The sequence below is a fragment of the Pleurodeles waltl genome, chromosome 5 (genome assembly GCF_031143425.1).
Source record: "Pleurodeles waltl isolate 20211129_DDA chromosome 5, aPleWal1.hap1.20221129, whole genome shotgun sequence".
Lineage (NCBI taxonomy): Eukaryota > Metazoa > Chordata > Amphibia > Caudata > Salamandridae > Pleurodeles > Pleurodeles waltl.
Genome location: NC_090444.1, coordinates 349286407 through 349358495, shown reverse-complemented (window position 1 = coordinate 349358495; position 72089 = coordinate 349286407). Strand labels below are relative to the sequence as shown.

The 72089-nt window shown below is 46.2% G+C and overlaps 1 protein-coding gene across 1 annotated transcript; it reads left to right on the top strand.

The window, feature by feature from the left end:
- The first annotated feature begins 12706 nt into the window (after nt 1-12706).
- OTOR (otoraplin) lies at nt 12707-67196 on the top strand. The gene is made up of 4 exons (XM_069234089.1): nt 12707-12923; nt 13451-13590; nt 21294-21404; nt 66715-67196. The coding sequence occupies exons 1-4, from the start codon at nt 12800-12802 to the stop codon at nt 66736-66738; spliced, it is 399 nt and encodes a 132-aa protein (XP_069090190.1). The 5' UTR covers nt 12707-12799; the 3' UTR covers nt 66739-67196.
- The last annotated feature ends 4893 nt before the right edge of the window (nt 67197-72089 follow it).

Below are 72089 nucleotides of genomic sequence, written 5' to 3'. Positions count from 1 at the left end.
TTGCGGCCATAGTGACGTTAATTTTCTATGATGTACTCGCAGATATGCCATGAATTTGTGAAATTCTTTGCCTGAAAATTGGGGTCCATTGTCTGTCTTTAGTGTCAGAGGAGCGCCCCAAGCTGCAAAAATGTCTACAGTTGGTAAGGTGGTAGTGGCTGATGTTGATGACACCTGGTGCACTATGGGGAAGCTAAAGTATTCGTCAATGAGGACTAGCAGGTTGTTGCCAGTGTCCAAAGGTCCATAGAAGTTTGCAGCAAGCGTAGTTCATATGGCCTCAGGTAGATATGACATGCATAGTTGTTCTGGCTTGGGTGGTCTTCCTGTTGCCTGAAAGAGATGGCAGTTCATAATCATGTCCTCTACCAGACGGTCAAGACCTGGGAACCATATCTTCTCTCTCAGCTTTTGTTTTGTTGCCACCACGCCTCAGTGAGTCTCATGTGGAAGGCTGACTGTGTGCTGTCGAACTGTTGTCAATATTATTATTATGGTGCCTTGGACCTGTATCCCTTACTTTGTTCCTGACAGCTCCTCCTGCACTTGTTTAAATGCTAGTATTTTCTCTTTCCTGACGCCTTTGCCTACTTGACTGTTGTTGGTCACATGTTTCCACCTCTGTTGGTGCATCAGTGTTTGTCTCCTGTGCCAGTTCTTCCATCTTGATTGGGGTAGGTGTAGCCTGTCTCAACATGAAATTGAGGTAGGACTCAGCAATGGATAATGTCTCAGTTGCTCCGGGGAGGGTATTTTGTGACATGTAGTCAACCTTGTTGTGTTCTTTCCCTGGTCTGTGCACTATTTTGAAGTTGTTGTCCATCAGGTGTATTCTCCACCTTTCTATGCACGGTGGAATTTTTTATATTTGGATTGCCCTATATTGTGACCAGTGCTTGGTGGTCTGTCACGATGGTGAACAGTTTCCCGTAAATGAACATGTGGTAATGCTTACATGCCCATGCCACTTCTAGCTTCTTTCCCTGGCGGAGAGTATGTTTTTCTACATCCGACAAACTCCTGCTTGCATAATCGACAATGTGTCTTGGTGAGTCTCTTCCGGGTTTCTGTTGGGCCAGAATGGCTCCCAGCCCTACCGGGCTGGCGTCAACAGTAAGCTCCATGCACACCGATGCATCAAAGTAGGTGAAGTGATCTATGTTGTGACGGCGTGTCTGATGTTCTCAAATGCTTTGTCGCATTCGATGGTCCAGAGGAATGGCTGTCCTTGTCTGATCAGTTCACAAAGTGGAGTGCTCACAGTAGCAAAATCTTTAATGTATCAAGCACAGTAACTTGCCAGGCCTCGAAACAACCTCACTTCTGCTATGTCCACTGGAGGTCTTGTTTTGCAGAGCGTTCCTACCTTGCTGGGGTCCGGCTGCATACCTTTCAGGGAGAAGATGTGTCCAAAGAAAACAAGTTCCCTTTTTTCCAGCTTGCATTTGTCCTCATTCAGTGTCAGGCCAGCCATTTATAACTGCTTGCATACCTCCTCAGTGCCGAGTCATAATCTTCATTTGTGTGACCAAACACATGGATGCCATTGCGGTAGTTTAGACAGTTTTTACAGGCCTGATCACTTGTATCACCATCTCCTGAAATATTTTTCCTACTAAGGGCCCCCTGTATCTTAATCACTTGTATCGAAATAGCCCTAGGTGGGTGGAGAATGTGGTGATGTAGCAGGACTGTGGGTCTAGCTCCTGTTGATGGTAGCCTCTGAATGGCTTACTTGGAGAATACACAGGCCCCAGTGAGGCAGTCTATCATGTCATTCAAATGAGGGCCTGGGTGCCGTTCTCTTTTGATGGCTGTGTTTGGTAAGCGCATGTCAACACAGCTTTGTATTTTCTGCGTGTTCTTCGGCACAACGATGATGGGGGGGCACCCATGGAGTTGACCCGTCTGCTGGTTCGATGATGTCCTGTGCCAGCAAGTTCTTCAATTTTTCTTCTACCTGCGGTTGGAGGTGTACTGGAACTCTGCGTGATTTTGAGCCACCAGTTTGACTTCTTTGTTAATGTGCAGGATAACTTGCATGTCTTTCTACTTTCCAAGCCCTTTGAAGAGCTTGGAGTATTCTCTCAAGATGTTGTGACGTTCAGCTTTATAGTATGTCATGGCCAAGAGGCCCATCACTTGCGCTGTGATGCTGCTGAGCAAACATGGGGATGGAAAGTCTTCTTGTAAGATGTGCATTTCTTCTTGCACAGACCTGTCATTGTAAGTTAGTGTCTACACAAATTTCCCCATGTTTATTACAGGTTGTTTTGCACCTCAACTAAACACATCAACAGTTAAGTGCGACACTAGTGGCTTGCACTTCATTTTCTCATACTATGACACTCACATGATGTTGCATGTGGCCCGCTGTTGAATGCCAATCGAGTTGTGTGGTTTACAACTTGAAGTTCCACCATCGCTGTCTTGTTTATATGTCGTTTGTCAACTAGTTGGATGTGTTTGGGCATGCGTTCTTGTGCTGGGATGTCGGACATGAGGTAGGGACATTTGTTGACTTCATGTGCACTAGCGGCGTCTGAGTCAGTGGAAGAGCTGCGATTGCATGCTTCCACCTGTCATGCGTGGTGACTCGAGGTTACTTGTGGTTGGGCAGGTCGTCCCCTCTCTGCCTTGATGTGTCCGCCCATGCAAACACTTGCAAAGTGATTGTCACAGTGCATTTCCAACATTTGTGTCCCATGGTTGGACAGGCACTGACGTGTGGGCACTCCAGGCCATAGCGATAGCATGTACTGCTTCAGGCCATTCGATGAGCCTGTTCCTTCATCCACAGTCTCCCGGTTTCCATTTGGATGGCTTGCGATCTGGCCCTGGCTTCTGTCCATGCTATGGTCAGTATTTTGACTAGGGGGTACGTTTCCTTCAATATTTTTGTACGGATCCCAGTTGAGTGACATCCTTCAATGATGTGCAGCCTTATTGCTGCATCATTGTCAAATTTGTTGAATTTGCAGAAGGTGACTAGTTTTCGTAGCTGGGTTGCAACGTCGTCAAGGGATTCATCTGCTCATTGGTATGCCATTGTGAACATGTAGTGTTCAAAGTCAACGTTCCGTTGGGGGTTGAAACTGTCTGTGAGACACTTTATTAGGCCTTTGTATCTGGTAATTGACTCAAGCGAGAAGGTTACGAGCAGGTCCCCACATCATCCCCAACTAGGTTTAGGAATAGGCCGCTTGCCTGTTCACCTGTGGTATTTTTGTGAGTAGCATGCAATTAACATTCAAAACGCCTGATCCACTTTTCCCAGCATGCACATTTCATCTGGGGGTCAGAGAGGTTAAATGACAGGGGGTGCCTGAAGATCACGGTTGGGATTGCGCCCTCGTTACTCTCCTCCGTCTTGGTTGTAGCAGCTGGTCGCATGTACGGTGTATGGCGTTGCCATTGTAACTGTAGTTATGGAAATGTCAAATTACTGTCACAGTTGTGTATGAATTCTGGCCTTAACACAAGCAGATTGCCTTTTTGTTTTTATCTATTATTATCTATATATATATATATATATATATATATTTATATGTATATATAATGTATTTTTTTCCTTCTCTTTGTTAAAACCCCACAGTTAGCAGCAGTTGTGTTTATTAGGAGTCCCTGACCTCAAAATGGCTGCTAGGGCTTTCTTGCAGCCCATTGGCTTCCAGCACTTGACTTCAAAATGGCTGCCGATGATTTCACTCTTTTGAGATCTTGCGTGAGCTGGAGAGCAGTGCGGGAAGTTTTATTTGCACTGGAGTAATCGGCGCTGCAGGGTTTGGCAGTGCTTACTGCTTGCTCGTACTTCTCTTTAGTGGGGAGACGCCAATCAGGGGTGCCGGAGTGGCAGATCGGTGTAGGTGCCGAGTCAGATGTGGCAACACATCGCAGTGGGGCAGGGTGCGTCTCAGTCTAAATTCCCAACCTTCGTCGTCAGTTGTCGTGTCTCAGCCCCAAAGCAAGATGCAGAGAGATTGGTAAGGTGGTTAGGGACTTACTTTATTTTTTTTTTGCGGCACCCATTCAGTCAGGGACATCCTTCGGTTCCTTGTGCCCCGAAGTAGTGTGTGTGCATCCCCCCTGCTGACCGGAAGCGGTCTCTGATCCCCTTCTCCCCAGTTGGTGGGCAGAGTGTGTGGTCCTAGTGCCTACTCCTACTTTTCCGACACCTTGCCGCATGCTGCAAGGGTGCCTGTGTTACAGACAAAATTGTTTTCTGCAAGATATTACACAATACTGCACAAAAACAGGAAGGCATTTTCTGCTTTTTAATTGTGATACAAACTGCATCTCGCATAGAGAAAGGAAATACCTGGTAGGTGTAGCAGTCACGCAATTACACACCTTAGTAAATCTGGAATAGCGTGAAATTCATGGGTGAATGCAAAGGAGCACCCATATCCCACCCATGGAATACCTACCACGAAGCAATGTGACTCAACGCAGTTCAAGCTGCTATGTTGTGTTACATTTCGTTACAAAGCCACACATGGTCATGCAAATCAGATCTTGAGTGGCTTTGTGAATCCCAAATAAGTATCTCTGCCGCTAAGTATGATTTGTAAAGTCTGCGCTCTCAATGATTCTTAATGTAACAAGTTCATTAGCTTTAACATAGTGAATAAATGTTAGTATTGCACCTTGGTGATAAGCGATCACTTACCCACCACTGTCAATACCTTTATATCAGACTTGAGCAAAAAGAACATTTGGTACAAGTCTGTATAAGTTGAAGATTTTTCTTGTTCCTGCCACAATTTAGCTACATTTCCTAAGAAAACCTATATGTATTTGGCATTGCCAGACTCTAGACATTCTTGAACAACATTTCCTTTGTTAGCATTCCAGGATTTATGTTTATCCATTTAAGAAATACAACAAAATCTTGAGCAAATATTTTGATAAAATGAAAATATCTCCATATTTTTCAATATACCTTCTGGCTGCAGTCATTGGGTTGGCACCAATGTATAGCCCGAATTTTCTAATTAAAAATTAACATTAGCGAAGCCAATAGATTTCATCTATGCAAATATATTGGCTTTGTCAATGTTTTTTACAGTTTTTTTCACATGTTGCACAGCAGCACACTTTTTTATTTTACTTAAAGCATGTTGCACAGCAGCCTGTGCTGCTGTGCAACATGTAAAAAAACGGCATGTGCAAAGAGGTGTGAGGAGCAGGGGGCAGAGGGATGATGAGCAGGAGGCAGAGGGGCAAGAGACAAGGGCTAGGGTAAGTAACGAAGAGAGAGGGTGTGGAGAAGGGACAGAAGGGTAGGGGGGAGCAATATACAAGGGAAAGGGAAATAAAGGGTGGTGGAAGAGACAGAAGGATAGAACGCAGAAGAGAGGGGGTTTAAGGCAGGAGGTGGTGGGACAAAAAGCAGAGGAGTAGAGGGGCAGAGGATAAGAGGCAGAAGGGTAGATAGCATGACAGAGAGAGACAGAGAGCAAAAGGTAGAGGAGCGGGGAGCTAGGGAACAGAAAATAAATATGCAAGGGCACAGAGGGAGAGCCAAAGTGCTAAGAGACAGATGGGTGGACAGTAAGAGACAGAGGGCAGGGGCAAGACACAAAGGAGGTCAGGAAAGAAAAAAGCATGGGAGCAAGAGGCAGAGGTTTTTTGGGATCAGGGAATGGGGGCAAGGGAATAGGAAGCAAATGGTAAGAGACAGAGGGGTAGAGTAGGGAGCGAGAGACAGGGGTAGCAAGCAAGAGACAGATGTAGGGAGTGTAGAAAAGTACCCTCTTTTTGGCATGGTTATCCCCACTTTTTATCTGCTTTCAGTGTGTTTTTTAACTGTGTTCACTGGGATCCTGCTAACCAGGTCTGTGCTCTCTCCTTCTAAATTTGGTTACTTAGGACTTAGCACACCCCAGAATTGGCATACTGGTGCCCCCATATAAGTCCCTGGTATATGGTACTTAGGTACCCAGGGCTTTGGGACACCAGGGGATCCCCATGGGCTGCAGCATGTATTATGCCACCCATGGGAGCCCATGCAAAATGTTTCTGCAGGCTTGCCTTTGTAGGATGCATAAAAGGTGCATGCATCACTACAGGTCACTGCACCAGGTCACTGTGAGTCACACTTATGGTAGGACCTCCTAGCCCAGAAGGAAGGGTGCAGGTACCTGTGTGTGTGAGGGCACCCCTGCATGAGCAGAGGTGCCCCTACGAACTTCAGCTCCATTGCACTGGACTTCGTAAGTGCAGGGAAGCCAACTTACCCGTGTACTGGATGCAGCTCACTACCTGTATCCAGCCACATAATTGTAACTCTGAACCCAGGCATGTTTGGTATCAGTACTGCTTGTATGATTCCATGCACTCTGGGGGCTCCTTAGAGGACCCCCAGCATAGCTCCTACCAGCTTGCTGGGGTTTTCCGGGCATCCCGAGCTGCTGCCACCCCTCAGACAGGTTTCTGCCCTCCTGCTGCTTGACCAGCTCAGGCAGAGAAAGGCAGAACGAAGGATTTCTTGCGGGTGAGGAAGATAACACCTTCTCCCTTGAAAATGGGTTTTACATGGGTTAGGAGGGGTAGCCTCCCCAAGCCACCGGTATGCTTTGAAGGGCACATTTGGTGCCCTCCTTGCATAAACCAGATTGCACCAGTCCAGGGACCCCCAGTCCCTGCTCTGGTACAAAACTGGACAATGGAAAGAGTGGTGGCCACTTCCCTGTCCATCAACACTCCAGGGGTGGTGCACAGAGCACCTCCAGGTGGCTACTTGATTCTGCCATCTTGAATCCAAGGTGGGCAGAGGCCCTTAGGAGTATCTGAGTGGCCAGGTAAGGTAGGTGACATCACAGCCCCCTCCTGATAGGTGGTCACACTGCTAGGTGACCAATCCCTCTTCCTGGGCTATTTAGGGTCTCCCTCTGGGGTGGGTCCTCAGATTTGACATGCAAGATTCCAGCAGGACTTCTCTGCATCGTTTACTCCATCTTCTGGCCACTGGGACTGCAACTGGACCCTTCAGGAACTGACAATCTGCAACTTCAGTGACAACTCTGCTCTGCAACATTGTTTCTCTGGCCCCTTCCAGCAACTGCAACATTTCCCTAGCTGTGCATCCTCTAAGGGTGATGCGTCTTCAGCCTGCACAAGACGTAAGAAGGAATCTCTCTTGGAGAGAAGGAGTCACTCCCCTGCATCCACAGGCACCAACTGCAACGATGACCAGCTCTGTGGATCTCTTCTCCTCCAGAGCTGTGTGCATCCTGTTTCACAAGTAGTAGTCTGCAGTGTTCCCCTTGGTCCTCTCTACCAGATTTCCAACTTAGGAGATGGTAAGCCCTTGCCTGTCCTTGCAGGACAGTACCCCAGTGCACCGTGCCTCTTGCAGCTACCAAGGCTTGTTTGTTCCTCCTCCAAGGGATATTCAGGCTTCTTGTAGCCCCATGCACTCCTTCCTGCAAAGCACAGACTCCTGCCTGATGCTCCAGTGACGTGGGACTCCTTTTTCAGTGTGCCGAGTGGGCCTCACCGCTACTCCTGTGCCTACTCCCCGTGGGTCGCATGCGGGGGCTGCATCCTCTTCTTGTGACTCTCCCAGCTGCTGAGGGTCACCCCAGACTCCACTTCTTGAATCGAGTCCCCTAGACCTTGCTGGTCCTCTTCAGCCTTGGAAAATCTTCTTCTCCAACTCTTGCATTTGCCAAGGCTTTTTGGTGGTAATCCAGCTCCACCGACTGACTGCATCATGACTGCCGACATGGGGCATCACTTGCATTACTCCTAGAACTCCTCTTCTGCCACTGTGCTGCACTGCTGACCTTCTTCATCCACGGTCATCCTGGTCCTGCATCCACAGAAGGGAGGGTAGTGGCTCCTGCCACAACCGGACACTCCAACTTGAACTGGACTTGGTCTACTTCCTTTGCAAGTCCTCTTCTGTAAGGATCCACCTCTGGGTTCTTCCAGTCTTGTCTTAGTATTGCACATCCTTTCCCAAAGTCCTCCTTTTGGGGAAAACCAGCTACTTACCTCTGTTCTCCTGGTTGCTGGATGTCACTCTTGTACTCACCTCTTGGGGTTCCTAGTTCCTCCAGCTCCCTTCTACTGATTCCACTTCCTTGGGTGGGGACATCCTTTCACATTCCACTTTTTTAGGATATGATTTGGCCCTCCCCTAGGGCCTTCACTGTATGCTATTGCTGTTATCAGGGCCTATTGCTTTCTGTGATATTTTCTGATTGCTAATGTGTATATAATAGTGTGTTTACTTACCTCCAGTTGGGATATTGCAAGAGACAGAGGAAGAAGCATAAACAACAAAAGGATAGTGTAAGGAAATGCCTTCTTGGCATGGTTACCCCCTGACTTTTTGCCTTTGCTGATGCTAAGTTATGATTTGAAAGTGTGCTGGGACCCTGCTAACCAGGCCCCAGCACCAGTGTTCTTTCCCTAAACTGTACCTTTGTCTCCACAATTGGCACAACCCTGGCACTCAGGTAAGTCCCTTGTAACTGGTACCCCTGGTACCAAGGGCCCTCATGCCAGGGAAGGTCTCTAATGGCTGCAGCATGTCTTATGCCACCCTGGGGACCCCTCACTCAGCACATGCACACAGCTTCACAGCTTGTGTGTGCTGGTGGGGAGAAAATGACTAAGTCGACATGGCACTCCCCTGAGAGTGCCATGCCAACCTCACACTGCCTGTGGCATAGGTAAGTCACCCCTATAGCAGGACTTACATCCCTAAGGCAGGGTGCACTATACCACAGGTTAGGGCATAGGTGCATGAGCACTATGCCCCTACAGTGTCTAAGCAAAACCTTAGACATTGTAAGTGCAGGGTAGCCATAAGAGTATATGGTCTGGGAGTTTGTCAAACACGAACTCCACAGCACCATAATGGCTACACTGGAAACTGGGAAGTTTGGTATCAAACTTCTCAGCACAATAAATGCACACTGATGCCAGTGTGCAATTTATTGTAAAATACACCCAGAGGGCATCTTAGAGATGTCCCCTGAAAACATACCCGACTTCCAGTGTAGGCTGACTAGTTTTTGCCAGCCTACCACACACCAGACATGTTGCTGGCCACATGGGGAGAGTGCCTTTGTCACTCTGTGGCCAGGAACAAAGCCTGTACTGGGTGGAGGAGCTTCTCACCTCCCCCTGCAGGAACTGTAACACCTGGCGGTGAGCCTCAAAGGCTCACCCCCTTTGTTACAGCGCCACAGGGCATCCCAACTAGTGGAGATGCCCGCCCCTCTGGCCACTGCCCCCACTTTTGGTGGCAAGGCTGGAGGAGATAATGAGAAAAATAAGGAGGAGTCACCCACCAGTCAGGACAGCCCCTAAGGTGTCCTGAGCTGAGCTGACCCTTACTTTTAGAAATCCTCCATCTTGTAGAAGGATGATTCCCCAAATAGGATTAGGGATGTGCCCCCCTCCCCACAGGGAGGAGGCACAAAGAGGGTGTAGCCACCCTCAAGGGCAGTAGCTATTGGCTACTGCCCTCCCAGACCTAAACACACCCCTAAATTCAGTAATTAGGGGCCGCCAGAACCTAGGAAACAAGATTCCTGCAACCTTAACAAGAAGAAGGACTGCTGACCTGAAGCCCTGCAGTGAAGACGGAGACGACAACTGCTTTGGCCCCAGCCCTACTGGCCTGTCTCCCAACTTCGAAGAAAACTGCAACAGCGACGCATCAAACAGGGACCAGCGGCCTCTGAAGCCTCAGAGGACTGCCCTGCAACCAAGGACCAAGAAACTCCTGTGAACAACGGCCCTGTTCAACAATCTGCAACTTTCTTGCAACAAAGAAACAACTTTAAAGACTTCACGTTTCCCGCCGGAAGCGTGAGACTTTCCACTCTGCACCCGAAGCCCCCGGCTCGACCTGTGGAAAACCAACACTACAGGGAGGACTCCCCGGCGACTGCGAGCCCATGAGTAGCCAGAAACGACCCCCCTGAGCCCCCACAGCGTCGCCTGCCTAGGAAATCCAGAGGCTTCCCCTGACTGCGACTTCCTGTAACAAGGGACCTGACGCCTGGAACCAACACTGCACCCGCAGCCCCCAGGACCTGAAGGAACCGAACTCCAGTGCAGGGGCGACCCCCAGGCGACCCTCTGCCTAGCCCAGGTGGTGGCTACCCCGAGGAGCCCCCCCCTGTACCTGCCTGCATCGTTGAAGAGACCCCCGGGTCTCCCCATTGCTTTCAATACAAAACCCGACGCCTGTTTGCACTCTGCACCCGGCCGGCCCTGTGCCGCTGAGGGTGTACTTTCTGTGCCTGCTTGTGTCCCCCCCGGTGCCCTACAAAACCCCCTGGGTCTGCCCCCTGAGGACGCGGGTACTTACCTGCTGGCAGACTGGAACCGGGGCACCCCTGTTTCAATTGAAGCCTATGTGTTTTGGGCACCTCTTTGACCTCTGCATCTGACCGGCCCTGAGCTGCTGGTGTGGTAACTTTGGGGTTGCCTTGAACCCCCAACGGTGGGCTACCTTGGACCCAACTTTGAACCCTGTAAGTGTTTTACTTACCGGTGAACTTAACATTTACTTACCTCCCCCAGGAACTGTTGATTTTTGCAGTGTCCACTTTTAAAATAGCTTATTGCCATTTTTGCCAAAACTGTACATGCTATTGTGATTATTCAAAGTTCCTAGAATACCTGAGTGAAATACCTTTCATTTGAAGTATTACTTGTAAATCTTGAACCTGTGGTTCTTAAAATAAACTAAGAAAATATATTTTTCTATATAAAAACCTATTGGCCTGGAGTAAGTCTTTGAGTGTGTGTTCCTCATTTATTGCCTGTGTGTGTACAACAAATGCTTAACACTACCCTCTGATAAGCCTACTGCTCGACCACACTACCACAAAATAGAGCATTAGAATTATGTCTTTTTGCCACTATCTTACCTCTAAGGGGAACCCTTGGACTCTGTGCACACTATTTCTTACTTTGAAATAGTATATACAGAGCCACCTTCCTACATATAGATAGCAAGAGACAGAAGGGTTAGGATGGATAGACTGAGGGTTATTGAGCAAGAGATAGTGTGGTAGGGAACCAGAGAGAGACTATGAGGCAAGGACTAATGTCTGGAGTACAAGTTGGAGGCCTAGAGTAGTAAGGAGGAAGAGAAGGACAGGTAGCAAGAGACAGGTATTTCTTTCAAGCAAGAACTGTCAGCTACGGAACATTAGATATATATGGGAAAAAAGAGCTTGAGGGTGTGGATCAAGAGACAGGTATGTGGAGCTCAATAAAGGGAAGAAGATGCAGAGCATTAGAGAATTATTGTGGTTTAAGAGACACACATAGACTGCAATAAATGCCCGAGACACACTTACTGAGGGTTCTTCACCCAACCCAGCTGGTGTTTCAGGTGGGGAGGGTCAGGAGAGGGATGGTTTGCTCGTATGTAGCCTTAAAACAAAAATGCATCTATATCCCCATTGCCAGAAATGGAGCACTTACACAAACGCTTAATATTGCCTGGGTATGTTATTTTTTTCAAGTACAAGCAGCAATTGGAGGAACTAGTGGGGAGATGGGTTTAAGCAGCAAGGTTGGGGGGGACAGGCAATCAATGAAGAGGGAGGGAGGAAGCAATAATGAGGATGCAATAACAAGTGGGAGAGGCTGCTAGGAACTGTGTTGAAAGAGCACCTGGGAGGAGAGAAGACGGCCTGCAGATGCACTCATATGGAGTTCTAGATAGCAAATAGAATTAAAAATACCTTCCGAAGCACGTAGCCAGTGGAAGGATACTGGGCACTAACCACTGGCCAATGACCAGAAGCTGTCCTTGTGCTACACTCCAGGACATGGACAAGCAAAACAGCAAGATGTGCTAAGTGAAAGTGAATTATGTGCTCACCAATCACAAGCATGGAAATGAAAGTGAAGTTGATTCCAATGAATGGTAACTAAAGGTAAGTAATGGCCTTGTTCTAAGCCAATTTTAAGATTTTTTTTCAATCCAGATATTCTGCAAGCACAACACAGCACAAGCGCTGTGGAAGAAAAAACTAAAATAAATGATTGCATATGCTCACCTTGAGGCCAAAGAGGTACATGTGCTTAAACTACCTAACATCAATTTTATGAAGAAAGTTCTGACACAGCGGTGTGCAAGCACTCTGGCAGCGATGAGGTCTAGGGCTGTGGGGCACCATTCTTCTTTGTGATTATGCATATGGTGAGTCAGTTGTGAGACTGGTAAGGTGGAATTTAAAGTGGTACAATGTAAGGGGGCTGGATGACACAGGAGACGTGTTAATTCTACTTTCACTTTTTTCGGAATGCTGTGTGTATTCCTGCACACCGCTGAACATCACTTTGCACTTAAGTGCACTATGGCTTCTCGCAGTTCAGAGGCTCGGGTATGTGGGACTTGTTGAACGCAAATCTTTTCGATTTCTACAGTTAAAAAAACATGGAGCTCGTCGCCCCTACCATTAAAAGACAGATTTTAAAAAGTGCTAGAGTTGTGTTTTCATAATGCTGTTGTTGAAGGATAAAAATACACGAGGTGAGGTGCCATGCGTGTATTTTTGCTTGTGCTTTTCTCCTTGTGCAGGGCAGTGATTGACTTACGTGCCGGATACAGTAAAGCCCCAGAGGCCCCCGGTGCCCCACAGCTCACAAGATGGCCCCTCTGGAATGCGCCTGAGTCTCTCCTCATTGGTCCAGGAAATGTGTCCAGATGTGCAGGCTCTCCATAAAAGAAAGCGGTTACTGGAGCTGCTGGGGATTTGGTAGGGAAGCTCTTTCAGAAGAGAGTAAAATACTAAATATTTTAAATCAAAAAATGTCACGCGTTATTTGCTCTCTGGCGATCTTTGTGTGCCTGGGAGTTGTGTACCATGCCGCGGCTGGAATCGTGATGCCTAAACTGGCGCAAAGGAAACTGTGTGCTGACGAGGAGTGTGTTTGTAAGTATTTCTCATGGCAACACTCGGTCAAAAGAAACTTTGTGCGGCAAAGGAATGTGTTTGCTTGCTTAGCTTCAATTTATGTACATAAATTTAGGTGATATAAGCTACAGGAAGCAGGGGATCTGGTTTTAGGATGCTTATGACCGAATTCATTAAATTTACATATTATTAAATGTTAATGGTCCCAACACTGTTCAATTTTACATTAAATGCTTGTTTAATTTCACATTAAAAATAGATTATAACATTAATGATAAATGTTGTGCTTTTTATAGTTGTTTTTATATATTTTGGTTTCATGATGAATATTTTTAGAACCATTCCAGTTATGTTGTTGTTTTCTTAAAATGTAACTTGCTCAGCACATCATGTGTGGATACAGCGAGTTGAAATCTGGCGCGACGAGCTCTGCTGGTCCTGAGCGGCAGAAGCTCTCTGCAGGTTCTCTCGGTGGCCCACTCTGCACGGACTCATCTGGGGTATTTCAAGAAATCCCCTCTAAGGGCGCCCCTTTGTGTTTTCAGACTCCATTTCTCTTGCCACCGCTGAAGACGATTACAACGCCCCAGACTGCAGATTCATCAACATCAAGCGAGGAGACCTGATTTACGTTTATTCCAAGCTGGTGAAAGAAGAAGAAGCGGGGGAGTTCTGGGCTGGAAGTGTAAGTGTATTGCCCTTTCTAGCAGTTTTAAAACCAATGCACAGTGTACGAAAATAGTTGTAAATGTAAATGATGACGTAGTGTCGGTATGCCTATACCTGCTGATAGTTATTAGTTATACGTTAGGCCATTTTGGGTGTAGGCGTTTAATAAGTAACACACACAGACGTAATGGGTGAGCCCCAATAGATTAAGTTGTGGTAGTTGTAAATTGTTGCCCTGTTTAGTGACTCGGGCCCGAGCCCCAAATTTACTAAGGGAGTCACAACGTACGATATTGTACGGTACTGTTAGATCTGGCTGCCTTAGGGTGGTCATCCCCCAACGTTTTGCTTGCCTCCCTTCACTCTTCTGACACTGTTTTTGCTGCTTTTAGGACTACGCACTTTACCACTGATAACCAGTGCTAAAGTGCATATTCTCTCTCCCTAAAACACGCTAAGATTGGTTCATACCCAATTGGCATATTTGATCTACTGTCAAGTCCCTAGTAAAGTGCATTACATGTGCCCAGGGCCTGTTGAATGGATGCTACTAGTGGGCCTGCAGCACTGGTTGTGCTACCCACATAATCAGCCCCTTAACAATGTCTCAGGCCTGCCATTGCAAGGCCTATGTGTGCAGTTTCACTGCCACTTCGACTTGGCACTTAAAAGTACTTGCCAAGCCTTAAACTCCCCTTTCTCTACATATAAGTCACCCCTAAGGTAGGCCTTAGATAACCCATAGGGCAGGGTGATATGTAGGTAAAAGGCAGGACATGTACATGTATGTTTTATATGCCCCGGTAGTGGAAAACTCCTACATTCGTTTTCCACTACTGTGAGGCCTGCTCCTTTCATAGTATAGCATTAAGGCTACCCTCACATACTGTTTGAGTGGTAGATTCTGTTCAGAAAGGGGTAACCAGGTCATATGCAGTATGGCTAGAATGGTAATAGAAAATCCTGCTTATTGGTGAGGTTGGATCACATATTACTATATTAGAAATGCCACTTTCAGAAAGTGAGCATTTCTCTGCACTTAAAATCCATCTGTGGCTTACAGCCTGTCTCCAATCAACGTCTGGGCTGGGCTGGTTGACAGCTTCCTTGTGCATTTCACCCAGACAACCACAAACACAGGATACTCAGTCGCACCTGCACTCATCTGCATACTGAATGGGTTTTCCTGGGCTGGAAGGATGGAGGGCCTGACATTTACATTTCAAAGCCAAATCACCTACGGGGACCCTGGCACTTCAAAACCACTCTTTGAAGTCTCCCCACTTCAAAGGCATTTTTGAGTATATAAAATGGGTCTCTGACCCCACCAAATCAGACCCTTCTGGACCTAAACCTGCAACCCGCCAACAGGAACTGCCTGGCAGCCCAAAGGACTCATCTGGACTGCTTTGCTGAGAAGGACTGCTGCCCTGCTGTTGCTCTGGTGCCTTGCTGCCTTCTGACTTTGCTGAGAAGTGCTCTCCAAGAGCTTGAATTGAGTTTGCCTCCTGTTTTCTGAAGTCTCAGGGCCAAAAAGACTTCATCTCTTCAGGAAACTCCTTGTGCACCGAAAATCGATGCACAGCCTGCTGGATACGACGCACAGCCGTTTTGCGACTGAGAAATCGCCACACAGCCGAGCCCGAATGACGTAGCCCGACTTCCTGAGTGAAGAATCAACGTAGCACCTGCCTTGTGGTCGGAAATTCGACTCACAGCCTACCGGATGTAAGCACAGCCAAGCCGGAATGACACAGCCTGACTTCCAGAGTGAAGGATCGACACAGCGCTTGCTGTGCGACAGAATATGCGACGCATCACTTACCAGCTCGAAGAAATGCCTGTGACTTCTTCCTGCACGCCCAGGATTTCCCTGCATTGTCCCTGGGCATCAATAAGATCCCTGCATCACCGTGAGGAACCAAGACTGCGTGCCGGAAACTGACTCAAAACCCTTTGCAGAGTGAAAAGAAACAATGCATCGTCTGTGCCGTGTCGGAAAATCCGATACACACCCTATTTTTCCACACATCTCCCCTCTCTTTCTCCCCATCCCATCATATTGCCCCCAGCTTCTCTTAATTTGATAAGATCTCTCACCTACATTATCTCCCTCTGCCCCACCTCCCTCATCCTGCATCTTCTTTCTGATTCTACTCATATCTCCTCCCTCTACATACCCTCAGTCTGTGGCCCTTCCTTCTTATTATTTTCCTACAGTTGGCTTGTACCTAGTCTTTGCTCTTCCCCTGATTTCTTAAAGTGCACTGATTCTGGCTGTACCCTTCAGTCTTTCCAGCTTCTTACATTGTTCCTACCCTTCCTTTGTCTCTCCCTACCTACTCACACTGACCCTACCACTTGCCCTCTCAATATCCTGGAACCCTATAGACTCTGTACCCTCTCATTATACCCCAACCATCTCACCCTGTCACTATAACCTTCAGCATGTTTCCACTTTATTGTTTTTATTCATTTTTGTCATTTTACATGCTCGTTGTCTATGCATTGCTACAGTAACAGTATATGCAGGAAGCTGGCTCTGTATATACTATATAAAAATGAGGTATAGTGTGCAGAGAGTCCAAGTGTTCCCCAGAAGCTTAATAGAGGCTAAGGTAGATAATACTAATGCTCTCTTTTGTGGTAGTGTGGTCGAGCAGTTAGGCTTATCAGAGGGTAGTGCAAAGCATCTGTTGTACACACACAGACATAGAAGAAGCACACACTCAATGACAACTCCAGACCAATGTTTTTTATATAGCATAAATATATTTTCATAATTTATTTCTAGGACCACAGGATTCAAGTTGCAGGTAAGTACATTAATAAATACTTATCTCATATATGAATCGATATGACTTTGTTTGGAATCAGTAAGTTGTACAGTTTAAGAATAAATGGAAATAATCTGTTTTAAAAGTTGACAGTTCAATTTTCAGAAACAGTTCCTATGGGGAAGAAAAGTTAGTACAATTTACAGGTAAGTACTTGACTTACAGTTTCAGTCTCCCGGGGTCAGGAAGTCCACAGGTTGGGGTTCACGTTAACCCCAAACACCCACCACCAGCAACACGGGGCTGGCCTGGTACAGGGGTCAAAGTTGAGGCAAATTTAAAATCGGCTCCTATGGAGGCTGGGGGCACTCGGTTTAAGATCTGCTGGCAATTAAGAACCCATGTCTTTGGAGGACAGACATGGAGGGTTTAGAGGAGCACTGGAGGTGCCACAAGTAGACACCAAACACACATCCTCAGAGGCACAGGGGCGGCCGGGTGCAGGGTGCAAACACAGCGTCAGGCTCCCAATGCTTTCCAGTGAGGGGACCCTGGGGTCACTTAGATTCTTCATGCTGGGTCCAGGGGGGGGTCGGTTCGGGAAAACCACAGGCTGGACACCTGCTGAACATTGCTGCACTGGTGATTGAGTGCTCCAAAGCCTGGGGGCTGCGGATTCAGTGTACCTTTAGGCATCGGATAACTTAGTCCGGACCTATCGCAGTCAGGGGGCAGGCGTCACTGCACATGTTGTCGAGGGGGGCAGGAGAGGTCAACCCAGGGTGTGCACTTGCTCGGAATTGCCTGGTGTTTCTCTCTAGCTGGTTGGGCCACCTGGACACGGGCTGTGGGCGTCGGGTGCAGAGTGGTCAGGACCCACAGATCAGGGGAGACTCAGCAGTCCTTAGATGGAGTTTCTTTCTGGACAGGGTCGCTTGTCCACAGGAGTTCTTGGTCGTCTGTGATGCAGGGCAGCCATCTGGAGCTTGGCAGAGGTTGCTGGTCCTGCTGGATGCGTTGCTGTCTTGTTGCAGGTTCTTTGAAGCAGGAGACTGGACGGTAGGGCTGGGGTCAAGTCAGTTTTCGTCTTCCTTTTTCTCTGCTAGGGTTTCAGCTTAGCAGTCCTTCTTCTTTCTTCTTGTGAGGTCACCAGGAGTCTGACGATATGGGTTCAGGGGGGCTCTTAAATCCTGGATTTAGGGGTGATACAGGGGTCAGAGGTCAGTAGCCAATGGCTTCTGTCCCTGAGGGTTGCTACACAGTCTTGTGTCCACTCCATTTTGGGAAGGGGACATAAACTTAACCCTATTGGTCCCTGCCTTCCAAACCAAGATGGAGGATTCTGCAGGGAGGGGAGTCACCTCAGCTCTGGACACCTTATTGGTATTACTAGCTGGGGTGGTCGCTCCTTCCTGCTTTCCCTACTTTTCCCCCCGGACTTGCTGCCAAAAGTGGGGCTTTGTCTGGGGGTGGGCAACTCTACTAGCTGGAGTGACCTGGGGCACTGTAAAAAGAGGCTTTAGCCTTTGAGGCTTACCGCCAGGTGTTACAGTTCCTGCAGGGGCGAGGTGTGAAGCACCCCACCCAGGACAGGCTTTGTTTCTGGCCCCAGAGAGCACAAAAGCTCTCACCCTGTGTGGTCAGAAAGTTGTCTGAAGTGGCAGGCTGGCACAGACTGGTCTGTCCTGGACTAGCAGTTTGGTTAAAATACAGGAGGTATCTCTAAGATACCCTCTGGGTGCATTTTTCAATAAATCCCACACTGGCATCAGTGTGGGTTTATTGTGCTGAGAAGTTCAATGCCAAACTCCCCAGTATTCAGTGAAGTCATTATGGAGCTGTGGAGTTGATAATGACAAGCTCCCAGACCATATACTCAGTATCGCTACACTGCACTTACAATGTCTAAGAATGAACTTAGACACTAGAGGGGCATATTGCTCATGCAACTATGCCCTCACCTGAGGTATAGTGCACCCTGCCTTAGGGCTGTAAGGCCTGCTAGAGGGGTGACTTTCCTATGGCACAGGCAGTGGTTTGTGGGCATGGCACCTTGAGAGGGGTGCTTTGTTGACTTTGCTTTTTCCACCCCACCAGTACACACAAGGTGCAAAGGCAGTGTGCATGTGTTTGGTGAGGGGTCACCCAGGGTGGCATAATACATGCTGCAGCCTTTGGGGACCTTCCCTGTCCACAGGGTCCTTGGTAGCATGGGTACCTCTTACAAGGGACCTAACTGTGTGCCATGTGTGTGTCAATTGGGGAACCAAAGGTACTGATTTAGGGAAAGAACACTGGTGCTGGGGCATGGTTAGCAGGATTCCAGCACACACTCAATCAAAGTTGGCATCAATATCAAGCAAAAGGTGGGGGGTGACCATGCCAACAAGGGCACTTTCCTACAGTATAACTGTATATTTAACAAACCCATTGTGCAGGGGTATCTTAAGGATTGTGGGGTCCCGGGCCGAATGTATTTTGGTGGTCTCTGTTGGGAACAGCTTTGAATATTATGATACAGTTTCATCTCATTCAAGCCCTCTTTCGCCAGGTCACTGGCAGTGCACAGCCACACTCTTCCAAATTCTAAATTTGTTACATCTCATGTTCAAAGATAGTGACTTGTGTTTTCAATATTGTAACACAGCAGCAGCTGAATAATGTTACTGCAAATAATCACTGTGACACCCTCCCATTCCTCATATGTGATTTCATGTTTTCATCTAAAAGAAACTTTTAATAGATGTTGCATGAAAGATAAACACAACATTTCTCTGCAAAATATCTGTAATAGACTTTCACACATCTCTCACATTAAAAATAAATTAAAGAGAAACAATATTTAAAACTATCTGTTTAAGAATTATTCAAGGTCCCCAGGGCGAGACACTGCAGAACAGAGCTGGCTATATGGGCCCCCCCGAAAGGCTGGAACCATGGGTCAGAACCCACTTAGCCCGTACCTTAAAACATCTCTGAAATTGTGTCGTATTTAAACTTGAGGCAATAAAGACAAAAAAAAACGTAAACAAGGGAAAATAGATAAATAGTAGGGGACATTGAAAAAAATCAAGGCATGTTCTTGTTTACTTATACATATTGCACTGATGGGAGAAAGGGAAAGGTAACAGTTTAGCAAGAGGAACCTTCACTCTGCCCCCTGCCTGTCACCATGCCCTAATTCTCCTCACATCTTCACTTTGCTGCTTCCCTTACTGTCCCATCACTCCGCCGCTACCCCGTTAAAGTGTCTCTAACCTATCACTGCCTCTACCGTCACCCTCCATCCTCATACCTTGACTGTGCTGTCCGATAAGACAGGGTGGTCGGCAGAGCAGTGCCTGGTGAGGCAACAAAGAGCGCCTCTGCCTGAGCTTACAACTGGTGTGACAGTGACTCTCAAGATATGCCACTTGTCTCCCCTCGGCTGGCAGAGCACAAACAGCAGAGTGGCAGGGGAGGCAGGATAGGCAGGGGAGGCAGGGGCTGGGCCGCGTCTCAGTATCATCTTAAGATTTGTGGGGCCCGAGCAAGACATATTTTGTGGTATCTGTATGGAACAAATTTTGAATTTTACTACCCATTTCCAGCTAACTCAAGATCGCATGGTGCCAAACATTTCTAAATTATATGTTAAACTTTGACAGGGACACACAAAAAAACATTGAAATATGTCACACACGGGAACCCAAAAATTCTTAAGATGACACAGGGTAGAAAGACAGAGTCGTAACTAGAGAAAGAGAGGTTTAGATAGAGAAATAGAATTGACACAGATCATATAGAGAGAAAAGTTTACTTTCCCAGGGTCCCCCTTGGAAGGTGGAGGCCCTGGTAATTTCACATTTTGTCCATGCCTTAAAACATCCCTCTAGTGTCCCACGGTGTCATGGACTGGTAATTCCCAGCTGGCAGTCAGGAGAGGGTAATAGGAGCACAGACTAGGTTTGTATGCAAATGCATCTTAGTGGATGAGCCCGCTCTGAGCGAGCCCTACAATCACAGGTGCTTACTCAGCAATGAGTCCGGGGCCACTCTGAGATCTATCAAACACGCCCTCATCAGAAGCCTGTGAGACAATGGGGCTCACTGATCTCTACAGCTGGACCCCAAAGCCCTCACCCTACCCATGTCCTTCTTAGAGACAGGCCTGGACACAACTGCTGCTGTCCATGGGCGCTGCACCAGAGTGTATAAAAGTAAGATGATTACTGGTCACACAAGACCATATTATTTTACACTGTTTGGTGTGGCAGCGTTTACAGAGGATGCTGTGGTGAGGGGGAGGTGAATTAGTTCTATGATTTTCGCAGCTTAGTCTAACACTTGGAGTCAGAAGTGCTTCTCATTCTAGTGAGTTCCATTGTCTGGTGCACTGATGGTGGAGGCGGTGATGGGAAATTCTGCTTCTGTGTGAATACACCTTGTGTGGTACCGAGGGGTTAAAGAAGAGGATCTGATAGGACCAGCCCTAGTGAGCAGCGCGTTACCAGCTCCAGATGATTGTTTACAGCCTGGTTTAGGAGACATCATATGTGTCACTGTATGGAGTCTGAGTCAGTCCATCAGTGCAGCAATGCTCTCAGAGGATTATAATTAGCTGATTGCGTGTGAATGTAATGGTTTTGTAGGGATGTGTAGTAGGCAACCAAGTAACGTTAATTTAACCCGAGGTGCGTGGCACTAGGCATGGCTAAGGAGAATCAGACTGGGATGTATTGTTTATCTGTTGGAATTTAGGGCCCGATGTACGAAAGGATTTTACCCATTATGTGTCTATGGGAAAAAGCTTTCGTACATCTGGCCCCTAGACCACCGTTTTCTGTGCCTATACAAAAAAAGTGTGCACATTTGTCAGGCCTCTGTAAAGCATTGAGTATGTGCTCACTTGAAGCAGACCATTTCTAGTTTTTTTGTGGATAATTGTGATGTTCCCCAACAGGTTTACAGCGACCAGTACAAGGACCAGATGGGCGTGATTGGCTACTTCCCCAGCACAGTAGTCAAGGAGGGCCATGTCTACCAAGAAGCAAAGAAAGAACTTCCAACAACAGTAAGCAACTTAAAAGCAGGACAGTGTGTGGCTGGCTGCATGCAGATATGGCACCTGCCTTTCATTTGTGATAGTGACCTTTGACATCGTCTCACTAATATGCCCATGTTATCCAGGACAATACTAGGACAATTCCCTAGAATATAAATTAGTGCAATGAACCCCACTATGTAATGCATGCCTCCAAACTATATGTGAGGTGTGGAAAAAATCCACAACAATTAACTTCTGAAATCAAAAAGTTAAAAAAAGCATACCTAATCAGTTATAGACTGCCCTGGCCATCAAGGGTTACTAAACGTGACATTTGAAAATTAGATGTGATATTTTGCTATTTCATACTTTTGGAGGCACATAGAAGCAGATGGGCGTTCATCAAAAGTGCCTTGCATGCTTTTACTACACTCCCTTGAGGAATGTTTTACTTTACCGAGAAGAGAAGGCAGACTAGAGAGTCCCCTCGGAATTACAGTGCTGTGCACCACAAAGTAGTTTTATTATAAAAATATAGTACTTTCTCTGTCTCTAAGCAGGTCAATCAAATAAAATATTCTTGAGCAATTTAGCACAAGATCCGTATATTCAAATCTTCACACTTGTTTGAAGAGGCACGTTGGAACATAAGAGTTCCTGAAAATTAATTCATGTTTTTTAGGCTTTAGCCTGTACATGTTCACCTGGAATGAAGAGAAGCAGCGTCATGGCATATTCTAAAATACATTATATTTCCCTTCATTTCTGAAGGGAAATTTGAAGCTATAACTAGTCTTGCACAGAAACAAAATGCGTCCACTATAAACTTTCAGGGACATTTTTATATTTTGCACAATAGGATCCACAACAGATGATTTCACCTCATTTGAAAACGCTGCAGTTAATTCAGAAATTGCAGGAGGTTGTGCTCCGAAAGGCCCCCAAAGTTCCCGAATTTCAGGAACATTTTCAGATTTTTAGAAATATTTCAGAAGCGATCTCGGAGTTTGACACTTCACAGTGTATAAATCTGTAGCTTGAATGAGCTTAATGTGCTTAATGTGGTTTTAGTGGAGTTCTATATCTTCTAGATATTGCATGGCCAGGTTACTAAGGGGACGTTTGTCAAGTTGAGAGAACAGAAAATAGATGGGGGTCCGGTTGAACACTGTGGCCCTCATTCTGACCCTGGCGGTCTTTGACCGCCAGGGCGGAGGACCGCGGGAGCACCGCCGACAAGCCGGCGGTGCTTCAATGGGGATTCCGACCGCGGCGGTAAAGCCGCGGTCGGACCGGCACCACTGGCGGGGTCCCGCCAGTGTACCGCGGCCCCATTGAATCCTCCGCGGCGGCGCAGCTTGCTGCACCGCCGCGGGGATTCTGACCCCCCCTACCGCCATCCAGATCCCGGCGGTCGGACCGCCGAGATCCGGATGGCGGTAGGGGGGGTCGCGGGGCCCCTGGGGGCCCCTGCAGTGCCCATGCCACTGGCATGGGCATTGCAGGGGCCCCCGTAAGAGGGCCCCTAAATGTATTTCACTGTCTGCTGCGCAGACAGTGAAATACGCGACGGGTGCAACTGCACCCGTCGCACAGCTTCCACTCCGCCGGCTCGATTCCGAGCCGGCTTCATCGTGGAAGCCTCTTTCCCGCTGGGCTGGCTGGCGGTCTGAAGGAGACCGCCCGCCAGCCCAGCGGGAAAGTCAGAATTACCGCCGCGGTCTTTCGACCGCGGAACGGTAACCTGACGGCGGGACTTTGGCGGGCGGCCTCCGCCGCCCGCCAAGGTCAGAATGAGGGCCTGTGTGTTATTGTGGGAAAAAGTGAAGCATGCGCTTTAGCAAAAATCTGATAAATACCTCAGTACTTTAATAGAAATTAGGTTCAATCAAATAAAGAAGATAAAAACATCTGAGCTGGGAAGTACCAGTGATCAGGACACATAGACGCAACCCCCACAGACACCTTAATGAACTCCTCATACCCCCAGGTTACAAAGCGCAATCCAGCAGGCTCAGCCCTCTCAAGAACAACTGAGGTTCGGGGGTGTGGTGTCCTGGTCAGAGCAACCACAATCGTTTCAAACTATTGCCAAACCTTGGTGGGCATGGCCGGGTTGGGCGACCCTATTCCCCCTGGGTTACCCACCACTGTAGTGGCCAGTTATGGCACCCTGACAGTCCCAAGTGGGGGAGGGGCTGGTGCAGAAGAGGCCCAGGGGATACCCAAGCAGACAGGGCCTGACCCCGGGTCAGCAGCAGCAACCGGTAGCAAGGCACAGTCAGTGGAATGCAACCAAGCAAAGGCAAAAGAGGGTGTAGGGAGACAAGTCAGACACCAGCTGATCCCACCAGAGCTTGGAATTGTGGGGCAGTACAAAGGGGTGAGGGGATCAGGAAAATCAGTGAGAAGTATATCAGACCATCCCCTGCTGATCCCCCCATAATGGCAAATGAAACAGGACTAGCCAGCCTTATTCCACTGGCAGTTAAAGATAGGATTTGGAGGAGAGAATGTATTGATATATTTTGCTACTTGAGGTACTCCAAGCATGGTTGGACTTAACGACACACAATAAGAAAGAGGAAGACAGGAGGGACAAGTGCAGACCAAGGGTAGAGAGGTCTATAGAGAACTGGTTAAGGGCATTCCAGACCTTGACCTGCATGTTTGTAGAAAAGTTTCAGGAAAGCACAGCTGCACTCTTCCTCAATGACCAGATGTCTTCACCAATCATATGGTGGCCTCCAGGGAGGGCGTTAGTGACTGAGACCATAGCTTTCATGCACTGGGCATAGAGGGAACTCGGAGAGATTTGCACAGGCCAACAGGGCAAAGGCACATGTGGGAAGGCAGCATAGCAAGTCCCAAAGGACAGCTTGCTTGAAGTATGACAAAGATGAGTGCAAATAGAGAGAAGCTTGCAAGAACCACCATAACCGCAGCAGCTTTGGGGGGCACACCGAGCAATAGTTTAAGAAAATTAAAGGGGCAGCAGAAGGAAAGGACACAAGCAGCAGAAAATAGCATAGACCCAGAGCAATCCTAGGTGTGAGGGACCAGCACGCTGCTCCCAACCCCCCATACACATAGGGGCACTATTGCGACTACTCAGTGGCTATTCCAAACAGAAAGAAAAGCAAATATTGGCAGAAGGATTTCTTCATGGTTTCATCATCCCATTTAAAGACTCTTGGGAATGCTGCTTTTGAAAGAATCTAAGATCAGTGAGGGATAACCAAACAGTAGCTAAACATAAGGTGGCAAAGGAGCTAGCACTAGGACCAAGTTTCAGTTAAAGAAACCGTTAATGAAGTTTGAATGCCCCTGGTGTCATGAGCAGCCCCTCTTTCCCCTTTCATCCCGTTGGACTCCATGATTAGCATCCCACCTCGGTGCGGTGGCCAGTCCTTTCACAGAACCTCCAATGGACAATTTCATAGTACCCCCTTGGAAGTAGTCTCAAAATAAGAAGAGGGAAAGTTTAGACTAAGTCACCGCCTGTCATATCCACCAGGGAAGTCAGCTGACGATGGTGCATGACAACTACAGTGTATCCTATCAGACTGAGGATGATGCAATGGACCGCATCAAGGCAGCAGGGAAGGGAGTGCTGCTAGCAACGACAGACATAGAGGCCCGCTCCGCTTCCTCCCAGTACACCCGGACAGTTACCACTTACTTGGGTTTCTCCTAGAAGGAGCCTTCTATTATGATAAATCTCTAGCGATGGGTTGCGCCATTTCTTGCAAGTACTTGGAAACCTTCGGTTCATTTCTGGAGTGGGCGCTACACCAATGAGAAATTGGCTGCTGGTCCACACACTATTTGGATGACTTCCTGTTCATCGGTGGGGGGAAGCCATGGGTGCCTGCAGAACAACTCAAGCTATTCACTGATGCCACGGGGGGAGTTTAGTGGGAGGGTGGGGGGCGTCGGTGGATTCAGAGCAATAATGGGTTCTTTCTAGGCAGGGGCAAGATGGCCGACGCCTGGCACAGGAATGAGACAACCAAGAATATAACTCCCTATAGATTTTTCCCATCATGGTGGCATTTACTATATAGGGCAGTAAGCTGGCGAACAGGCAAATTACACTATGGTCAGACAACCATGCAACGGTGCAAGCGCTCAACCTAGGGACAACACAATGTCTGTCAGTGATACGTCTATTACGCCATTTGGTGGGATGTCAGCTTAAGGATGGGAAACATCCTTTATGCCGAATTTTTTATAACGAAGTCCTGGTTAACGAAAGCGGAACAACGCTTTCTTTAACCACGACTTCGTTATTTTGTGCCTTAACGACGCATGTCCTGAACAACGAACATGCATGGTTAAGGTACAAACAAGGGAGTCGGCTGAGGAGGACGACGCAGATGACAAGGTGACGACTCAGGTAAGTGGGGGGTTTTAGGTTTTGGGGAGGGGGTGGGGGGTCAGGGGGTTTTATGTTTTGGGGTGGGGTTGGGGGGTGGGGCGTTTTTGGTTTTGGGGAGGGGGTGGGGGGTTGGGGGTTTTAGGTTTTGGTGTGGGGTTGGGGGGCTGGGGCGTTTTTGGTTTTGGGGAGGGGGTGGGGGGTTTTAGGTTTTAGGGTGGGGTTGGGGGGGTGGGGCGTTTTTGGTTTTGGGGAGTGAGTGTGGGGGTCAGGGGGTTTTAGGTTTTGGGGTGGGGTTGGGGGGGTGGGGCGTTTTTGGTTTTGGGGAGTGGGTGGGGGGTCAGGGGGTTTTAGGTTTTAGGGTGGGGTTGGGGGGGTGGGGCGTTTTTGGTTTTGGGGAGTGGGTGGGGGTCAGGGGGTTTTAGGTTTTGGGGTGGGGTTGGGGGGGTGGGGTGAGGGATGTAGGGTGAATGGTGCCTATTGCTAATGATTTTATCAGGAATGCCTTTACAACGAAATATCGTTGTAAAGGCATTCGTGGTAAAATCATTAGTAGTAAAGACGAGGTCGGTGTTCCGACCTCGTTGTTAAGGTTAGTAGTAGTTTAAAATTCAGTGTTCCGTCATATAACCCTGAAGGATAATATTGTGGTCAGGGCTAGGCACATTCCAGGTTGCAGAACTCAGTTGCTGACGGGTTACCTCGTTTTCAGGGGCAGTGATTCAAGGAGTTGGTGCAGAATGTGGACCTCATCATGACCCACATGCCCGAGATGCTATGGGGAATGATCGACCCAATCTGACGATGGTGGTTGAAAATGAATTGGCCAGCAAATCTGCAGCATGTCATTGTAAGTGCTGGAAAGTCTTTCAAGAGGTCACCAGGACATGGGGGTGGGCTACAGTTTCTGAGGTTCAGAGATTTATGCACTGGGCATCCAAGGCAGGCACCGCACTTCTCTATTATGAGAGTTGGTGGCGGGGCCGGACGCAACAAAATCATTTCACTGCAGGGCAGCCATGAAGGGGTGGGCCATGTTCCAACCCAGGCTCCAAAACAAACTTTGGCCGTTGGACTTGACAAACTTGTAAAGTTGTTAGCAGTGCTGTGAATCAGCCCACGAACACATCATGTTTAAAGCGACCATTACACTGGCGTTTTTTGGCACCTACCAGGTGAGCAAGATAGTTTGCCCCCTCCAAAACAGATCTCAGCTCTGCCTGCCTATGGAGGAAGACTTGCACATGGGTAGCAACTTCATGTCACTCCTGCTAAGGGGGTCATAGAACGACCAGGTGTGAAGGGGAAAATATTCTTCGGAGACTGCACTGAGGATGTCACACTCTGTATAGTATGTAGCATGAGAGGCTACTTGTCTAGGAACATAGGGCTCTGCAAATCTGGCTCCTAAAAGCAGTACATTCAGCCAACCGGTTCCAAAGTCATATAATTTCTTCTCACAGCAGGCAGCTCTAGTGGCGGGCGCTGAGTATGGATGGTAGGCCACCTGTACATCTTGATAGTGCAGGGGTGGGAAACTGCGCAGGACTACTAAGTGCTATGGCTCTGGAACATGCAGTGACTTTGTTGGGCAGGCCAGGCATGAGGTGCACCCATCTACTGCAGGCCATAGAAGCCGCCTTACTACAGGAAGGAAAACCAGATGCTGTGGTAATACATATAGGGGGTAATGACTTAGCCTGCCTAGGGAGGAAGGACTACCAGCAGCCCTGGTATCAGGGCTCACTGGTACAGCAAGGCTTTTGAGCCCCGTAGATATAGTATGGTCAAAGATTATAGCACAGCCGAATTTGAGGGGGGCCATGGATCATGGAGCAATATAGACATCAAGGAGGAAACTCAACATAACCATGGAAGAGATATGCAAGGCGAATACCTGGGTATCATGAGGCAGAAGATGTACATTTGTCTGGCCTGGGTATGAACATGTTTCTATTGAATATAGTGGGTGCTCTAGAGCAGCTAGGTTTTTCTTAGGTCACAGAGGTGGAGCTGCATGAGGTCAGGCAACCACATGACAGCGTGGCGGAGACAGACACTGATAGTCAGAAGCAGGTAGCATAAAAAGGATGCCTGCTCCCAACGTGTCCTTGGGATGCCTCATGGCAGGGACATGGGAGGAAGCAGGCAATGGGTCACAAAGGGACAGCAGCAGGGGGACACGGCCTTGCGCCCCGGGCGTGGCCTTGGTGCCACCCGAAGGTCTGGTTAGCAAGGGGAAGGTGCCTAGTACCTGCCATATGCTGGTACCTGATGTATTGGCCATTGTAGAGGAGACTGTGCATGACCACTGGCAATAGCAGGTTTAAAAACCATTCAGATGAGCGGCACAGGACTTAGAGGCATACCGCAGGCATGAAACATATTTATGACCACTTGATGCAGTGCTAATGTACCATGCAATGCGTAATCTAATGTGATGTGACAAAACTGCGGCCATCTATACTCCAAAAAAGTCTCAAATTGTGTTATCTGGAGAGAGGGAAGGATGAAGATATGGTCATGGCTGAGCTGGGAGTTGCTCGCATATATGGAAGGGGTTTTGTTTTAGCCAGAGCTATTAGTATTAAAGTATGGAAACACAAGGCATGGTTGCTCTTTGCTTCCATATCCTGCTTGTGGCCAAAGATGTGGTTGGCCCAATGGTCCTACTTTTATTTCAGTCCTCTTCCTTTATTTATATGTTGTTTTTCTTTCTAGGCATAGCAATATTCTAATTTCCAGCCTTTATTCACCTAAGCAATATTATGAACAGTCTTGTTGCTCCTTAATCCTTCCAATTCCTGTCCCAAATGTGCCTTTTAGTCTTGTTCCTGGCTTGTTCCTACAAAACATACGAATGACAGGTTGTGTAAAATTGTAACTTCTACAGTTTATCAACAAACGGTCATGGAAAAGTAGTCTTCTAAATAAACATAATATATAGCTGCATATAATTGCACTTTGCAAAATAACAACACTGTAACTATCAGACCGCCAAATCAACAACCAGGTTGGGATAACCCTTTCCTTGCTATCCTCATTGGAATGAAAATTCTTTGTCAGATCAGTAAGAATGTTTTTGATTCTACATCAGGATCAGAGGATAAGATTATGCTTGTTCATTGCTGTCTAACCAGCACTAAAGTGACATCTATAATTGGTTTGCAGTAAAATGTGTTAAAGGTAAAATCAGAAGATCAGTCTGCAGACTTCAAGATGTCCCCCCACCTGGTATCCAGCACAAAAGATTTGTAAGCCATTGTTTCCCTTGTCAAATGCATAATAAACATTCTCAGATCTATGCATGCTTCGCCCATAATCCATTTTACCCACCTGGAAGGCATAGCAGAATAAACTAGTTTAAATCTCTTCTGAATAGCAATGAACGGTTAACCTCTTGTATTAATTCTGAACTCTTTAGCAGAATCCTCACACAATCTTATGCAACACACTCCACACTCTTTTGGATTATTGGGAAATCTAATATATTTAATACATTTAGAACTACCTTTAGTTCTCCTAGAAATATCAAAAATTCAATCAGTAGTACCAGAGATATGCAGTTTCAAATTTTAAGGCAAGTATAGCACCTAAAAGTGCAAAGTGCCCCTCACGCTCATCTGGTTGTGCTACACCGGGGCAAAGTCACAAGTACAGACCAGCTGCGATGGAGTGTAGACCATATTATTCCAGCTGAAAATGTTACCTTCACAAAGCTCGAAGAGTTCTGCTTGTGCTGAAAGAGGCAGCAAGGAGCAAAGAGGACTGCTCAGATAGTTGTCGCTCTAGCGCAAAGAGTAAGCCGGGCATTGTGAACTGTCGTTGCTGAAGCTTCACATTGACAGTCACCATGGGCTGTTGCTATTGTAGCGCGAAGTGCTGATCCCGTGTTGCTGGTCGTCACTGGCGGTCGCTGTAGCATGAACATTCACATTCACTGGAGCTTTGTGCTGGTGGTCAGTGCAGGCAACAGAGTTTTGGCATGCACAGGCCTGTTCATGGTCTCAAAGAGCCCAAACCTTCAGCATTTCACCTTATGCTAGCCAAGGGTCCAAGGCCTAGGGAAACACCTTTTGAGGATTGGGAACTTGCACCAGGAGAGGCCCGTCGGGCCAGCAGGACAGTCCTCAAGCAGCAGGGCAGCCAACTGGGGGTCAAGGCAGTCATCAAGCAGTAGGTCAGTCCTGTGGTAGCATCAGAGTAGTCCTCTGCAGAGCAAAACAGGTCTCAAGCAACAAGGCAATCCTCTGGGGAACAAGGCAGTCCTTCTTCAGTACACTTCCAAAAGTGTCCCGAAGAGTGGCTCTAGAGGTACAATAGTTATACATGGTGCGAGCCTTTTAAGTATATTACCTCCACATCTGGTTCTGAAACGTTCTTCCCATCCCCTGTCAAGGCTCCAAGAAGTGTGGGAAGACAAAAAAATTGTGTCAGCTTCCTTTTCGTGTGGAGAAGACAAAGCCCTTTAAAATGTAAGTGGGACTGGGAACAGCTCCAACCCCAGCCATCCTGCAGGATGGCATTTCTTTTCCACACCTAATGCCCCTTTGTGTCATTGTCTGGAGAGAATACAAAGACTCCAACAACAGAGTAATTCACAGTCATGTGACCCAGGATACTCGCATAAGGCACAATGGTAAGGACAAGAAAATGCCAACTTTCTAAAAGTGGCACTTTCTGAATTATGACATAAATCTAACTCTACCATTAAAGTTATTTTTAAATTACAATTCATTTGAGTCTAAACAGCATACCTCTAGGTTTTCCCAATCAAATGTTAGCACTTAATAAATGCAATAAGTTAACCTATTTTTTGTCAACTGGTGAGATAGGACTTGCTACAGGGAAAAATTACGTTAAGAGTTTTTTTACTGCTAGGACATGTAAAACTTAAATCCACATGTCCTACTTTTTAAATGGAAGGCACACTGCCCTATGTGCCTTTAGGGCCCATCCTACTGGTGGCATGCATGTAATAAAATGGAAGGTGTAGGCCTGAGAAATGGTTTATTTCACCTTGTTGAAAAGGCAGTTTAAAACTGCACTACAGGCTGTAGTGGCTGGCCTGAAACATGTTTTAATAGGCTACTTAAGTGTGGGACCTAATGAGTGCTGCAGGCCCACTAGTAGCTTTTAATTTACTGGCTCTGGGCACATGTAGCACCATTTACTAGGGACTTACAAGTAAATTGCTTGTACCAATCAGGTATTTATCATTTGTACCATGTTTTAGGGAGAGAGCACAAGCACTTTACCACTGGTTAGCAGGGAGAAGATGCACAGAGTCCTAATGCCAACACAAACAGGTTCAGCAAAAGAAGGCAACAATCTGGGGGAGACCCTGCAAAAAGGGCAGATGTCCAGCATTCTCCTTCAGTAACTTACAGACCAATGAATGTTCCCTTATTGGCTTATTTGCTACAAGTATGTGACCAGCTAAAATGGTCACACTGAAAGCATTCACCAGAGGCTAAATAAATCTGGAATACATTCTCAAGACAAACAAATGTATGATCTTAGACACATCTACTCTACAGCATCTACATCCATTTCATATACCAAAGTATCCATCTTTTCTGAATCAAAGAGTATTTTTTATAATGACTGCTTGATTAGGCATGTCTGATGTAGATAGCAGCTTGGTCTGAAAGTTCTGTCATGTGCCAGCAAACCTCAAAGTTCTCAATGCCCTGAGGTGAAGTTCACTTTCTTCCACTAGTGGATAAAAATGGCGCAAGGGATTTGTCAGAATCTCTGGAAAATGAGGAACTGGAATTGAGGGAGCGCATGACAACTCTAGGAGAACAGGAAACCAAGGTTTGCTCTCCAAATTGAAGTCACCAAGACTAGTTTCACTAGTTGCTCTAGTTGACTCCTAATCTGTGATGCAACCTTTGAGATCTGGAGGTGACGTGGCCAGCAAAATAATGATGGATTAAATCCAGAACTGTGCCTGGGGGTGAGTGTTTGAAAAGTTTCAATACTCCGTCCATCATTTTATTTTGTGATGTTGCTATGTGCACTGTGAGTGGTTAGGGTATGCCAGGTCGTGGATCCCTTACTTGCTGCACCACTGGATTCAAGATAGCCTGGATGATGAGGGGTGATGCCCCAAAACTGGCCCCAGGATGCTTGTTTCCGGTCCACAGAGGACCTGGCTTGTCAGTTCGGGCTGGACTGTTCCCGTAGGGAGCAGGGTCAAGACTGATTTGCATATAGCTGAGTCCAAACTGGGGATGACGTGGCGAGCAATATAACAATGGATTAAAGCCAGATCTGTGACTGGGGATGAAGTGTTTCAAAAGTTTCAATACTCCGTCCATCATTTTATTTTGTAATGTTGCAACCTTTGAGATCACCATGAACGGAGAAAATGCATATTGCTGGTTCCAGCTCCAGTTTTGCAGAAAGGTGTCCATCATCCTTCTTCTGGGTCCAGTCTCCAGCGGAAGAAAGAAGGAAGCTGTCTTTTTGGGAGAAAGAGGCAGTTAAAATGAAGTAGAATATTTGGGCTATTTGGGGATTGTTTTGATTGGCAAAGTTACTTTGTAGTTTTTCTTGTGAGTATTGTATTGTATTGTATTGTATTGGTTCATTTATAAAGCGCATTCCGGCAAAAGCATCGAAGCGCTAATCAAACCGAGGGCAGAGGGAAAGAACACAAGCCACCCACAAGAATACCTAATTTACAAAAAGCCAGGTTTTAAGGCTTTTCCTGAAGGAAAAATGAGTTGCCATTTGACAAAGCGTAAGAGGCAGGGCATTCCAGAGCCTAGCCGCTTCCACCGTAAAAGCACGGTCTCCCCACCTAGCCTTGTTGCAGCGAGGCACCTTGATCATATATTTGAAAGAGGATCTCAGATGTCTCGTCGGTTGATAAAATTGCAGAGTGGACTTCAAATAGTCAGAACCCTCCGACTGTAATGCTTTGTGAGTAAGACAGAGTGTTTTAAAAATAATCCTCTTCTTAATCGGTAACCAATGTAGGGATGTCAAACATCTGCTAGCAGATATAGACTGAGGGAGATTCAAAGTTAAGCGTGCTGCAGTGTTCTAAATAGACTGTAATTTGTCTAAAGATGATTTATTCACATTGAGCAGCAACGCGTTACAGTAGTCAACTCTTGAGGTGACTAACGCCAGCACAACCGGCCGCCTTAAATCATCCTCTAAAAGATGTTAAAAAAAATTACGTGTTTTTAATATCCAAAAGCAGATCTTGACTATATGATTAATCTGTAGCTTAAAAGAGAGGGTGTCCTCAAAAATAATGCCTAGGTTTTTAGCGAAGGGCACAGGTGACGGCCAACTCCCTCACAAGATGGAGGCCACCAACTATTGTCCCAAGGGGAGTTATTGCGCCCAAGACACATAATCACCGTCTTGTCCCCATTAAGTTTTAGCCAATTGCTGGCCATCCAATTGTTAATTGCTGTCATGCCACATTGGAATTTCTCCTTTGTGTCCTCCCAATTACGCAAAACTGGCACAATCACCTGCGTGTCATCTGCGTAGGAGACAATCTGGAAGCCGAAAGAGTGAACCAGGTTCGCCAGGGGCGCCATATATACATTAAAAAGCATTGGGCTGAGGGATGACCCCTGCGGAACTCCACACGGAAGATGGAAAGGGGAGGCCCGATGGTCTCCACAAGCCACCCTAATCGTTCTATCTGTGAGAAAGGAGCAGAGTAACTTCCAGGCCTTCCCTCTCACTCCGACCTGGGACAAACGATTAAGCAGGATGGTGGGAGAAATAGTGTCAAAAGCTGCTGACAAGTCCAACAGGACCAGGATCGTACCCTCTCCCAAGTCGCCTCTTCGGCGAATAATATCGGAAGTAGAGATTAGTGCTGTTTCCGTGCTGTGAGCACCGCGAAAGCAGTGCTGTGACGGGTCCAGTTTGCCATTCTCTTGAAGAAAGGCAGATAACTCGTAATTTAGATGTTTTTCTAACATTTTGCCAAAGCACGGCAGTAGCGAGATCGGGCGAAGATTAGAAAGGTCAGCAGCATCTTTTCCCATTTTTTTTGTGAGAGGAATCACTGTGACCTGTTTCCAGACCGCCGGGAAATTTCCTTCCTGAAGAATTTCTGCAAACACTGGCTCCAAAGCATCGGCCACCAAAAAGGGGCTAATTTTAAAATGCGAGGCAGACAAAGATCCGTAGGTGAGCCTGATTTCACTGCAATGAGAAAATATTTTTTTTTTTGTTGCAGAAAGGGATTGAAAGCAGTTCAGTGAATTCACTGGCTCTGCATAACATGAAGGGGGTTCATCCTCTGAATTAAGGGGGGGGAGGACTAAAATCCGTCAGCAGGTTGGTCATTTTATTATTTAAAAAATCTGCCACTGATTGACAGTATTGTGGAGAGTTTTCTAATGGCAAGAGTCTTGTCGTAGAAGACGTCAAGGCACGAACTGTATTAAACAGTTCTTTAGAGGAGTTCAAAGCCCCTCTAATTACTTTAGAAAAGTGTGAGGATTTCTCTAACTTAATGGCCACTTTATACTTCCCAAGGACTTCCCTGAGTTTTCCTCTTTCTCCATGGGTTTTATTTAATAGCCATTTCCGCTCCTGCCTGCGATAAGTTCTTTGTAAATCTTTCAACTCTTCCGAATACCAGGGTGCCGACTGAACACGTCTGGCTTTAGAAGTTATCATAGATAGAGGAGCCAACCCATCAATGGCCCTTTTCAAACTCTGGTAAAAAAATATCAAGGTGTGAGCCTCCTACTAACTTCGCCTGGGCCCAGCCAGTTTTCAGGGCCTGAGGAAAATTGGACTTGTTGATTTTGTGCCATGGTCTTTTTTGGGCAGTACTAGGAGGTTAGCTCAATCAAGGTTAGCTGACTTAATCAATTCATTGATTTCAAAGGCATGTTTAATCAAAGAACGGGCATTAATTAAACCCCATGTCATACTAGGCTTGCAGGGCTTCTCATTACTATTTAAGTCTAAAATAGCACCTTCTTCCAGGTGGGGCGAAGGCATCCAATGACAATAATTGCAAGCGACACTCATATCTACTGCAAGGTCTAATTGCCTGCTGCCTTGATTGTAAGGAACTTTGTGTAAAGATAATAAGTCCTGATTGAGATAGGTCATACAGTATTTAGAGGTATAGTGACCGGCCCCTGGCCCCTTTCGGATGCGGACAGGCGCAGAAGGGCTTGCCTTTGGCGTGCCAGCGGTGCGCCTGTTGCGCGCGTTTGCTTCAGCGAGCGCATAAGTAGTGACTAACCACCGGAAGCTATAGCGTCAGCTAGCAACTAGCCTGCTGACCCGAAATCCTTCCCAAAATGTCTGCCCACTACGTGCCGAGAAGGAGGTGGGCTCTAACAGGCCCAAACCTCGAGGTGCGAGGCAGACCAGCAGCACTAAAAACTCTGCCAGGGTTCAAGTAAAAAGCCCCCGAATTATATCCCCAGAAAGAAGGTAAAATCTAAAATCTATAAAATCTGAACTTTGCAGCGATTCTAAAAACAAAGTAAAACACCCCAAGATCACAGCAAAAAATAGCCCTAAATGCCCCAGATAGAATGAATTGGAGTTAAAATACGATTAAAATAGAAAAAAGCAGCCGTCCCTTACTCGATTTGATTCCGCACGTTCGCTTCACTGAGCGCAAAAGTAGTGACTAACCGCCGGAAGCTATAGCGTCAGCTAGCAACTAGCCTGCTGACCTGAAATCCTTCCCAAAATGTCTGCCCACTACGTGCCAAGAAGGAGGTGGGCTCTAACAGGCCCAAACCTCGAGGCGCGCGGCAGGCCAGCAGCAGTAAAAACTCTGCCGGGGTTCAAGTAAAAAGCCCCCAAATTATATCCCCAGAAAGAAGGTAAAATCTAAAATCTAAAAAATCTGAACTTTCCAGCGATTCTAAAAACAAAGTAAAACACCCCAAGATCACAGCAAAAAATAGCCCCAAATGCCCCAGATAGAATAAATTGGAGTTAAAATACAATTAAAATAGAAAAATGCAGCCGTCCCTTACTCGATTTGATTGATATCATGGGAGCTATGGTTTAATGTATTGTTGGTACTTATTGCTGTGGAGTTTAGTAAAAGAAATAGAAGGATAATTTGTGTCTCCAAACCCTACATAGAATTTATATAATTCACATTTGTTAAAAAGAACGAAATATGCCTATAGTGTGAATTGGCTGTACAAACTACTCTGACCAATGCGAGGTCAGTCATAAAGAAAAGGCATTTAGGGGCATCTTTATACTCTGTTTGCGCCGAATGTGCGTCCAAATTTTAGACGCACAATCGGCGCAAACCCTGCCCCATATTTATACTTTGACATCCGACCCCGCGGGCGTCAAAATACCACAATGTGCGTCATTTTTTGGAAGGGGGAACCAGCCTTGCGTTAATTATATGCAAGATAGGCGTTCCGTTCCAAAAAATGACTTTAAGGCCTGTGCCCCTTATTTATACTCTGACGTCATTTTGACGCACAGGAGGGGGCAGGCCTTAAAAAACGGCGCACAGCCTGATGGGCGCCGTTTTTGAACGCCTGGGTCAGGGCAGGCGTTAAGGGACCTGTGCCTCTGGAAGGAGCCCAGAGGTGCCCCTAGGGACACCCCCTGCCACCCTTGCCCACCCCAGGGGGACACCCAAGGATGGAGGGACCCATCCCAGGGAAGTAAAGGTAAGTTTGGGTAAGTCTTTTTTTCTGATTTTGTTTGTGGCATAGGGGGGCCTGATTTGGGCCCCCCTACATGCCACTATGCCCAATGACCATGCCCAGGGGACAAAAGTCCCCTGGGCATGGCCATTGGGCAAGGGGGCATGACTCCTGTCTTTGCTAAGACAGGAGTCATGTCAATGGAGGTTGGGCGTAAAAAGAAATGGCGCAAATCCGGTTTGAGGCCTGGATTTTGCCTCAGACCTGACTTGCACTGTTTTTTGACGCACAACCCCCATTTTCCGGCTAACATCATTCCATTAATAAGGCGCCCGCATGGCGCGTTGGAATGGCGTTAGCCGGCGGTAACATTTTTGACGCACAACTGCGTTGGCGCAGTTGTGCGTCAAAAAGTATAAATATGGGCCTAAATGCACTATTTGATTTTAGAACAAAACATTTGCATTCTTTTAACACTGAAATGTGACTTTCAGAATACAGGTTAGGTTATCTATGGTTGATGATTTGGTGGCATCACAATTTCAATTCTCTCCTGATGATTAAACTAATAAAAGGGGTGGGGCAGTGGCATGTATATATTAGAGATTTTCATATTATATGCATTGAAGGTGTGTCAGTCTCCAGGTACTGAATTCTTGTACTTAAATATTGAAGTATGGATTCTCTGGGATGCAAGGGGACTGATCGTCCTTCTGCTATCTTGACCGTATGATTTACTTGGCTTGATAAGCTCTGCATTCACAGTCAAACATTATCTACTTAACAAATAGTATTCTTGGGGGGAGCATCCAAGAGCCCATGGTAAGATGGCCGCACTTTATTGTAGCTCTGCCGGTAGAGACAAACCACCTGACAATCGTCCTGCCTTCCAGCCACCAAAATGCCTCTTAACTGATGAGTGTGTAGGGGGAAGATTGGGTGGGGCCTGCAGACCCAGTAGCTTGCTCTCTGAACACGCAGCAGCCAACATTACTAGACTGTGGCCGCAGGCTAGCCTATGGTGCCATGCCGGCGATATGAGGAGAGCTGCCTTCGACACCATGAACTGCAGTAAGTGCAGCGGGGTCCCCTTGATCTACAGGGACTCCTGCATGGAGTGAGCCAGCTGGGGAAATCGGAGGAGAATGGCATGGCTGAGCTGATTGGTGACTAGGGTGTGGACCTGACCACTTGGGAGCTGATGGTGGTGCACGCACTCTGGAGCAGTGGCTCTGAACTTACGTGCATGGAGTATGGTGTTGTGCATTAGGGACCCCACAAAACATCCGGCAGCAGTAATCTGTTATATATTCAATTTGAACGATTCTCAGGCCTGAGCATTAACAGGTTCAAAATCTGTGGTATTCCCGTTGACACCAAGCACCCTAAAGTGCACATTACAATTTCCTTTGCAGTAGACTATGAACCCTGGTAAACACTTAGGTACATGGATCAATAGAGCGCCTGAACTTGTGACACTATATAACTATGGCACAGCCATTTCGCACGTTGAGGATCAAATTCAAAGGTGGTCAGGATTACCGTTCTCTTTAGTGGACAGAATAATTATTACGAAAATGATAGTACTGCCTAATTTTTCATACCTCTTTATCAACTTTGCAATAGTGTTGCTGCAACACTTCTTTAAAACATGTGAAGTGGACTTGATTACATTAGCGTGGACATGGAAATAACGGCATATGCACTGGAATGTCCTCACCTTGCCATAAACAATAGGCAGCTTCAGTGCACCAGATCTGCATCTGTAGTATTTGTGTGCCCAGGCCCATTTCGCTCACTACTGGTACGCTCCCCATGACTATGTCCCTCATCTAGCAGTAGAACATGATGATGCTGATTTCCTGTTTCGCTACAAGCCATACTGCCACATAAGCGTGAGGGCATGATGCACACCAAAATAAATACAATACACACCACTACACATACCTGGTGGGCAAAGTATTTTTATACGCTCTGGAACTCCAGTTTAACTTCCACCCTGCCTTGTCGGTCACGCAAGAAAATAAGGCATTGGGACTGCTTGGTTGGGTTAAGCTAGAGACAGTGGGAGATGCCTACCCAGTGGTAAGTTCATTGCCTTGAATGACATCTGAAGTACACAGCATCACACCCCGCTATTACCCTTCACATGCTATCGCCTCAAGGCTGCTTTGTGTGCGTATTATTCTCCAACTGCATCCCCTACACTCTGCATCCTATAGATCTTTCTGAAGAGAGACACATGTAGGAACCTGATCTCTATATTGTACAATGAGGCACAGGTGGACAGACTGGAATCCCCGGATCCGGCGATGGAACAGATGGACTGTGCCTTCTGCTGCACGTAACTTAATATACTTACACCCAACTGTAATTTGTGGATTATTAATTTTGAGTATCTACATCAAATATACTATACTCCTATTAGAATGTGCAGATATGTATTGAGGGGAGATGCAAGGTGTGTGAAATGTGGAGCACTGGAGACAGATTTCTTGCATTTGGTTTGGCTATATGCTTCTGTCTGGCGCTTCTGGACTCAAATTATGGAGACTTTGACCACTATGGTACTGGAAACTGTAGACTGTAGCCCTGGAGTGTGCTTGTTGGGTCTGTTCAAGGACTTACAACTTCAATGCTTTATGGCTGTGGCTTTACTATTAGCAAAGTGAAGAGTAGCTTTACATTGGGGTAAATAGGCATTACCCAACAAACGGAAGTGGCTCTTGGATTTAGTATAGGAACAGTTGGAATTGTATGTGGGAGAGCTGCTAAGGCGGTCCAGGCCGAAAGACATTTTTGGCCTCCTCACTACATATTTGCTTTCTGTTCCAGAGGGAACGTAGGGGGGCAGTGCTTGCGGGGTGGAATACTTCATTAACAGTATGTGCCTTTCAATATTCTCTCCATTTTTAATACTTATGGTGGTGTCACTGTGAAGATAAGGCTTATCTACTGAAATGTCAGTGGTACTGATGACCACTAAGTTAATGTCCATATTGTGTGGTCTGAAAAAGCAAATAAAAAAAGCAACACACGTATAGTATTCTCAGATTTTCACATTTAGGCTGAAGTGCTAAGGCCTTGGACAGAGTACTCTGCAGTCAAACTGAGTTTTGCAATCTGACCCATGAAGCTACTGCTCAACCCATTCGGAAACCACTCATTACATCACATTTTTATTGCCCCTTGCTTCTGTTTTGTGCTTTGCTCATGCTCCAGTTACTTAGTCTTATCGTTTGTTTATTCATTGTGATAGCCATTATTTCTTAAGGTCGGAGTGTTTGGGATTTCTGAAAAACTGTTCATTCGCTTCTGAAATTTGGTTATACCTTAAACGTTGTCATTGATAAAGTTAGCTCCATAATGCAACTTCAACCAATGCATATTTCCATGATGGATGAATTGCATGAGCACAATTATTTCTAAGGTCCGTGAAGAATGTGCACTTCGTAAGCTTTCGGTATCAAAGCGAAGTTATTTAAGTGTAAATGGTTACATCACTTTTGTCAACTGGAATCTATCCAGTGAAAGTAGAACAGATGATAGGATTGCTCTATCACAACATTAAAGAGTATTTGAGTGAATGAGAAAATTTAATCATCCGATTCGATGCTCAAAAGTACAGTAACATTCAAATAGGCTAAAAATGCGGAAAACATTCCTCGGGGAAAAAAGCTCCTTAGAACCTTGCAACTCAATGGGCCATGCAGAATGAGGTTACTGATATAGATACTCTAGGTGCTCCCATTTTCCTTGTATAACATTGTTAGTTATATGTCATTTCCCTAACATATGGTTATCACATACTTATGCTAGAATCCTGTTCTTTGTTTTCCAGTGTCTCAGTTAAATCTTTAGGCAAAATGGCTCAGAGAGCTTTGTCATTCTCCTGGGGCCGTATTATATAATCTGACGCATATTCCTTGTTTGCATCAGGTGTGCCTTTCAAAAGGTGTTCCCTGCACAAACAAGGACAATGTGGTATATTAGCATGAATGTGTTGTCCCCAGGGCAGCTGCAAACTTGTACTGCCCTGGGGGCAGAACATTTAAGTGAAACACGCAGTGGCTTTGAAGTAGCCTCTCTGTGTTTTACTGTGCAGGCGGCAACCCCCCTGCACTTTAAAAAGAGGAAAGAGATCCCCTTGCAGGGGGTTGCAGTAAGTGACCCTGCAAGGGGATGTCCGGGGCATCCATAGGACCCCCCTCCACCCACTACAGAGGGCTGCCATCAGGGAGCACACTGGCAGTGCGCCTCCTGATGGCTACTTTGCCTTTGCACCCGCATCTCTAATATGGTGCAGACACACAGCAGTGGTGTAATGAAACTGGAGGGGCTCCTCCCAGCAAAGAACATGGAGGGGACCCATCTTTGGACTTACTCAGGCCAGATGCTGTGCTCAGGGGGCCTCTGGAACTGGGGGCGCCCCCCTTCACAGTTTGCATGAGGTCACGTCCCTATGTAAATGAGGGAACACCCTCTGATGATAGCTCTGGTGCTATATGGGTGCCAGCACGATCTGTAATAGAGAATGAGCCACACACACGTTTGCGGCACCCTCTATAATACCAAAGTGCCTCGGGGGAACACAGAGAGCCTGCAAACACATGTTGTGGCCCTGGGGCACTTTGTATGATACAGCCCGTGGTTTATTTGTAACATTTGTTTCCAAGGCATATCCATGATTTAAATGTTTTTAAATGTAATATGATTTCTAAATGTTTCAGCAAATTTCTTGAAATAGATATAAGAATATTTAATCTCAGGGTTATAAAAACATTGCATAGCCACCTTGCACTTGTTTTCTGTAACCTTTTCTTCTGCTACACTTCCAGGAAAAAAACATGCCGGAAATACCCTATGAATCTTTTCAAACTTATAATTGCTTACATTTATTTGTAATGTCACTCAAAATCACAACCGTTTTATGGGTAAAGGCTCTTGAATTCAATTATGAGGTTGCTTTCCCATTCCAAACTTCTGTTGGCTTCTGAATCATTCTGAAAATTACTTAGATGATATCTCTTTTGCTCCATCTTCTCTTGTCTGTGCTCAGCATCCAGAAGCTACATAATTATTTTGCAGGGTTTAGAAAGTGAAACATTGTAGGCAGTGATCGCTTTCATCAGTTTTAAACTCCATACATGCAGTAAAAATATTAGTAGGGAAGAATGAGTCTCTAGTTAATAAGGGGTAACGCAGTGGCTGCCTGTAATGTGCAGCAGTGGTGGAGTGGACACACACATGCACACTGTCTTTCACACAAATACTAAAAGCTAGCACTTGCACACACCCATTCGTATCATGCAAGTACCTGCATACATCACGCACATACATGCATGCACATACAGTCATGCACACACATACATTCATGCACGCATGCACGCACCCAAAATTAAAAAAGAAATACTTACTGGGTTGCATCTAGAAAAAGAGGAGGGAAGCCTCATGGTTTCTGGATGATTGGAACCCCCACCTCCTCTTACTCTTACTCTACGGACTCACACAGCTCCCGTCAAAATCGACTCCCCCGGAAGCAATCTCCACTGCATCCTGGTCAACACCCGATCCGTCCACAGGCACGCCATCGAACTGTGGAACCTCATCAACTCAACGAACCCGGACATCGCCTTCCTCACCGAGACCTGGATGAACCCCTCCTCGGCACCCGACATTGCCATAGCCATCCCCGACGGCTACAAAATCATCCGGAAAGACCGCACCAACCGCACCGGAGGAGGCATCGCCATCGCACACAAAAGCTCCATCCGTATCTCGACATACACCGACAACTCACTCCCCGACGCCGAACACCTCCACTTCGCGATCCACAGCGACCCCAAGACCACCCTCAGAGGCCATGTACAGACCACCGGGACCACGGACCAAGTTCAGCGAAGACATCGCAGACTTTGTCAACCCTCACGCACTATCATCCACCGACTACATCCTCCTAGGGGACCTCAACTTTCACCTGGAGAACCACACCGACAACAACACCACGGCCTTACTGGACAACCTCGCCAACCTGGGACTGAAACAGCTAGTCAACACCCCCACCCAGCACGTCGGACATACGCTCGACCCCATCTTCTCCTCCAGCAAACACATCTCCTTTAGCCACACCACCGGACTCACCTGGTCGGACCACAGCTGTGTCCACTTCAACTTCAAGAAGACCACCGTGCACCACCACATCCAGCAACCACCAAGAAGACAATGGAATCGAACCACCACGGAACAACTCACATCGACCCTCGCTCAGAAACAACCCACCAGCACCACAGACCCCAACGAAGCCGCCAACAACCTCACGAGCTGGATCTCCGACTGCGCCACCCACCTGGCCCCGCTGAAGACCCAAGCTAACACCAATAACCACAAAAAAAACTCCTGGTTCACCCCGACCTCAAGGACTCCAAGAAAGAATGCCGCACCCGCGAGAAGACATGGCGCCTCAACCAGAACGAAGAGAACATGTCAGCCCTTAAGGACGCCACCCGCCAACACCACCAACGCCTCCGCGCCGCACGAAAAACAGCCTACCAGAACAGACTCGACAACAACGCCCACAACAGCAAAGAACTATTTGGAATCGTCAAAGAGCTCTCCAACCCCGACGCAGAAAACAACTCCATCCCTCCCTCACAAGACCTCTGCGACTCCCTCGCAGCCTTCTTCCACCGCAAGATCACCGACATCTACAACAGCTTCACCACAAACAACACGAACCCTCCACCGGAACCCACCACCAACGACACCACCATCCTCACCTGGACCCCAACCACCACCGAGGAAACCACCCGCGTCATGAACTCGATCCACTCTGGATCTCCATCTGACCCCTGCCCACACCACATCTACAACAAAGCCGACAACATCATCGCCCCCCACCTCCGGGACGTCATCAATGCATCTCTCACCTCCGCCACCTTCCCAGAGAGCTGGAAACACGCAGAGCTCAACGCCCTCTTAAAGAAACCTACAGCAGACCCCACCGAACTCAAAAACTTCCGGCCAATCTCTCTCCTGCCGTTCCCCGCCAAAGTGATTGAGAAAATCGTCAACCCCCAACTCACCACCGCCCTGGAAGCCAACGACTCCCTCGACCCCACACAGTTCGGCTTCAGAGCTAACCACAGCACCGAAACCGCCCTCATCGCAGCCACGGATGACATCAGATCCTTGACCGACAAGGGAGAAACCATGGCCCTCATACTCCTGGACCTCTCTGCGGCCTTCGACACTATCTGCCACTGTACCCTAATACGCCGCCTCAGCAACGCCGGCATCAGAGGCAAGGCCCTGGAATGGATCACCTCCTTCCTCTCCGGAAGAACCCAGAGAGTCCGCCTCCCCCCTTCAGATCTACAGCCACGGAGATCATCTGCGGCGTACCCCAAGGATCCTCCTTCAGCCCCACTCTCTTCAACGTCTACATGACCCCCCTAGCGAACATCGCACGCAAACACGGACTCGACCTCATATCCTATGCCGACGACACCCAGCTCATCTTATCCCTCACCAACAACCCCACCTCAGCAAGGACCAGACTACACGACGGTATGAAGGAAGTAGCGAACTGGATGACAGACAGCCGGCTGAAACTGAACACAGAGAAAACGGAGGTCCTCATCCTCGGCCCTACTCCCACCGCCTGGGACGACTCCTGGTGGCCTCCCGCCCTAGGCAGCACTCCCCAGCCCACCAACCACGCACGCAACCTCGGCTTCATCCTGGACTCTTCCCTCTCCATGACCAGACAGGTCAACTCCGTGACCTCAGCATGCTTCAACACCCTCCGCATGCTTCGCAAGATCTTCCGCTGGATCCCCATCGACACCAGGAAGACCGTCACCCACGCCCTCATCACCAGCCGCTTGGACTACGGGAACACTCTGTACGCCGGCATCACCATCAAGCTGCAGAAGAAACTTCAACGGATCCAGAATGCGGCCGCATGACTCATCCTGGACATACCCCGCCACCACCACATCTCCGGACACCTGAAGAAACTCCACTGGCTCCCAGTCAACAAGAGGATCACCTTCAGACTCCTCACCCACGCACACAAAGCATTGCACAACCTCGGACCCAAACTCATCAACAACCGCGTCTCCTTCTACACTCCTCTGCGCACGCTACGCTCGACCGGACAAGCCCTGGCAGCCGTCCCCCGCATCCGCAAAGCCACCGCTGGAGGAAGATCCTTCTCCTTCATGGCAGCAAAGACCTGGAACTCTCTGCCCAGCCACCTTCGCGCCATACCTGATCACCTCTCCTTCAGAAGGCAGCTCAAGACCTGGCTCTTTGTGCATTTTAAAAAAGGTGAAGGGTGGGGCCATTCCACCCTTAATAATGGGCTACTGCTGTGGTAACCTTCATGTGCAATTGTTATGTTATTTTATATTAATGCTCAAGTGTAAAGCTTCTTTGCACTAAGGAAACTCGTGACAAGAGTAAACCTACATGGGCGAAAATTAAAATTTATATAATGAAGAGCCATGTTTTCAAGAACAACCTAAAGTCTTGCGAAATTAGAATTGGCATGGTGATCTGAGAGGTAAACAATTCCACAGTTTTGCTGTTGCTATGAAAAAGGAGTGATCCTTGAAGGAGGCGAATCGTGGTCTATGAAATGGCAATAACATGAGGTTGGAAGATTGTAGGGAACAAGTAGGGCAGTAGCGAGTGAACTGGTGGCAAGAAAGGCTGATGCTTTTGAAAGTAGGAATTGGTGGATGATGGTCATTGTTTGAAAGGCAAGTCTGGAGAAGAGGTCAGTCAATGGAGAGATCTGCCACAACGTAAAGAGTGCTCTTTTTGCTGTACACCTTTACAGCGCAGGCAACTATTTTTTTGAGATAGCTGCAAGCAATGAAGCAGTTTTTTGGTGATTGCTAAGTAAATGGAATAGACCTAGGTGAGTCTATACCTAATATGTTCATTTTGTAAATGTGGTATGTAAGTTGGAATCAATGACCAGGAGGATCTTTTCGAGAATGTATAATTTGGCAAAGTAGGTGTGGGCAACTCTTGTGTTTTTTGCCTCTGAAGACAAAAGGTCTGATTTAGAATTAGGCAGAGGGGTTACTCCGTCACAACAGTGATGAATATCCTGTCTTCTGCACTATTATATGGGATTTACATTGACAGGATGTCCACCACTGTTGTGATAGAGTAACCCCTACACGAGTTCTAAATCAGACCCTAAGTTTAGACCAACATCACTCCTAGGTTGCATACTAATTTGAATGACTTGGACAGAGGGCCCATGCTTTCCAGACAAAGAGAATTTTCCTACTGTTTTTGTGTCAAGGTATAATTGTGACTTGGTCTTTGCTGGATTTAACCTCAGAAAGACACCACTAGACTACTATTAGAACTCCTGACAAGGAAATTATGCTTTGGTTGGGTATCTTTTGCTTCCTTAAACATAGCAAGGTCACAAACAGACACAATATCATTTACTGTAGCGGAGCCAACAACAGTCACATACCAGGCAGTAATTGTAGCTGATTAGTATGAAGTCACCTGCGTAATCAATTGACATGAGGAATAGAGATACTTCTAATAACTCAGGCAACTGCTGTTAGAAATGGGGTCTCTAGATTGCAGTGGATTTGCACCCTATCTAAGTAGGGAACCTCACTCTAGTCAGGATAAGGGGAAATACCTGCTCAGATACCCTCTGCTCACCCCCTTGGTAGCTTGGCACGAGCAGTCAGGCTTATCTCAGAAGCAATATGCCAAGCGTTTGCACATAACATACAGTAATAAGTGAAAACACTACAAAAGGACACCACACCAGTTTTAAGAAAAATAGCCAATGTTTATCTGTGTAAAACAAGACCAAAACAATAAGAATCCAACATACAGTAATGAAGATTTGAATTTTGTAAGATTTTTCTTAAAAATACAGTTCCTTGAAGTCGATAGCTCCACCTGGGGGTATAGGGGAGTTGTGATCATTAAAACCAACAGTTCAGGCCAGCCATGGCGTCGCGGGTCAGCTACGGTGTCGGGAAGACCCGCAAACAGTACCTTGGATTTGCAGGGCGTTGTGATCCTCGTGGTGAGCTCTGGAGAGTGGTGTCACTGGCGTCGTGGTGTCGGTTCCAGAGTCGGTTTGGGAATCATCGGGCCCTTGAAGCCACACGTGTTGCAGATCGAACTCAGGCTGATGAAGTCAGGAGTGCTGGCATGGATGGCGTCTGGGCTGTGGTGCGAAGTAGGATGATGCGATGTGCGGTGTCCACAGGTCACATTGCTGGCAGTGGCTCAGTGACGGTGTCCAGCGGGGTCGGTGAAACCAGGGCTGCGATGAGAAGTGGGGTGGTGCTGAGTGCGATGTCACCAGGTCATGGTGCAGGGAGTGGCGTCATTGTTGCTGAAGCGCTGTCGTCGGTCGGCCCAAGCCAGCGGTACGGGACAGAACGGTGCTTCGTTACCGTCACGAGCGTTGTCCACAGGCCACGATGCGGGCAGGATGCCTGGTGATGACACTGTAGTCGATGATGCTGGCGTCAGTTGACCAGGGCTGTGGTGTGGAATTTGATTGTGCTTCGTGCTCCTCACAAGCAGTGTCCACAGGCCACTGTGCAGGCAGCGGCGCCGGTGTCAGCAGGGGTGTCGTTGTCGGGGATGCCCAGGCTGCGGTGTGAGCAGGTGATGCCAGAGTGCAGGCCCACAGGTCGGAGTGCGAGCAGCGGCTTGGTGAAGTCGTCTGATGATGGTGTCAGTGAGGCCAGGGTCGCGGTGCAAAGCGGGGCATTGCAACTCCATGCGGCTTTAGCAGGTCACAGTGCAGGCCAGGGGCATCGTTGGTGGGGTCGCAGTGGTTTCTCCTCTTGAACAGCACAAAACACACAGTTCCCAGTGCTCTAGGTCGAGGAAACTGAAGCCTTTGGTGTCCCTGAGACTTCCAACAAGAGGCAAGCTCTACCCCAAGCCCTTGGAGAACTTTCTCAAGCAGGACACACAGCAAAGTTCACCCTTTGCACTCTTTTCAGGCAGAAGCAGCAACTGCAGGCCGGGCCAGCAAAGCAACACAACAAAGGGACATTACTCTCCTCCAGCTCTTCAGTTCTCCTCCTTGGCAGAGGTTCCTCTTGATTCCAGAAAGATTCTAAAAGTCTGGGGTTTTGGGTCTTCTTCTTATACCCTTTTCTGACAGGTCCCAGATACACACCAGGGGGTCGGAGACTGCATTGTGTGAGGGCAGGCACAGTCCTTTCAGGTGTGAGTGACCACTCCTCCCCTCCCTTCCAGCACAAATGGCTCATCAGGATATGCAGGCTACACTCCAGCCCCTTTGTGTCACTGTCTAGAGGAGAGGTTTAAACAGCCCAACTGTCACACTGACTCAGATGGGCAATCCACAAACAGGCAGAGTGACAGAATGGATTAAGCAAGAAAATGCCTACTTTCTAAAAGTGGCATTTTCATACTAACAATCGAAAAACCAACTTCACTAAAAGATGTATTTTTAAATTGTGAGTTCAGAGAACCTAAACCCCATATGTCTATCTGCTTCCAAAGGAAATCTGTGATTTAAATTTAAAGTTATTTAAAGGCAGCCTCCATGTTAACTTATGAGAGAGATAGGTATTGCAACAGTTAAACCGAATTTGGCAGTATTTCACTGTTAGGACATGTAAAACACACCAGTACATGTCCTACCTTGAACATACACTGCATCCTGCCCATGGGGCTTCCTAGGGCCTACCTTAGGGGTGCCTTACATGTATGAAAAGGGACTGTTTAGGCCTGGTAAGTGGGTACACTTGCCAAGTCAAATTTGCATCTTAAAACTGCATACACAGACACTGCAGTGGCAGGTCTGAGCCATGGTTACAGGGCTACTAATGTGGGTGGCACAACCAGTGCTGCAGGCGACTAGTAGCATTTGATTTACAGGCCGGGGGCACCTCTAATGCACTTTACTAGGGCTTACCAGTAAATCATATATGCCAATCATGGATAATCCAATCAACAGTACAATTTCTATAAGGAGCACTTGCCCTTTAGCACTGATTAGCAGTGGTAAAGTGTGCAGAGACAATAAACCAGCAAAAACAGACCTGAAAAAAATAGGAGGAAGAAGGCAAAATGTTTGGGGATAACCCTGCAAAAAGGGCCTTTTCCAACAACTGTGCTGCACGCAAGTCAAGTGTATAAATAGGTGCATGCATAATGGATGCCATGACACTCACAGGACACCATCCTGAGTCTGTAAACAAAGCCTCCATATTGGAAAAGGCAATTCATAACCAAAATAGCCCTATTGAGCAAATCACTCTAGGAAATAAAGGTACTGGACCAAAAATGGCTAAGTTGAATCAAAGGAAATGACACTACATCTATCCCATAAATCTCCTAAACCGCGCTTGAATCAAATATAAATTGACATGTGCAAGTGAACACCATGCCATACTACTGAGTCTTTAAATCAGACTGTCTAGTTGGAGTAGTCACAGGAAACACAAATAGAGATAATAGAGCAAATCTAGCATGATCCAGAAATCATTAACATGAAAAAGGTAACTTAATACAGCATAAATATGCTAAGGAGAATATCCAAGGATGAATAACAGTGACAATCTCTTCCTCACATGCATTGACTACACAGAGGACTTTATACTGATTAGCTACATTTGCTGACTGGCAGTATCGGCTTGCGGAAGAGGTGGGGTGGCGAGGTGCAGGGTAAGGGAGGGAATAAACATTTAATTTAATTTAAAATAAAATCAGTTACCTCCTCCGCCGCTCCTCTGTCCCCTCGCTGCAGGCACAGGCTCAGAGCAGCATCAGGATTGGTTGGGAGCGCCCACCTAGGGCACTCCCAGGCAGACTGGGAGCCTGTGCAGGCTCTCTCCAGCCCAGCAACTGTGTTGGGGGAGGTGACCTCGTATGCTAGGAGGAGCCACCGTAGAGTGACTCAAGGAGTGTAACAGAAGAAATCTCTCCCCGCACTGATCGGGCCATGACACATATGCTGAATTGCCTTGGCAACCCCGTATGCCAGGTGGGCCACCGTGGGTGCCAGCATCTGGCCAGTATGATCGGATATCTGAGAACCCAAGGGGTTGGCAGGACTGCTGAAGACACTGAGGCCAAGGGGTCTGGGCCGTTCGCTGAGACAGACAAACTAATGTGACAAAGGTGGGACCAAACTGCATACTGTTGAGTGCGCTGAGGGAGGCCAGAGGAGCATTAGGACAACACCAGAGCCCCATTGGAGCAAGGATCCCCCCATCCCTGCTGAGTGGAAAGTGACTTACCGCATGACCACTGGAGCATGAGCAACCCCAACCATTTGAATATGCAAGTAGATCGGCTGGAGGAAGAGGGCTGGCACAGCCTGACTTTGCCAGTCCAGATCAGGACTGCGCTGCACCACCTAAGGGTTTCTTGCTGCCAGAGTGGGTAAGCCAAGAATCTGTGCCTTTGAGGCCCAGGGGACATACCGCCATTGGTGCTTCAAACCCCTGGACTCTAGTGACTGAACTTGCTAACAGAGTATGAGGGAAGAACTCTTGAGTATAGCCTACTAGTTTACATTCCCTGGATACAGCCATCAGTGAATGGTAAATAACACCAAACCGTTGCACTAGAGGTGGGGGGAGGACAGGGAGTGACCTGACAACTAATAGAGCCCTGACCTCAAGGGGATTGTGTTATTGCTTTTTGAATGTTGTTAACCTTTGCATGTTTAGAGTTAGAATTAAAATACTTCTTTTATGTAAACACAAGTATTTGCCTGGAAATTGATTTATTGTCTGCACTGCTCCCATGTTGAGTTATTAATTGTGTTCACTGATCTGTATTTGAGCTTCCCCTTAAGGAGCCTTGACTGTATGGGCTGAGATACCCAAATGAGAGTCAGGTACAGAACGGTATGTCTGACCCAGTTGAGCAGGATCACTAGTAGGGTGTGCCCTGGACATCAGGAGTGAAAGGCCTCAGCTACCTCAGTTGGAGACCTAAACATCAGTGTATGGACCCTCAAAGTTACCAAACTTAAAGGACTCAAAGACCTTTCCTCAAGGAAATTTCTCAAAAAAGACAAGGGAGATAATATGGTTGGGTAGTCCCCATACTGTCTTGGATCACTAATGAGACTCAAAAAACAATACTTTGGTGATCTTCCAATTAATGCATATACACAAAGAACTATGCTTTCTTTAGCTAGTATTGTATTCTGTATAAGCCACTGTTGTTTTCTACTTATTGTGCATTTTGTAAAGGGGAGCATATATATTTTGACTGTGCCCCTTGGATAAGACACAGACAAGAGTGAAAATGTTCTTCTTCAGTAGATTTTGCTGCACTGCATTGCACAAGGGGGAGAAATCAGCATAGATGTCTGGTGCTGCTCACTATCCATGCGCAAGTGCCCAAACAGGCTGTCTAGTGCCATGCACAACCTTTGCACCATGGTGCACACCATTCTACTACAAAATCCCATGCCCAGATGAAATCTTAAGCATTCCACATTTTGTATCTGCACATTGTATACAGTGCAACGTGTGTAATGTTTGGAGAAATCAAAACATTTCTCTATGTGTGCGCCTGCTTCAAGGAGGTGTTACTTTCAACGTGGCATGGTGTGCAAAATTATGATGGACTGCAATACGGCCCAAGTAATCATTAGTGTCTGAGATTAATTCAAGCATTCTATCTATCACTTTTTAGTATAATTCAGTGTTCGCATTGTTGCAGGAATGCGGCCCTGGGGTAGGTCCCCATGCGGAGGTCTGGCAGCCTATATGTAAATAACGGTGCATGTGGGAGAAGAGGGCCCCTCCTTATTTTGGGGTGTTGATTAGCTTAACATTAGGCTTATCGCTATTGAGGTCACTCTTCATACTGACAAGCTAGTAGCCTTACAACAAATGACTGGGCACGCTTGTTGCCAGTGCCGCTACTCTCGATATAAGTTTTTCTATGTCAATGATGACATGCCGCTTCAGATCCTTTTTAATTCATGGACTGATTGTTGTGAAGGAGTCGGGCTTTGTGGTCTTATTTAATGCCTGGGCGCCCCTTACAAGTGTGCACAGGTACACCTTATAGAATTTTGGAGGGAACGTGACTAAGATTGATTAGATCTCAGACTATCCTATCTATTGGACTTGAGGGATGACTTGTCGAAGTACCTGTATAACATCTTTCTAATATCATTATAGTGATTGCGCCAGTCTCCTGGCACGCGGATTCCTATGGAGCCGGATCCATAATGTGGGATGGTAAGCTAGTATATCACTGCGTCCCAAACTACTACTGAGCATGACAGCACTTTTTGTTCACAGAGTGCCACACCTAGATTCATGTGTACATTGTATGACATTACATGCATTGGGTTTCAGATGTTTGCCCTTCTGCTGTTTCTCCACAGGTCGACCTTTATATATGACTAGCCTGACGTGCAGTTTATTTGAATAAGTGACTGGAGATTTCTAGATTGATAGTTCAAGACTTATTGTGGTCTTCATGTATAGTTAAGGAGAAGTGTTGAGTGATCTGGGCCTGATGAAGCGTCACTGGATCTGTATGGACCCCTGAGACGTGAAACATGTTGACCCATTACAGGGGGTGAAGGTAGTTCCCTACCCTCTTTCTCTATTGTTATTGAGAGAGTGAATGAACATTACCTCATTTCTCACTCTCCTCTATGTTTTAACCTTGGCCAAGACCCCTCCTTGATCAATAAACAGTGGTTTTGTGCAAGGTTTTGAGCCAATTTTAAACCCTTTTTTTGCTCTCCTATCCTTTGTGTGCCTGTAGGTTGGCACTGTTTTCTATATCTCTTACCATGGCACAGAAGTATTGAGAAAAGATCTCTGGCAAAGAGCCCCCTTCATAGGGTGCCCATCAGACATTACAGTGCCGGTCTGACGAGGAGCAGGCCCAATGATGAAGTATGACATCCAATAGGATGTGGGAGGGCATTTGCTTCTAGCAAAAGGACTGCCCTGTGATCTCATATATTTTCCCCTTTTAGAACAGTGTATCTACGTACGTTAGTACTTCAGTGTAATGCCTTTAGTGGGATGGGTATGCCCAGACTTAAGCCCCATGCACATTGTGGTACTGGAACCAAGATATACTTGACTGATGAAACCTAATAAGAATGAAACTGGTCTTGGGAGGTTCCTGGCAGTTCAGACTGGACCTTTCCTATTGGAGCAGGGCCAAGACTGATTTGCATATGGTGGGGTCCAAACTGAAGTTGCATGGTGTGCAAAAGAGCAATGGACTGGGATACAGCCCAAATAATTACCAGTGGCTGAGATTACTTCAAGCATTCCATCCATCTTCTTGTCTGTATATGTCAACTGAACACGAAGACCAGGCCAGTGTCTAATTTGTGAAAGAATTAGTGCCAGGGCTAAAGGTTTTACTCAAAAACCCTTGGCCAATGCTATTGAAGGTCAGGATGCAGAATACCAAGGATGTCTAGTCTTTATTCCATTTCATGCCTCTTTAATCTACCATCAGCCACTCCCTGCCTGTTTATTTCACACTTGCAGGTTGTTTTTATCCCTGATTTCTACCTTTGCCACTGTTATTTTGACTTTCTCTTCGTTCTCCTTTCTCCCATTCATGTTTTTCTCTCCCTAACTGCTGGATCAAAGTCTGTTGATGAAAAATAAGTGCCAGTCCCTCAAAATGAATGCCGGTGGGCCCCACCTGCAACCATTGACTCAAATTAAGCACTGCATGTGGCCTCCACATAGAAACACAAGACTAAGGCCCTAAATATGAGTTTGGTGGGCGGAAAAGGCCACCAGCCAAACTCCTGCAGCCGGGTTATGGCCTATGCGGCAGCCCTCCCGTAGCCCCTATTATGCTGACTCAGCGGGAAACACACAACAACATTGATGCTGGCTCATAATAGAGACGTGCACCAGCCCCCGTCACGCAAATCATTGTCTGCAAAGCAGATAGTGATTTGCGCAATAGGGCTGGCCATGGGGTCCCCAGGCCGGTGGAGAGAGGGGTCGTAATCCCCAAGGTAGCGCTGCTTGCAGTACTGCCTGGCAGATTGGGACCGCCGGCACTGCCCGGCCATAGCGGTAACTCCGTTGTCGTAATGTTGCAGTTGGACTGCGAGGCTGGCGGTCTGAAGACTGCCAGCCTCGTAATGAGGCCCTAAATGTTAGTCTCAGTTCCAACTGCCAGAGCAAGCCATGGTTTATTTATAACCACTATTGAGGGACATTTGGGGTGTACCATGTGTGCACAGGGGTGGGTGTTCCCAGTCTGCGCATAGGACACTACAACCCTTTTAATATTTAAACTTAAAAAAGATTCTACTAACATAAGGAAACACAAATAAGAGAAAATCTCTGTCCACATACCACATGGAAAGGCCTCACCTTATGTTACACTTAGTGTTTGTACTTTTGAGATGCTTGACCATTCAGCTTGAAGGAATATTGGTGGGTGCCAGCTCAGGTGTTCCTCAGGGTACTGGGCACCTCAGCCGAAGGTGATGGGAGAAGTGCGGTGGGTGTTTCTTCATCTTCTGATCATCCATTTAGTACAGAATGTTGTGTAAATTCCCTTTCAAGTTCTAGATCATGGAACATAACAGTGTCTTCACTTATTTCTGGATGTAGCTCCCTTCTGGCTCCTGCTGATGTTAATTTCCCGAGTTGCAAGATGTTTGTTGTAAGTGTTGCTCCTTGTTGGCTGACTACAATCATGGTCGCTTTTTCGTCAGTGACTGCCCAAGGCTGGGAATCAAACCTAACACTGAACATGCTGATCCTTTGCTGCCTTATGAGGAATACAGGGTCATCTGGGTTCAATGGTTTATGCTTTGCTTTGTGCCATTTGCTTTCTATTTTGTTGTGCTTCTTCTGTCGTTCTACAGTTGTGCTATCTGGTTCAGTTGAGCCTCTTTTGGTAGAGTTGCTTAGGATGATGTCTGCCACCACCCTGTGAAACATGAGTACCACTGGTGAGTTCCTCATGGAGGCATTTGGAGTGTTCCACTTGTGATTCTTTATGTTGCACACTGCAAAATTGTCAGCTATTTCTTAGACCTGAATCAGAGGTTCTGACCTCTCTTAGGAGCCCTGTAGAGTAGTGAAGGTCTTTAGTGTTCCTTCCTGTATGAGGTCCCCCAAATTGGAGATGCCTAGTGTGTCCCAGTCCTGGAAGCCCTGACGTTTCCCTAATTCTTTCACGTAAGTACCCTCCTACAATGGGGTTTACTAAATGAGCTTTGCGGGCTAAACCATCTTTCCACTGCTTTACGCCAAGGCTCTGTCACTAGTGCGTGGGCATTTGGAGTAACTGTAATCCTTCCCCTCCATACAGGAAATGGAGGTGTGACTTACGGGCAAATTGACTCCTCTCTAAGAGATATGTTAGATGATCCCTGGGTGCGTGTTCCCAGTCATTGATTGCTATGAGGTGTGCTCCCTAGTAGTATGCTCTAATGTCAAACAGTGCTATCCCCCTTTATAGGGGTTATGCTGAAGCATCTGTAAGGATATTCTGGGATGTTTACCGCCCCAAAGGAAGGTACGGACCACTCAGTCTATCTTATCGAAGATGTCCTCAGATAGGCGCACATAATTGTTCTGGAGGGAATATAATAATTTCGGTAGGGAGATCATTTTATACAGTGCCGCTCTACTGAACAATGTTAAGGGGAGCTTCCCCCATCGTTCTGCGTCCTTATGAAGCTCATCCAGGACCCTCTAGACATTGCATTCTCAACACTTGTCATGGTCAAGTGACACATAAATCCCCAGGTAAGTGAAACCGTCCACGTCTATTTGCAGCTCATCTGGGATTTCAGTCTGCTCCCGGCGGCCCCCCACTTGATAGAGGCTCCACTTGGCCCTAATAATCCTATATCCTGAGTAGGACCATAATCCTCAAATGTGGCCAGAATCTGGGGCAGTGCTGTTCTTGGGTGAGTGACATAAAAAAGGACGTCATCTGAGTACAGTAGGATCTTTTCAGCATCCCCCCTTCCCTCATGTACATGGAAGCCTGAAATATCGGATGTGTGTGCATAACATAGGCCAGGGGTTCAATCGTGAGGGAGAAGAGCAAGGGTGAGAGAGGGCCCCCTTGGCATGTCCTTCTCGCAATGCAAAATTCCATTGACTGTGACCCGTTCACCCGAACTACAGCTATCGGGTTTGTGTACAGCAACATAATCCGCTCCCTAAACATTGATCCAAAGCCAAACATTTAGAGCATTTTCATCTTGAACAGGCAATGTCAAATGCTTTGTGCACATCAAGAGTTAGCAGTAGTTGGGGTTCCTGTAGCTCCCTGAAAACGTCAATCCAGGCATGAAGCCTACGAAGATTAAACCTTGTAGATGACTCAGAGACGACATACCTGCTGCTAAATCATATTAGCAAGGATTTTTGTCTCTATATTCAAGTGCGAGATCAGACGGTGGGAATTACATTCCCTAGGGGTTTCCCTACTTAGGAATTACCACTATTGTGGGCCTTCGCAAGTCCCATGGGAGCGATCTTTTCTCTCTGGCCTCTTGATACATTTGGAGAAGGTAGGGGTCTAGAATATCCACGTTTTCTTAAAGAACTCTACTGGGAGGCCATTTGGTCTAGGTGTCTTACTGTTTTGCATTGCGGCTATAACAGCCATGATTTCTGAGAGATCTATTTCCATGTGTAGGGACTTGCTGTCTTCTGCCGACAAATGCAACAGGGGTATTCCTTCCAGGTAATTCTCCACTAGGGACATGTCCATGCAAATGTGTCTATGGTAAAGTTCCTTGTACAACTTCTCAAATGCATTAGCGACCTGAAGGTCAGTACTGTAATGCATCCCATTGTCCCCCTCAATGGTATGTACCCATCGCACTTCCATTTTATGTTGCCCCAGCCAAGCTAGAAGTCTTCCTGCTCTATCCCCCGCTTTGTATAAGCGGTGTTGCTTAGTCAGATCTTGAGATTTTGTCTCTTAATGAGCTAATGTGCGATACTACTTCTACAGGAGTAGGAGTTTGCGTTGGGTATGCGGGTCCGTTGTGACCCCTGGGTTTCTCTCTAGGGCAAGCAATTGTTGTTCCATCATCTCCCTGTCTCGCCTTTCTTGCTTCCGTTTGTGTGCTATGATATTTTGGGCGCTGTCTCTGAGAACCGTCTTGTGGGCCTCCCAAATTGTGATCGCAGAGGCCACTGAGTCTTTATTTTCTTTAAAGTATATTTCAGTTTGAGGCTTCACTGCCTAAGCTATCTCCTCATCTTTTAACTCCCAGGCGTTCAGCCTCCAGCAGCCCCTCTCTTTTTGGGTACCGGATTCCAATTGATAGCCACAGAGAGGAATGATCTGACAGCCCTCTCGCTAGATATTCGGCCTCCTTTAATACTGCCACTTCACCTGCAGGAGCCAGGTTATAATCCAGTCTTGAGAAGATTCTGTGGGTCCTGGAAAAGTACAAAAATTGTTTGTCCCCAGGGTGGCGGGGTTAATGACATCATTAAAGTCACCCCCTACTAGGTGATGAGGCGGGTTTGATTCTAGTGTGACCTTTGCACCATAGTGTAAGTCTTCTGTTGAAATCGAGGTGGGGCGTGAACAGTCACTAACTTAATCTTTGGTCTAACCCACCATCCTTGGTCTGTTACAAATGTCCTGGCAGGATCCCTTCAAATTCTAGTTGTCTGAAACGAGGGGGGATCTCCTGATTAGGACCTCTACCCTTCTGGACCCGGTGGTGAATCCTGCATGTGCTATTACAGAATACGCCCCCTACCAAAAAAGCTACAGTATGGGCCCTTGAGATGGGTTTCCTGGTGAAAGACTATGTCCGGCTTACGTCTTTTAATATATGTCGCTACCAACCCCGCTTAATTTTACTACCCAGTCCGTTGACGTTCCAGGACACCACAGTATATCTACTATTCTCACCTATAAGGGATTTGTATCTGAAGTCTGCATTGCATGGCTGACCTTTCACCAACCAGTGGGCCCCATCGCGACCTATTAGTACAGTGTGGTGTTTGTTGTGCAGTCACTGCCCCCATGCCTCTGAGCCTTGTGTAACCATCAAAACTGTAAACTTCCAATACCCTCCACCCTACCCCCCACTGTTCTCTGCAGATTTTGTCATCTCCAACCAAATAACTGTTCTGCAGACAGCCTGGAGAGGTCTGTACGCCCACCCTACAGCATGAAAAATTACCACAGCTTGAAAGTTATATCTGTCTTCAAAACTCAAAGCACCAATGGCCAGTCGCTCGATGCTCAATGCAGCTAGTGTGGTTGCTGTGTCCATGTATTGAGCTGGTGCTGCCTTTGGGGGGGCTGCACTTCTAACTCGTGCCCCAAAGTCAATCAGTAGATAGCTAGTGGAGCCAACCCCCTTTAAGCTGATTCTTGAGAGGTGGGTGCTGAAATTTCCTGGTCCGTTCCCCCTTCTTCTAGTCTTGCTACATCTGGCTGTCCTAGAGGCCTCTTCCGAATCTGAGGATTGTGTGACTGGTCGCATCACGGACCTGGATTTCTGCTTTCTGGAAGGCCTAAGCCATATGTTGGAGGCGCGTTCCCTGTTTTAGAGTTTCTGCTGTGGCCCGGAGTAGGCATCTCCCCTACGGGCTGGTGGTGAGTCTGTTTTCCTCCTCACCTCGCTACTGGTGAGTCTAGGCCTCTCCTCAAGCCATTCCCAGGCCTCGTCTGGAGTTTGGAAGAAGTGCGATTGTCCTTGGAAGAGGACTTTTAGTTTGGCTAGGAAGAGGAGCATATATTATAATTGGAGAGTGTGCAGTTTTGGCTTTCACCGCATCAAAAGTGCGCCGCTGGCGCTGAACTTCCCATGTGTAGTCGGGGAAGATTTGTGTCAATTAATTTTCATATTGCACCTCCATCAGTTTCAGATAAGATTAAGTCCCTGTCTTGATAGTTTAAAAAACGCGCAATCAATGGCCTTGGTGGGGCCCCTGGTAGTGGTTTGTTGCTCAGAGTGCGGTGAGCACACTCTAACACAAAACAGGGTGAGAAACTCTCTTTGGGGAGCACCTGGGCCAGCCAGTCTCCCAGGAACTTGTCTGTGCTCGGGCCTTCTGCCTCTTCTGGAAATCCCACAAAACATAAATTGTTCCTCCTTGCCGTGTTTTCTGCGTCTTCAAGGCACCACACCACATTCTTATTCACTGCTCGTACCTCTGTGACCTCTTATCTGAGGGTGTGTACCGCATCCTCCAGGTCCAATATCCTCGTTTCAGTTGTTGTCACTCTTTCCTTCACATTTCTCATGTCCTGTAAGAGTAGAGAGACTTCTGTTTTGATTTCGCCAATCCCACCCTCCATGGCAGCCCGGGAGGATTGTATGGCTTGCACCACAGCCACAGTGTCTGGACCTGTCAGTTTAGGTGGATGCCCATCTTTACCCACAATGGAGGAGACCACTCTGGCATACTTGTCTAGTTTCCCCTGTTGGGGGGAGTGTTGCTCCTTGTCTTTTGTCATAGCTGCTGAGTATGCAGGAGCGCTGGTATTAGGCATTGCGCGTCCCAGCTACCAAGGCTGAAAGAAAAAGTCTGTGCCATTCAGCTGCACTGGACTGGGAAGCCCCAGGGGCCCCACCAGGCATGCCAGTCCCTCTTCAAGAGAAAGGTGCGGTTAGCTATGGGCAATCCCACTAGCCTTCAGTTATCTCGCAGTGGGAAGCCCAAGACAGTGGGCTCTCATGGGGTGTCTGGTCCAGGATGATGCCTGTTACATCACATTGGGCAATGCTGTGGAAGGTTTCTGCAGGTCCTGTACGTACACTCCTGGGATCACTGGCTATCCCTGCCCCTCCCCTGACCATGTGGGGAACAGGTCTCGCCATCAGTATCTCAAAACGGGTTCTCTGAAAATCAACCGTTCCCTGTGTGCCTGTTCTTGATCCTCCCTGCTTAATTCAGGTGTCTCAAGGTGCCCCTCGAGTCCCAAGTCAGCCTTCTCACCTTGTGAGGCCAGACATCAGGTACCGGTGGGGGTACCCAGGGATAAGTGGCCCCCCTAGCCGGCCCCCGCCATGGGCATCCTTGGTAGGGCAAAGGGGGAAGGGATCCCATAAGGGCAGTACCTCAATGCAGAAGCTGAGTCTAAGATTCCCACCATGGGGTTCAGAGTCATTGTTGGCACCTCACTCGATGCTCCTCAACTCTTCTGTGCCCCGTGTTGCCCTCTGCTGGGAAGGATTAAACTACCAGTGGGGGAAACAATGTACCTGTACCTGCTGCTCTCCCACTGAGCGCCCCATGCAGGCGGTCTTTGACACTTCTTGCAGTGTGGTGTGCCTCCTGCCCTTCTCCGAACCTCATCACTGGTCCTACATCTAAGAGGCTTTTGATGCGGTCCTGTGCTTTGGGATGGGCCGGGGGGCCTGTTCATGCATCACAGGCCCACCAATTCATGCCACCCCCCTTAGAACCAAGGCTGGCAGGCTCACAAGTCAGCTTTGGGGGGTGTCCAAAATGCAGGTGAAGCAGCAGTGCCCCAGAGGCAGCACCCGCTCCATGTCGCCTTTCTCCCGGAACACCTTGGAGCGGCTGCGGTCGGAGGGCCGCCACTTCTACCTCGTGGCAGGCCGCTCTCACATCAGTCGGTCCCCCCTCCGGACCAAATTTGCACAGGATAAGAACATTTCCATTCTCCACCTTCAAAGCATTTTACATTACATTTTTGTGGGGGACTAGGCTCGGTCCACCATGAGGGAGCAGGATCATGCAGGATTCATTTGGGGCCCATAGCGGAGCTCTTCACAGAGCGCCCATTCTCTCTGGCATCCTGGTCACATCCCCCTAGGTGTGTGTATTCTTAATCAGACACCACAGTGCCTTAAAAGTCTGTCACCATGTTGTGATGTATTGCTGCCTGAACTTGTCAGATTTTGCCCTTTTGGTTTGGGATTTGTCCTTTCATTGCCCCATATTTTTTCTGACGTCTTTATTGATCAGCACGTTCTGGGGAAATGATTCACATTACTGCACGCAGCGCAAGTCTTTCCTGAAGGGGGCTTTGACAGCCTTGGTTTTGTTGATTGTCACATTATCCATATGGTCCCATAAATTTCTTGTTTGGGTTTTTTCACTATGGTATATGCCTCAGCAGCAGTTTCAGTTGGTTCAACTTTGATAGGCTTCGAGGTTAACAATAACTTTATGTGGGCAGCCGAATGCATTAGTCAGTTCAAGTGACTACCCCAAAGTTAGCATGTCTGTCATCTGCATTGTAGCAGTTCACAATATTGTTTTCTCCGTTGCAATGAGTAACACCCTTGGATAATCTTTTCTCTAATTTCATTTTCCTCATTTGCAAATTCATACATGCTTACTATGCCATGCAGCCAGATGCAGAAATTATCAAAGGATTCTCTGGAACTTTGTTTCTCCTGACAGGTGACGAACCACTTTTAGGATGGGAAAAGTCCCACACATGTTGATGGATATGTACCACTGCCCTGAGTGCCCCAACTTTAATGAAGTCTAGGTCCATGATGCAGATTTTTGTTGTTAGGGGCGAGCACGTTATCATACATGTGTGCCATGACATAGCCCTGTCTCATGGATTACGATCTTTTTGGACTGGGAGAGGTGCCCAAATTGCTACCTCCATGATGGTGAAAGGCTAATACCTTTGCCAGGAGTTAGGAAGCACAAATGCTGTGGGGGAGGCACACCACGTAGTGATCAGTAGGAGTGAATATGCTTTTTTACCAGTGTCACTGCAGTGTGACCTACAGGCTCACTCATTTAAAGTTCTGCAATTGTGTGCATAACTCACTCTTGCGTACATTGGTTTGATGTGTACTGCTGCGCAATGTAGGTGTATTATCTACATGTGCTGGGGGTATGTGTGCCTGTGAATGGCACAACAGAGGGATGTTGCAACTCAGTATAGTGTGTGTTATATACGTGTGAAGGATGTATGTGTCTGTGACTGGTACAATATATTGAAGGTTCTGCATTCTAATTTGGGAGACACATGGCTAAATGGGGAGCATGAGGGTGTAGTGGAATCCCCCAAGACAGATTTGTGGATTGCTACATTTTTGTGAGCTAGGTGGGACACACTGGAGGCAGGAGATCCTGGCTGTTCGGTATACTGGGCAAGGAGAAGGCAAGTCAGCCTCCCAGCTGGCTGAAGGGACATCATCCATAGAATCCAAGATGGCCTGCCCTAGAGCTAGAGAGCTCCGGTGCCTGCCTGTTTGCCTTGTAGGGAAGAAGAGACCTTTAAAGGGGGGTGAGGTCCAGCAGGGGATCCAGGTGGTTGGATTCCTGCAGCAAGGTGTGAGAGGGCTCCTCACCGATCAGGTTGTTGTCTGTGACCCCGTATACCAGGTGGAGCCTCTGTGAAGATTACAGCCATGCTGATCAGCCTGTAGACCATGTGCAGAGTGAAGTTGGGGACCCTGCATGCCATGTGGGGCCACTGAGAAGATGGCTGCTGTGCCGAATGGGCCATAAGCTATGTGTGGAGTGAAGCAGATGGCCCTGTATGCCAGATGAGGAATGTGAAAATTGCTGCTGTGCCGATTGGGCCATAACCATGTTCAAAGAGAGGATGGTGACCCCATGTGCCAGGTGGAGCCACCAGGAAAAGACAAGGAACATAGTCTGGTCAAGACCATTGTTGAGAGAAAGATGTTACAGTAGTGATCCATGCAGTCCTAAGGCCTATTGAGGACCACCAAAAGGAGTGTCGAATGTCCCCACCTGTGGGGAACATCTCAGGAAGCTTACCAGAATCGGAGGGGCATCGCGGGCCCCCCAACTGCTGCCTGTGTAGGACCACGTGTTGGAACCTCAAGGACACCTGACTGCTGCCTATCCAAGGCAGCGTGCGAAGAACTCATCAGAGACAGCTGCTGCAGTTTCAGCACCCAAAAAGGGTTCTACAGGTCATGCTGGTGCAGGCAAGACAGATTTACAGGTCAGATGGCCCCGGAGGAGCTTGCCTGCAATATAGCACTTTGGCACTGTCAGCTGGACGAACTTATCAGGATCAAAGCCATGCGAAGTTGGGTCTACCTCCTGATAACCCAAACTGCTGAGTTGCTATGACAGCACAGACAATTGGGAGGATCAAGTAAAAGAAGGGGAGGACAGGAAAGGAAGAGCTGGGAGGGTGATCTGCAAAACAAAAAACCAAGCTTCATTATTGGTGCCGTGTGAACACCCCCTCCAAGAGTCTAGGATTTGATACGCCACTCAATCTCCTACCTGAAAGAGAAAAAGGTTTGATTTGGTTTTTCTATCTCTCTCAGGGAGTTTACTGCAGTTGGTTCTAATCTGCAAAATAGATTTAAACGTAAACTGCACTCTCACTTACATTGCTGCATTAATGAATTAAAAACGTACTTCATATAAATTAACACACTTGTGTCCTACCTTATGCTATTGTTGCTTATCTATCACAGGAATTCCTTTAGACTCCTAGGTCCCTGATAAGTGATATTACGTAAGTATTATTAGATAAATACTGTAAGAAGAAGAATCTGCTTGCCTAAGCCTTCTGTTATTTCACACAAGTGCTGAAGAAGTTCTTTTAAATGTTTCTAACATGCAGAGCCCACCTGTAATAAACAGCCAGGAACTTTCGCTTCCTCAGACACCAAGAAAATGCTGAGTCCATCCACATTGTCTAAACTGTAAACAAGTACCAAAGTTGCGGCCCCCACCAGCTCGTAATACAATAATCAGGTCAATAAACACACAGGGGAGCCCAACTGCATCAAATCTGGCCACAAGGGGCATGCCTGTTCCATCGGCAGTACTCAGGCTATGAAGGGAAGATCAAAACTATCTGTTCTGCAGTAGTGGTGGGAGAGCTACTGCTGGTGCAAGTGCACCCTTACCACACCACTGCCTTGGCTGTCAGCTCTGACCTTGCTTGCGTACTCTTCATCCAAGGTAGTTCTGAACAGGATCATAGGGCTCCAAAAGTGCTACTTTAGCTTGCTGATGCCTCACAATAACAAGGGAAAATCAGCAGGGCGGGCCACTTTTATAGGAGTACCCCACCCAAAATGGGCACTTGTTGCTGTACTTCGTGTAAGCACAGACTGATGGGGATTGTTGTCTCAATCAGCACAACAGTTCTAAACACAAGAAGGCATGAATATAACGTTCATGTCAGGCCATAATAACACAACTATGTCTATATTAAGCACAAATGTTCCTAGTATGGAGTTCTGAACTCCAAGCACATACCCACACTGATAATGCCTCCAAATACCACGTCAGCAAAGGACTGATACAGGAAATGCTAGCAGCATTCTTTGATGATGGCGTAGGCTTGACAGGCACTGGAACACTTTTGACTTTCATAAGGGTCAGAGTAGTGGAGTTTAACCTAAATGTTACCTATAGTGAATGGGGAATAACCACTACCACTAGAGAGAGGAGAGTGGGACACAGGAACCCATCTGGTAAAACACTGAAGCCCGGACCTCAGGGGACTGTGTTTATTGTTTGTGAAAGCCATATTTTACTTTGTGCTGGTATAAAAATACTCTTTTTCATGAAAACAGTGTTTGACTGGACAATTATTTGGCGCTGCTCCTGAACTTATTTTGAATTGTGAGTCTGTGTCCACCCTCCTGTGTCTCCCTCTACCTGAGAGGCCTTGGACTTCCCATCCTGCGCTTCCACTGAGAGTCCAGTGCTGAAGCGTAGTTGACACAGTTGCTCAGAATCCATAGTAGGTTGAGCCCTGGACATCAGGAATAAATGCCTCAAATGCCACAGTTTAGTCCAGTAGCTCTTGCTTGTCCCTTGGTCCTCTGAATGTGGTTCTGACCAAGCTCTTAGTCTGGGTTCGCTTGCGTACTGAACTGCCCATTTAACGTAACCAAAGCTGCATTATAACCTGTTTCAAGGTATATGTGGGCAACACTGAGCCTTAAATGATGGATCATACTGGGCGATGAAGAAGGCAGAAGGGGCATTGTACCTTAGGTTAATGGCAGTGGATTAAAGAGGTACATGCCAGCTCCCTTAAATATAAAGGATTCTCTGAAGTGTCCACAGTTATGTATTCTTAGTATTAGTGAGGTTGGCCACAGTGATCAAAGTTCACTCATTTATGTCATGCCATTTATTACATCTCATGGCACCACCAATGTGAAATGCACCACTATCATTTGCTTCAGTCTGCGTCCCATTTAATTTCATGTGATTTTCTGTTATGTTATTGTAGTGCCCGGGGTCATATAATGTATTTTCAGGTAATATCATTAGTATTGTGATCAATGTTTTAAACATTAAAAATCGTGCTTCTTTTTGGCCACATAATGCTGGCAAGTACATGTCTGTAGCACTAAGCTGCAGACACCCCTCCTACACCTCAGACTGCAGCCACATTGCCCCATCTATCATCATCAATCTGATGTCAAAGCCTTAAACATGGATAGCGTGCCTCAGCCTGCAATGGTCCTGTCCAGCTCTGCCTCTTCCAAAGCAGCATTGTGCTCATTCTCAATGTAACACGCTAGCATACAATGTTTCCTGCCCCACTGTGACATACTTTTATGTACCAGCTTACCCCAATGCTCTATATATCAAAGAAACCCATTTTTAGGTTGAGCGTAGCAGCGCACGAGCGCTGCTTTTTCTGACATGTTAGTATGTATCTGGGCTTTTAACCACACCTGTAATGTTGTGGCACTCTATATTTTAATTGGCGCGGTCGCATGCACTGAAATAAGAGGCAGTCACATGAAGTATACTTTTAGTGGCAGCAACGGCTTTCAATACTTCACCTCCGCTCCTTCTGACCCCACCCACTGGCCACTATTTATTAATATAACCTCTTGCGCGTGACCGGCAGGCCAGGCGCATTGAATATGGATTCGGAGGGGAGTCAGAGTGGCTCCCCTCGGTTTAGATGTTATTCATAATGGTAGTGCTCCGTGACCAGTTAGATCACTGTCGCGACACTACACACGCCCACGGCACGCCCACCACTATCACTCGTTCATGGGCTTGTTTTAAAAAATCCTTTGTTTTCGTTGGTAGCTGCTTTAAGTTTGTCAATCCTTAGGGTGGTTTTGTTACCGCCTTGGCAATCGACCCTGTCAAATGGATAATTGCACTTCTACCGATAAGTTTGAATGCGAGAAAACTTCTTTTATCTCTCCCTTTGTGCTCACAGCGGCACTTTGAATCAGCTCGCTTATGTCAGCTGTTTTACTTTTTATTTTCAGTTTGTGTGGCAAGAAAAGTCCAGTTAGGAATTTACAATGCTAATAGCTCTACCTCGAGCAAAAGCGACACCCATTGCACTGCAAATGCTTCTAATACTCTATTGTCATGCAGGAGCTGCTCTCCACAAGGGGATCAGTGGTTAACAATTAGTGCCAGTTAGCATCTAAGCATCCCCATTTTCTTGTGAGGCTTCAGCTATGCCAAGATGTTGAGAAAAACACACTTTGGTGCTGGGAATTTTCGACCATACTATCAAGGTTGACTGCGCAAGTATACGTCTTAGAATGCGAAGGTCTAAAAGGCTGCAAGTGGCTGGAACTATTAGACCACTAACCACAAAATCTGAATTGTGTCTATGTCCCAATTTCCTATCACTAAGAATAGGCACTTCAGAAGCAAAGCTGGCAGCATGTAAGGTCCTGCAGCTCTTCGCTCTGCAGTTATTGCTAGAATTTCCTTAAAGCCATGCAAGGAGAAGGGTGTCGAGGAACAGATGGACTCAAGGACATTTTGACTTTACAGGCTGGCTGTGAATAAAATGTTTTAGTTTTTTCCTTCCATGTTCATTTTAATTATAAATAGTCATGTAATAGAAAATAATTTCTTTCTATGACGTTTTTATGTAAATATTCCAATTGCAAAGCAAACTACCACAAAACAGGGAGACGAGTTAGCTTGTAAATCAAAGTACAGTCCAATATGTTTGCAAGGCACCGTGCAGGTGCACAGTTGCAAACAGAGTTGTTTAGTCCTTATAAAGCCTTCTTTTGCAGGAGGGTGAATAATTCCTCCGGAAACGAAGGGAATAAGGTCATGTTACTGAGTCAGGGGCAGCCGTCAAGTAATATAACGCATGACACCTTTAGCCAATTTACTTTTTTTCATAGCCAATAGCACATTGTATGCTTGGACTTGTATGTTCAATTGTATTGTTATAATGGAGGTTCCTCAAACCAGTATGGGCACCGCAAACTGAAACATGAAAATAGTGGAATAGATCAAGTGCTTTTTGTCAAATATCAGTGAGGATTAAGCTGTAAAATGCAATATTTGACCATCCTATTTTCTTTTACAAACTAAGCAATAGATATAATTCTTATGTGTTCTTCTTCCAGGACATGGACTTCTTCTGTGAGTGATCTGGTGACAAACCCTCTTCTCACTGCATCTGAGGCTGATGATGAATTTCTAGTGAGCATGGCCATTACTGCAGACATCTAGATGTTTGTCAGACATGAGAAGTTTTCTGCTTTGTTATTCATATTGAGAGATTACGATTATGGTTAGCACTTAAATCGCTTTGGCATGACATGAAAAGCCTTATCCTTAATACTTGCCATTTTCTGGCAAACGCTGTTAGTTTTATCGTATATAAATGATAATTGTCTTTTGACAGATTTTAAACATTCTGTATTATTCCTTGTGTATCCTTCTTTGATGTAAAGCTATTATGGTCATGATGCACAATATGAAATGCCAACCATAAACACTATCTGTCATATCTCATAAAATATTTCCATCTCTTTTTAAAACCCTGTTACCTTTATTTAAAATATTATCATTGCTTTGTGAACCATTAAAATGTAACTCCACACCATTTCGGTTCTTCAGTGGTTACATCTTATGCTGTCATGGCTATGGTAAGTCCCTACCTCTCGTTCAGACCAGGCACTGAATGATGGAGGATAATCAAAATAAATGAAAAAAGTGACATACAGTAAAACCTGCAATTTTTTTGCATGCCATGTTTAAGTGTGTTTTGACCCAGAGAGTGATTTAATTTAGATTTCTTCTTTCCAATTGCAGTGCCATTTTCAAAACATATTCTTTATGTTCATAGTCATTATTAAACTCGAATAAACCATCTTTATGTTAAATTTTTTTTTGAATAATATACAGAACAGGTACATAATAAAATATTAATAAATATATGAGAGAAACATACATCAAATAATCAATTAATTGTAAACAGTACAGATTCATGTAAAATTGCATCTTCAATATTGAACCTGAAATAAATAAGGAAATGATAAAGGGTTAATAGATAATGTAATAGTCAAAATTATGAAATTAGTTTATAGAATAGAAAACAGATAAAATATTAGTTTCATAAATGGAATCAAAAACATATTTATCAAGGGTTGTCTGCCTTTCACAAGCAGAAACTAATGATTTATTAGAGGAGTAAATTGAAAGGCATTGACCATGACTGAGGTATATAACCGAGGCCCACCATTTGGTCTGATAAGAGATGTGTATCTTTCGAGTGGGAATTAATTTATTTGACAGCTGAAGATAAATAAAACAATCAAATAATTTCATATTAGGCGTAAGAATTCTACAAGATTTGCAGAGAATAACTGTGAAAGACAGTGGTATATTAAATTTAAAAATCTTATTAATAATTATCCTTTCACCTGACCAGAATTTGAAAATAATTGGACAATCATATAGTAGGTGTTTTAATGAACCAAGTGTGATTACAATGTTAGCGTTTTGGACTATTAATTAATTTTGCTTTTGAAAGCTTAAGCTGAGTCCATAAGCAGTTGTAAAAACTGCAAAGATTAGTTGAGGATAGAGAGCTGGTAACCAACTAAGAGTGCTATGTGAGAATAGATTTCTCCGTTGTTCTGAAGATAGATGACTATTTAATTCATCATTCCATGTTTGTATGAATGTATTTAATTATAATCAAATTGTTAATAGTAAGATTTCTATGTACCTTAGAAACTGCATGCTCAGAGTAATTGTATAGATTAATATGGAATTCCATATCTGAAATTTTGGTTGATGGAAGAAAGTTATAATATGTATTGAGGACTAAGTTGCATAAGAATTAAGTATGAAAATCTGTTATAGGAAGATGAAATGTATGCTTGACCTCTTCAAAGATACAAAAGATACAAACATATCAGCTTCACAAATATCATGAATGTAAAGATACTAACATCTATCCATAACTTCCAAAAAGATATGATTCCAATTGAACAATGGGTTCCTTTTGAATAACGGATTGTACCAAATGTGATACCTTCTTTGACATTTTCATATTAACTTGAAATCTTGTTTCGAATTTTAACAGAACTGCTATTAGCAATAGTTAAGAAAGTTTAAAAAGAGGAAGAAATATGTTGTTCTAATGAAGCTCATTTAGAGAAGGTAATTGAGTAATGATTATAAACCAATGTCGCCTGTGTCCAACTAAAAGGAAGTGTGTTTTTTCTTAAACTCTGGTACGCAAAGACCGTCACCCTTTTAAGTTATTCTTAGAGAGGTATAATTTATTTAGGAACGTTTATTGTTCCAAATGAAGTTGAAATCATAGTGGTAACATAAATAATATGTACAAAACTTGTGGAGTGATAAACATTTTGACAGCCTTAACTGTACCCAACCAATTCAAATGGAGTGAAGACTATTTCTCTAAATGTCCTTTTGTTTTTAGATTAATATTGAACAAGTTAAATCCATTATTTATTTTTAAATAGAGTTGAAACAGATTAATACAAGTTAATTTAGTCTAGACAGATTCCAAATAATACCAATATTTTGCAACATGTCTGTAGTACATGAAACATTTAGAGGAAAATATTCAGTTTTGTTAATTTTGAAAGTATAACTAGAAAAAGAGTATATTGGTTAATTAAAATAGGATAACTGGAATGATAGTAAATGGATTATTCAACATAGAAATATATCATCCACATATGCTGAAATATATAAAACTACATCTCATATCATTATACCATCAACGTCTTTTGCATTACATGATGAGGCATTGTAGAGGTTCAATTGCAATCAAAGATTAAAAGGGGACAACCCTGTCTTCATTTTTATACAAGAAAATAAGGCAAGTAAATGCCATTTACATATTTTAACTGCAGGGCTAGTGTATAATGATTTGACCATGTTTAAAAAAAGTAGGACCAAAATGTAGTGATTGCATTGCTTTAAATAAAAACTGTCCGGTAACTTGGTCAAAATCCTTTGAAGCTAACAAGCCAGCATGAATTTTAATTTTATCAAAAGAAGATAGGACACGACAAATAAGCCTTATGTTGTGCCCAGAAAGCCTGCCTTTCATAACACCTTTTGGGTCAGATCATATATTGAAATATAGAATTGGAGCTAACCTATTCCCTAACATTTTTGCAAAGATCTTTCAGTTCTAAGTTATGAAGAATATTGGGCATTAATTAACAACAAAAGTATGATTTTCATACGTTTTCACTAAGGCAATTGCTATAGCTTCCTTCAAGAATCCTTCAACAGCAGTATTAAAATAAAATAAAATAAATAAAATAATAAAATAAAGAGTGCAGAATTGAAGATAGCTGTACCTGAAATGTTTTATGAAATTCTGCTGAGATACCATCTGGGCCAGTAGTGTTTTTGGAATTTAGGGATTTAATAGCGAATAGAATTTCCTTCAACTGTATAGGAGGTTTTAGTAACACCCTATCTTCACTTCCTATCTTAACTTCACACAAAGGGGTAGAGACTAGATGAGCCAGTGCAGAGACTGGATTGGATTAGACTCTCTCAGTACTGCCAACTATGCTGGAATATAAAGGTGCCGACTGGAGGTTGTGGAAGGCAGGGCAAAAGATGGAGAGGATGAGGAGGCCACAAGGGGTGCGGTGCTGTGGGGCAGAGCTGATCTTGGCTGATCTGATTCATCTTGATCAATGCAATTTCACAGGGGGCTCTAGGGGACTGCAGCAGGCTGTGGACATCATAGGAAGCAGCGGCCAAACAGAAGTTCAATGAAACAGAGCAGTTCTGGCTGCTCCCGCCTGCCCTCTCACCTCACTCTGCACTCCATTCTGCTTGTATTCGGTATGCCCCTCTGCTCCCACTCCCCACCCACCCTGCATTCTGCCACCTGCATCCTGCATTCCACATCTGCACCTAACAGAATTACTTCAACCAGTTTGGGGAAGCACTCAGCTAATTATCACCACCCAGTTGTCATCCAGTTTAGCCTTGACCTACTACCATTCAGTTTCTGCCAGCCATCCCACACCCATCTCAGGACAAGGAGGTGCCAAGGAGGCTCCACAGGCACAGCCGCAGGAGTAAGTGGAAGCCAAGGTTGCTCAGGTGACAGGTAAAAAAAGAAAAAGACTAAAAGAAGACAGCAAGCAAAGCAGAACAAGCAAGTGAAGGTGGAGGTAAAACTGCACCGATAATTGCCCTGCATGGTAGGCACTGACAGTGCTATTTCCCTTGGAGCAAAGGAACAGCTAGTTTGGAGGCTGGTGTGGCTTGAGCCAGGGCCAGTCCATCACTGCCCCAAAACTGCCCATCAATTCTTTTTGCATGTACTTTACTAATCAATGCCTGCCTGATATTTTCCAAATTAAACTTTTAACTCTGGGACCTAAGCATAAGCCGGTATTACGGGATTTGCTTGATAGCTGACTGGCTGATTGGGCATCTGCAGGAAGGAGAGAGAACCGCAGGGCAAAAGTCGACAGGGCGCTGCGGCTGTCACTTTTGCGACCCACATAGTAAGTGTCTAAGTTAACGTCCAAGTGCCCATTATTCAGAGGCTGCTATTTACACCAAGAATTCAGAAGACTTACAGACAGACAAAATTAGGGTCCACCTTTGTAGAAAATTAGATATTGTCTCACGAATTCTTCATTGTACAGCGCAAGAATGTAAGGACTATTAAAAATACCAAGTATGCAAAAAGTAATTCCACATCATTGTCCAGTTCAAGTGCAACAGCCCTCACATCAGGTCCACAGACTTTGTGGACCTCGGGTGGAACCATATAAGGGCATGATAAACCACATGTGCGCATCCCGCCCATTAAACAGTAAGTTTTAAAATGTAACAAAATGGGTCCTGGTATCCTTCCCTTCAAACTACAGGATAATAAATCTCAAGCAATATCTGACATAAAAGCTGCAGCAAACCCCTCCAAACACAGAAGTTTATTTATCCATAACTTTGATGCACCATCATGTGGATAATAACAACACAGTCATTGAGCTTTACTAAAATTAGGATCCAGTGGATACAGTGGCAGACCCACTGTGGACACCCACCCTTACAAACACAATTGTTATCAACTCAACCACAGCGACCCACTACACCAATAAGTGGGAAGCTATGTTGGACAAATCTATGGAGAACTGTCCACCTCCACTTACAAATGCTCAGGCCCTCCCCAAGGTCCAACAAAGGAAACCAGCACACAAATCCAAAAAGATTCTTTTTGAACAAACCAGGTGCAAAATTACCAGAGAACATTGAGCAAATACAACAAAGGACTTCAGAAGTGGCAATCAATCACACCCCTGCACAAAGAACAACCGAAACAATACTTAAATCAATTGATTCAACCCTGTTAGCAACTACTAATGTGCTAGTCTGGCAGTCTCGTTGGAACTTCAAATTGACCTTATGCAATCATTGGCAAACTCAATAACCAACCTGGATACAACATTTGACAGACTAGAGTCAAAACTGACCT

Excerpts from the sequence above, each read along its gene's own strand:
- OTOR (XM_069234089.1), top strand. The coding sequence starts at position 12,800 with ATGTCACGCGTTATTTGCTCTCTGGCGATCTTTGTGTGCCTGGGAGTT. Across the intron at positions 13,591-21,293 it reads GGGAGTTCTGGGCTGGAAGT|GTTTACAGCGACCAGTACAA; the intron begins GTAAGTGTATTG and ends GTTCCCCAACAG. Across the intron at positions 21,405-66,714 it reads AGAAAGAACTTCCAACAACA|GACATGGACTTCTTCTGTGA; the intron begins GTAAGCAACTTA and ends TTCTTCTTCCAG.